Here is a 72,089-nt window from a genome sequence, read left to right on the forward strand (position 1 = left end):
CTGATTCCTTTTACGGATCTAGCTATACTTTTTGGACCTTTTGGATTATAGCTCTCCATTTTTTATATAAGCTTTGGATTTCAAATATTTTGGCCACGAGCATCACTGAAGAGACATGTATTGTCGAAATGCGCATCTGATGCAACAAAATTGGTACCATTAATTTTATTATATTAGTTTGAAGTTTTGTTTTGAACGAATCGTTTATTCTTATTTTTTATAAAGAATTTGCTTTACTGAAACTTATAGGCTGACACATTACATCTTGGGAAAACAGAACTTGCATACAACATGACGTGTTCATGAAACAAACCAAAAGGGACATACATGCAGATTAATGTACACATTGAAGTATACGAAGGACAAACAGGTAGATGTTTGACATAAATAACTCCAATTGGTCCATATCATGTTTAGTATATTCCAAAATCTGGCAAATTAAACAGTGATCGTAATACGTTCCATAAGGACTAAATAAACTCATCATAGATAAAATAGGCAAAAGTAAAAAAATAAATAAAGTACACTGGGAAATATTTCTATGATCATTTCTGACAAATTCAACTTCAACTGATAACGATCGAACAAATTGTGATGTCGAATAAGTTGATAAAAATACACGTTACCCTCTGATCAAGAAATGAAACCTCACGATGTGTATGTAAATCAATAGTTACATGAAAAATACTGACATAAAAAGAAACACCTCTTTTAAAAGTCAAATACACCCTATCAGGTTTACTTTGCCTAAAGGAGTCGGAGCCCTAATTTCTTAACAACGTTTCAGATAATTCAACGGCGAAATTTAAGACAGATATATACCTTTGATAGCTATTAGCATGTCCAAATGTCCTATTGTAATGTTTATTTGTGTATTTCTCTGTCGGTGATGGTCTTGCATTTATTTGTACTGTAATCCTGTCATGTAATGTTATCATTTTGGTGTTATATTTAGCATTTCCATTAAAGCTGGAGGTTTGACTAACCGCAAAACCATGTTCAATCCACCATATCTTCTTAAAATGCCCTGTACCAAGTCAGGAATAATGGCAGTTGTTACCTTATAGTTCGTTTCTGTGTGTGTTGCATTGTCGTTTTTTTGTTGCACTTCAGTGTTCCTGTTGTTTCTTTGTTTTCCTCTTATAGTTGATGTGTTTACCTCAGTTTTAGTTTGTGACACGGATTTGTTTCTTTTCTCCATCGATTTATGACTTTCGAACATCGGTATACTATTGTTGAATTTATTTAAAGATCATATCGGCACTGAAGAATTGGCTACTGAGCTGATGTTATCCTCGGAGAATGGCAGTTTACCAGCTGAGGTATCATACTAGTGACTGAAAAAAGTTATGCGACAGTGACTTATCATTTACGAAATTCACTGCAATAGATATAATCTTTTTTTGCAGCACTTGGTCGATGCCGATGCCGGTGGACTATCACTAATCTAGCGTATCGTCTGCTTAATAACCATTACCTCGGTATTGGCATGATTTTATAACAAACTATTCTTAAATTGTCCTTTTCTATAAATCAGGCAACTCGACCTCAGACGGATCTTGCAATTATCTTTAATCCTTACTGACATGTAGCTCTTTAACTGATTCTAATTCATCCGTGCATTTCAAACAATTGGCTTCGAGTGTTCCAAATGAAGGCAAAGTCAAGAAAAGCCTTTCGAATGTATACGAGATTATAAAAGGTTGTTCAAATTGTATCTTGCTAAAATGCAGTATCAAAAAGTAAAATCACAAAAATACTGAATTCCAAAGAAAATTCAAAAACGGAAAGTCCCTAATTAAATGGCAAAATCATAAGCTAAAGCACATCAAACGATTGGATAACAACTGTCATTTTCCTTACTTGGAACAGTCATTTACATATGTAGAAATGCTTGCATTGTAGAAAAAAGACGATTCATAACCGTAATTGACGACAAGAACGAGGTATCTCTAGTATATAGTCGACATATTATTCGAACATTTCTAACAGGCCATATGATTTCTGTGATGGGTAATTAATGTATTATGGATTCATTTTTAATCGTTGGAAACAATTTTAGTGGGAATTTTATTTCACATTGTTCAGAAAAAGTTTGTATGGATACAGAAAATTTAAACATGTTGAACGTTTAAATTCGTGGTTTCCATTTACCCATGAAATTAACGAAAATTGATTATCCACGACTAATAATTCAATTCACGGTAAAGTTAAATTAAATAAATGTACATTTAAAAACTGTTAGATAAATGATTATTGTCAAAATATCTTTGTGTATGGTAATTGATGTGTATGATACTCTATAGTATAATTAACTCTAACTAAAACATCTGAAGAGGCTTTTATCGATGTTTTTTTGTGTGCATCCTCTAAAAAGCTTTAAATCCTTCCAGTTGTCACAAAAGTGTATCTTAGGTGTAACCTTTTGATGTAACAACTTAACGGTTTATTTTTAAACACATGTACAAATCAAAAGTTCCATTCTATAGCGCATATAAAGGGATAGATGTTTCCAAATATCATGTATGTTTCTATAATATAAATCAGAGGGTATTTCTTTACCAAAACCAAAATTATATTTGTAATATGTTTGTAAACACATTACATTATTATTTGTTACCATGCCATTCGATTTTAAATCAAAATTTTGCTCCCAAAATAATTGTTATTTTGTATCAATTGTTTTCCCACAGCTGCTTATAGCGTTAAATAAAAGAACGATTGCATGTATAAATATAAATCTGCTGAAAATTATCTTTTAAGTATTTGCTTTTAACGCTATGCATGTACTATTTAAATTTCAATAGGGTTCATTGCCTTTCAATTTTAAACACTGAAAGTGAAACAAAAAGGGAAAATGTCTTTATCAAGTCAAGAATATGACAGTTGTCAATTCGTTTGATGTGTTTGAACTTTTGAATTGGCCATTGATAATAGATTTTGGACTTTCCGTTTTGAATTATGCTCGGAGTTAAGTATTTTTGTGAATTTACTTTTTGGGCATTCCAAAATAGTCATGATCTGTTATTTGAATGCAAACGAACATTTCACATAAACTTTTGTTTATTTCTACAACAATAGACAGCAACATATTGTATCTCATACAACCAAACATAAAATAATATTAACTCCTTCACAAGGATTTCTTTCAATATAATATATTTATCCTTAAAATAAATAGCTTTAAAATCAAATATAAACAATATTAAGTAAAAGGAAAACATAACACTCAATACTTATTTTAATAAACACCTGTCAAAAATGTTTGCACCTTTCATTGTTACATATAAAGAGATAGATAGAGAGAAAGAGAGGAGAACGGGAAAAGAAAGTTAAACCATTCTGTAAAATTAAACCAGCTGAGAAATAATATATAACCACCATAGTGCAGTATTTAGATTAAATATAAATGGAAGTATGATCAACTTTGGGACAAAAATACAAAAAACATATGATTTGTCAAATTTTTTTTAAGTTTAAACGACTTTTAGTTCAATCTTTTAATTCAATCGGACTTTTAAGCTGGATTTTTTTTACTATTATTATTATCATTTTCCATTTACACAAATAATGAAATCAATATCTATGATTTGTCTTTCAATAAAAATTATAAAGAGTAAAATTTAAACCCATGACTTTTAATTATGTTATACATAATATTAAGAAAACAACTGTTTCTTGACAAAATTAAAACAAAATTAAAAGAATGATTATGTACAGTAATGTATGATTGTTATATTAAACATGATTGTTATGAATGTGTGATAATGAAAAATATAATAGTGTAAAGTCTAGGAAGTATAATGAAAATCATTTAGCACACATAATAAAAAACTACATATTTTTTTTGTAAATAGCTTGTCCATTAATCAATTACAATATTATTTATAATTCATCAACAGTGGAAAGATCTATAAAACCAAACCTTATTTATGCAATGATGTAAAAAAAAATTGTTTTAAATTGATAATTTGTTAGACATAAGCTTTTGAACATTTTGAATTAGTTAATTTTATATTTCTACCAACAAATAGAAGGAAAAGATCCACTACGTCTAGGGTAAAGCAACCATTATTCTAAGAAGAAAAAAATAGTATGTCCAAAAAGAATAATGATTTAAATGGAATGAAGAAAAATCACCTATATCCACACAGACCTCTCCTGGTCAAATATTTAAACTATAAAGCTTATAATTAATACATACATCCAGTGGCTTTGAAGCAGCTAGCATTTACAAATGCTGTGTGCGCTATAAGCATTGACTTTTTAATAACATAATGTAACACTTTGTAAACGTTTCAGTTGTTATTCACATCCTTTTGTAGTTTATCATGGAGCAGTCTTTTAAAATCCACATTCTGTTCTCATGCATGACATTATAAACAAATAATTTAGCACTAACTCATATTCTGTCTCATAAGCAAGACGTCCTTATAACTTATCGTATCATCCTTAATACAAATTCATTCTTGCCAAACTCACATTAAAATTTATCTTATCCATTGGAGCCATTCAAAAATCATTCAGTTCAAAGTTAGAGGTTCTGACTTTACATGTTGCAATTTTCGTGACGTAACTGGTGTAGCTGCGTCATCATCGGTGAACGCGTACTTGTCAATTTCTCCGTTCTTTTCCTTTTTCTGTTTGTTTTCAGATGCACTTTTTGGTGCCGGAGGCGAGTGTTTTGTTGAATCCGGTAGATTCTTTGTATTATCGTTCGAGTCGATAGATTTCTTTTTCATGCTTAGGTCCTGCGGAGCATCATTACCATAATCCTGTATTGATGGTCTATAGTAGGGGTAACCATTCATGCCTTGATAATGCGCAGCTATAGGGGCATACGGAAGGATTGGCCTCTCCGGTATATGAAGAAGTTTGCGTGCTTTATCAGCAGACGACAATGTACTACCTACGAGACTTACGGGAGATTTAGTTACATATGGGATGTTGACAGGTTTATTTACATGGGTATCCTTCCCATTTTTATAAATCCCAGGTTTAGCAAGAGATTCCGTATTGTATTTTGGTTTCTTTGTGTCAGGAGAAACACAACAATCGACGTGAGTTCGTTTAATTTGTTTTTCGTTTACTGAAGTCGTGGTTTTGCTTCCTATAGAATTGCTACTGCTGCTTGCTTTCATTATTTGGCTAGTTGTATTAGTGTTCGTGTTCTTGCCGTTGCTATGAGTAATTGAAGCACTTGGTAGTTTGAGAGTAGTTGAAACCTTCGATACATTTTCTACATGCTTTGGATTAGGGACTGTTATTTTACTATCTGGATGTTTCACTGGTAGACTTAATATTTTGTCTTTAGAGTTTTTCCAACTTGACAACTCCTTTTGCTTTGCTTCCATTTTTTCTTTTGGCTTCGGTCCTAATAAGAATGATCTGTGTGGAGTTGGCACATTGATTTGAGTACATGTTGGAATTTCTGTCACTTTTTGTATGTCAGAGGTTTTCTTTGTTTCTGTTTTCTTTGGTATTTCTAAATTTTGTTTGACGACTTCAGGAGTTGACTTTTGTACCTTGCTCTCCTGTTTCGAAAGGTCAACTGTGGAACTTACAGTTTCTGTACATTTACTGGAGCTGATGGTAGACAATGGAAGTTCAGGCTTCTTTGTTTCACTTTTTGATTGGTCGTCATATTTGGTTGAAGTTTGAACGGGAGAAGCCACCTTCTTATCAGTATCGTCAGCATTCTCGGATGGTTTGGTGGCACATGGCATTTCAACAATACTCGTGTCAATGTCTGATGTTACTGTAGCAGATATACTCCGTTTTATCCGTTTAGCAGGGTTTGTGTACACGGTATAAAATAGCCGTAAAGGTCCTCTCTGCAATAAAACATATATACAATCAATACATAACATTTTATATTCCTTCATATAATAATAAACCTTTTGAAAAAAGAAAGGTATCGATACGGGAATAAATACAAATACATTTCAGCTGACATTTGATCTTCATTTATAAAGTGGTTTTTTTTAATTCATAAAGGGTTCCGCGAACCCTGTTTCTCGTTTGCGATAGCTTGTGTTTAAACGTATAGTGATAACTGTAAAATTTAGAACCATTATTCGTAGAACATGGAAATTCGAAATCAATATATAACTATTTTCTTCGGATGCTTTTTCTTAATCAAAATATTCAGCCTCTGTCCAAGTTAATCAATGAATATTAAGAAATGTATCATGATGTCAAAATGTATCCCAGACTTCCGTAAATGCTTTTTGATAAAACAAAGTCCATCGATCAGTAAAACAAGGGAAAATAAAATATATTTTTGAACGTTCTACTTCAAACATTATCTCTTTATCGTAAAAAAGCTTCTACCAAAGCATCATAACATTTTATGAAGGTTGGTCACGGTCTAAAAAAATCCTATTACCAGTAAAATAGGGGAAATATAAAAAAATCATTATTGTGTTGTGGACACTTTCTTTAAGTCTCAAAACACGTTTGTCAAATAGGATATTTATCCATGAAAGTTTAACAATGTTATTGATCATTTAATGAACAAAACGAAGTCCCTTTATACAAAAACAAATAAATGAAAAAAACAAAATAGTTTCAATTTTTGCATTAAATAATGATTTTTTGTCACATTATAGCTTCTGTTTACATTTCATAAAATTCCATAAAGTTTTGACAAGGTTATTAATGTCTAAAAAAATGTTTAACCACAGACTGAACCTAAATGTTGACGCCGCCGACGGAATGTAGGATTACTATGTCTCCATTCCGCGACATAAATGTAGACAAATATATATACTAGTAGAATACTTGTTGACTAAATGTCGATATATACAAACAAAAAAATCAGGATTATCAAGACCTATTTCATTTTCAATAGCATGCATGTTTTCATCTGTTCAAATCAAGATCTTAAAATTACTACTAGGAACAATGTATTAGTTGGTTCCTTTTTAGACAAATACTGTGTTAAACGTTTGATTTTTACCAAACAATTTTTACAGACAGTAAACATGTTCTATTGTATGGCAATTACATAACTAAAGGCCACCTCAATAAAAATTCCGCACGCGGACATTCAAACTACTATACTGAAATAGCATTAATAAAAGGGAGTAGGTCCAGTAAGACACCTTTTTGGCCCCAAAATATAGCAAAATTGTTAAAATGTAAAATTTTAGTTATTTGTTGAACAGTAAAATGCCTCTGCTACATACATATGGGCTGTTTTTGACAAAACAATAAACATATATCGGATTCTAGCACCATTAAGGCATGCTAAATTACTGAAATCTTAACAATTCTAGCATTTTAGTTAAATTTTAGACGGTGTTCGTGTAAAACGAAAGTGGCCGCATTCGTGTTCATCCTTAATATTAAAATGTAAGTTGTATTTGATAATACATAACAAATATAAAGGTTGAGGATGAACACGAATGCGGCCACTTTCATTTTGACAAAAAAACATCTGTAAAGTGACATTTTTCGGGCATATTTCGTAGATTTGTCATATTTGAGCTTGAATCGCATCGTTTTTAATGACTAAATCAGTTAAAATCTTTCACATAAACTAATTGAATCAAATGTGATAGACACTATAGTTTTTAAAAAGTGGTTAAAATCTTTCATCAGATGAACCTGAAATTTGAGGCCAAAATCGGTCCTCACCGAACCTTCTCCTTTCAAATCCTTCTTGGTTGAAAATGCGATATTTATACAAAAATCGGTTCCCATCTAATCAAACGAATTATCTGAAGAAAAATTTATCAGAGTAATTTGTCGGGTAAAATCTTAAATTATTACATTATATTCATCCTTAAATAATTGTTTGTACTGGCATGGACAGAGAAAGTCAATCTTTTATTTGATAAATGAAGAATGTATAAATGGAAGACAGATGATGCCCCCGTAGCATATTACTTAATACATGGGCATTCCACGAAACGTCTAAACAGACGTCACCAAAATCATAAATGAATCTATGTTTTGTGTTAATTGGCGTTGTGTATAAGTTGTATATCAATTGGTTGTGGCAAACTAACGTTACATCATGTAAACCAATTATGGGACGTACGTACGAACAGACGACTACGAGTAACACTTATTGGCCGTTCTGGTGACGGCGGGGCCATAAAAAACAAAAGATATAAAAGGGACCATCAAATAAGTCGAAGAGAAACCAACAAATTCGAAAAACGTTGGAAAGACTTACAAAATTTGACAAAACACTTCAAAGCTAAACAAAAGACTCAAACAAAACGGGGGGAGTCTCAGGTGCTCCAAAGTGATAGCAGATCCTGCTCAACATGTGACACTCGTCGTGTTGCTCATGGTTTATATAAATGTGTTTGTAAGTACCACAATAAAGGGCAAAGGACGGAATTGTTGAAACAACAGTCAGACAATGCTGTCTTATGCAACAGATATTCTCAAATTTTTACTCACCTTGTTCAAATAACACCTTAGAATTGGCGAAACATGTCGAAAAATAAAAAAAATCAGTTTAAAATGTTCAATGTTGCGGCATTTAAAGATCATTTTAATGAACTATTAAATAAGAGTAAATGAGGAAATTTGAAAGGTAAATAAAAACATTTTTATCCATGTCCTTTGTGACGTCAACGCATCATTACGGGTAAATTCATATTGCCATCAAAAGCTCTGCTAGCGTGTCACAACAGAAAACGATACAATTTATTTTATGTTACATTCTCTTTGTATTATATTGTTGTTCTACAGGGAATAAAAGGGGTTAGCAAAAACGAATCACATTAACCTTGTTGATGATCTTCTTAAGGACAAGATGAGCCTTTCAGCATAAATCAGATTAACACAAAAAAAGGCAATTTTGAGGAAGCTTTTGTCTTATTCCTAAATATGAAATTAAATGAAAATAAACTTACTCTTCTCCAAGCATAGATATACGCAATGTCCATAAGTGTGTAATGGTCCTGAAGGATTTCATCAGAGTGATAAACATCGATCTTCAAATAAACAAGACAATTTATATATATCGATGCTGCGTATCTAACAATACTAAGTTTAAGAACCTACAACTTATGAAAACTGTAGACGTGTATTGACGTTTTGTATAGATCAAATTATTTATGTTCATACTATTTCTCTTTCACTTAAAAAATAACCGAATTAGTGTGTAGAGAGTATAGTAATATAGTGATGTATAATCATTTTCTTAGTATAAAATAGATATCAGATATGGTACGAGTACCATTGAGACATCTCTCCATCCAAGTCACAATATGTAAAAAGTAAACTATTAAAAGAAAGGAATTTCGAATAGTCGTTTTCTTTAAATATGATTTATATTTATTTCTACTGCCATGTAATTTTAATACCAATCAAAATTACAATAAAAGAATGGAAGTATTCTTTTAAATATCATGATTATCAATCTCATAAACTAACAATTGCCCGGATTTAATATTTACTTCAATCTAACTGTATTTGTAAACAAATAAAAGTACAATAGTTTTAAAGTTTTGTCTTATAAATAGGCCAGACATAGAAATAAACATGTATGGAGGAAATCTGATAACTATAAAAATATCCTTGTCAAATCTTAATCTTTTAATTTACAACTGACAATAAACTTAATATTTGAAAACCACAAGAAATAAATTTGAAAAGCCTGATTACACTTCATGAATACTTCCATATGCCTTAAGAAATACAGGTTATTAACACGTGGTTGGTTGTGGATTATTTACTTTATATATATACCTGATATCGGTCACACAGATTGAATTTCAGGCGAATGAATTTCTTCAAATGTGATACGGTTACGGCAGCAGGACACAACAAATAACGACAATCCGTCATCTACAAAAAAAAACACGTTAAAAAAGCATTGATTCTTTTTGTCTTTTATAACCATATTAAATCTTACCATTAAAGCAATTGTGTTTATTTTATTCTGTAAAAACAAAGAAACAACAGAGTCATCAGACCGCAACCTTGACCTTGATGACCCTAGACGCAGATTTATGTATCGGGTTGTGCCTTGTCACCATTTATGTTTCTATTCAACACATGAACAAGTTTTCGTAATTATGCAAAGGCCTACATTAAGCTGATGGTTAACTTTTTAATTTATTGCCGTTTGTTAGTTGTAATCGATTGTCATACAGTAAAACTCTACTCTATTTGATTCAAAAGTTAAAATATCACTTTACCCAAATTTCGTGACATAGGCTTTTTTTAAAAGTGAGATAAGAAAAGAGGGAATGAAAATCAATTCATTATTAAATAATTGTTAAGTTGATCATTTAAAAAAGGAAGTATTTGAACGTTTAATCAACCCGAAATTAAAATAATTTATAATAATTTAAAAGTATTAATGCAGTAAAATTGATACGGATATATTTCATTATAAGCACAAAGGTTTCATATAAAAATAATTATAAATGTTAACATATAAATATAAGTATAATTTATGATAATGTAGTATTTATACTTCAAGAGCTGAAATATTTATGCTGTTGTGGTTTAGGTTATCAGTTTCTAGTCATTATTTAAATAAAGCGACTACCGAATCCCCAAACTTGATGCATTTGAGCTTTATATTAAATCCTGATATATATTAAACGGGTATATCAAAAGACCAAATATTCATTTTTTGAGTGATTTTTCTAGAACTACAGGCTTTCTTTAAATGAATCATGGCAAATATCAAATGATTGGGAGAATGTAGAAACAAAATTGGTCAGAAAAGGGTCTTTTCCCACGAAATAAAATTTAGAAATATGCCTATATTACATTATTTTAAATTAAACATTAATCAGTGGTAATGAAATACTATTGTAATAGATAGATCTAAATATATGAAGCTGTATAAATAAAAAAATAAATACAAAGAAAATAGTTGCAAATAAGAAACGCTTAATAAAGTTATAATAGTACCGGCTTCCACTGCCAAATATATCTAAGATGATCAACAAATGTCAATTATGTGAATTTATATATTAATTTATAAAGATATTGTTACGATATGCAAATATAAAATCTAATCCATATGACCTGGCATTTTCAAACAAATTACACACAACGTAATCTGGTATCAAGGGGACTTCTATTGTTGATATAGTGTATTATCATTTTGTACATTAAATCTTATGTTCATACTGACCTCTGGTGAACTCTTGGGATCCCTTTTATCAGGTGATTTGGGTGGTTTACCGCTGTAAGATATTTGATAGTACTGTTATTGAATTTAGAAACTAACGATGAAAGGAATGTAAATAGATTATAAACTAACAGAATATGACAGGCTTTTGATAACTTGTGCAGCTTTTTCTGATATAATGCACATTTTAACTACTGTAGAACGAAATTTAATATGTTGCACTTGTGATAAGGAACGTATGAGAGTGTTGAATGCTATGCACATCAACACCCGTAAAACACAAAAACCAAATGTCTGAAAGAAGTAAATAATTTGGAAATGTTCCAGACAGGTTTAGCTGAAGCACAAGAAATTAATGTAAATATTTTAACGTGGATTATATTTTGAAACTTGATAGATAAAGAACATTATTTTTAACCAATAGTAATGAGTGACCGTATGCTTTTATAAAACTCACTCGGTACTTAGTTGAAGTGATAAGCTAATCTGTTCGTCGTCAGAAAAGATGACACGTTCTCGTTGTATTTCACCATCATCATCTATGTAATATTCTGGCCAAGGTCCATCTGGACTGTCTGCAAAATTTGAGTAATGTATTTAAAATATACATATAAATGTCAAGGCATACTCTTTTCTACTGAATACTTTTTTCTGATGTATATAAAAAAAATCCTTAAAAAAGTACCATATTTCGTCAGACTTAAAACCGTATTTAGTGAATATTTACAATTAAACCAATAGTCCCAAAACGAACACATCAAATCAAACACTTATGTCATGGGTGTTGCATTTTAAAATAAATTGTCAGACTTCAAACAGTATTGGGATAAAACAAAATAATATAATCTCCATGATTGGTAGACAGAACTTCATTTTGAGACGTCATCAGTTGTTTTGCTACGGTATGTGCGAGTGAGAGAGCTGCATAAAGTTTTTGAACAGTTTTCGCAATAAAATACAATTTCAGGAGGATATTAGAATTTTCGTAATATTATACAATTTCAGGTGGCTATTAATTTGATTCACTTACAACTCGCATTGGTAACGCTTTTTAGAAATTGGTTGTGGGACAGTTATTAAGAGCATTTGAAGGAATATCCTTTATCCCAAAAATCAACATTTATCATACTAACCTTCATCGTCGATGTTTTCTTTGTAAAACTCTCGACGTCTTTTCATTTCCTCTGCAAAACAGCATCAGACAGGTTAATACTTTAAATACATTCTTTCAACAAATCATTGCTCTTTCATTGTTTTAACAGTCATTGCAACAGAATATAGATAATAATAAATATATATGAGATACAGTACAACAATATACAAATTAAGGATATATTTGGGTAAGCATGATATAAATGAATATTAGCATTTTAAATACACCATTTCACGCACAAGATGATATATTTCAGTGTTCATTTACATAAAAGATGTTAAATTGCTGTAGTATAAATAATATTTTGGCACACGAGAAGTGCGTCTGTCAGCTATGATTACCGAAGAATTCCTACAGCTTTGCATTAATAATATATTAAACAAAATACATATGCTAAAGTAACTATCCGCGTGTGTGTTAATATATCGCTCAGCTGTTAATGCTATGAATAATAAAGAGGAAACAACTAAACATCTGGCAAATGAATTTGAGGAAAAGTAACTAAATATAGTACTTAATCCATGAAAAAGTTTTAATTTTATCTACGTAAAAAATGATAACAAAAAAGTTTAAAATCTCATGTTCTATTTATTTTTTTGTATAAAGGGTATTGGAATAATATGTATAGTCGAGTAAAATAATTAAAATCGCTTAACACAGGTAAAGTGTATACAAATGTATGTCGTTTAATCTTTATTGGTTTTATCATTAAATCCCGAGCCTAAAGTGACTTTCATTGTAGCAAAAGATACTGGTATTTGCCTTTTTTGTTTAATATAAGAATTTTTTTATTTTCATCCAACTGCAAAATATACTGTAACAAAAATTCAAGCACCTGTTATTGATTATTGAAAATATTAATTATCGTTGTCCTATATTTATTTACCTTTTTGCATACAAAAAAATACTAATTGAAAATTAACACGTTCTGGTACAATTCAGTCACGAGCCATTTGTTATGAAATTAATTGTTTTGCATATACAACAAATGACTGAATTAAAACAGAGACATATATACGTATCTATGTCTCTGAATAAAATACTGAATTTTAGAGATATGTATAATTCAAAGAATTGTCATATTTTATCGTTCGTTTCAGGAATAGAATTTCTTTGTCGAAAAAATTAACTGTACCATATATCATGGCTTCTGGTCCAAATCAGTCAAGAGATATTTGAGTATTGCCAACAGATGCCTCTGCGATTATCTCTGTCTTTCGATATCACGCGTTCATATTAATATAATTTTTTTTTTTTTTTTTTTTTTTTTATCAATAGTAATTTTTTTCTTTTTTCGCTTATCGGACAAAAAAAATCAATAACTAAAATAGAACCGTCGATTTTTTGGTGTTCATATTTCAAGAACTGTATAATTGTAGCCTCTGAAACTACGATGTTGCGACATCCCATTGTAAAAATGCTATTACCGGGTTAAGTCCAAAGTTGGCATGGAATCATATATAAAATTAACAGTTAAATGTCAGTGATGAAGTATACTATATACTTGTCATGCATGTTGAGAGTTATTACAAACGGATGCTCTCGTGTGTGATTAGACATTGAATGCGCATGGTTTAGGCCTTTTTGTAACTTTCATGTCTTTATATACTTGAACAATGTGTTCATATAAAAGTAAACAAAGTGTCATGTGATACGGGATCATTGTTTTGCCTGTCGTATATTTTCCATGGCAAACGATTAGTATTTTATGCAAATAAAGGACTAACACATCATTTGATAGAGACAAAAAGTATGGCAAATTTCAACTGACGTATACACGAAGTTAATTTGAGAATGTTTAACCCTGTATGAAAACATTGGCGTACATCATGACTTTTACATTACAACTTTGACTATCGACCCCTTTCAAAGAAGCCTTTTTCATATGCGTTTCATTCAACAATACAATTAAGTTAAAATGCAGGTGAGTATTTTACTGATGATCAAACATTTAAAATTATATATAATCAAGAGACACAAATCTTACGGAATCAATGAGCTCTAATTGGAGCCTGGCCGACTGTGTAAATAGCAAACGTCTACTGATATGCACGCATGTACACTTTTTGTTGTCCGATTATATTAAAACGATTTACACATTTTTAAATCAGACAAAATATTATTACCACTCTTGATTAATCCTACAACTTCCTCTTAATCTGATTGATAATCAAATACCAGAACAGCATAAATACTTGAGGTCAAATCCTAGACACTTGAGCTTATGCATGATAAGCCGACTTTTATGGAATACACATGTAATATGCATGATTAACAGGAAAAGGAATATATAAGTTTTAAAAAAACCGCAATAATCATGGAAACGCTAAAATGGAATACATATCAATTTTATTTTCTAGAGTTTTTCCTGATAGAACATTTGAGATTTTGCTGGAAACAGATTATATCATCTCCATTACATCTTTTTCTTCCAAAACCAGTTGAACAAAGATATCAACTTGTTTTCCTCTTTTAATTTGGATCAGTAAAAAGACAAAATATATAAGCCACAGAATATACAATTAACATTAGAACTGGAAAGTGTATATAAATAAACTTCCATCAGTTCTCTTTTTGACACAAACACATACAAAACAGTTTTGTATGCGTGTACATATATATGTGTTGCTGAGAACCACTTAAATGCATGAACAAAAGACCGTTCTGGCCATTGACACTACAGGTTACGCATCTTTTGTTCAACTAAATATCATTATGAATGATAATGAGTTAAGTCCATGCCCGGTTCCAGGATAATTAAGCTGAACAAACAACTGCAATAATAATGTTAATCATATGCATCTGATTTTTTCGCGATTGTTTGATACGATGCATGAATTTAGTGGATATGCAAATGAAATAATCATTGCAATTTCATCAATTAAAATGAACATATTATAAGAACTGAAATAAAAACATTATATCTATAGACGTCAATAAAGCTTACCCTGAAATAGACCAGGCACCAGTTTGTATACCATATCTTGTAAAGTATGGTCCATTCTGAAAAGGATAAAAACAATTATTTATAGCTGTTTGAACTAGCTGTTATGATCATGATCTTTCTAATGTATTTTCGAAATCCTTTGTTTTAACTTTGCGCCTTCATATGTGCTTCTACATTCAAAATAGGAAGACTGTGCTATTAATGCTAATCGTTGGTCTGGAGACTGCGTAGAGATATATTTATAGTTGGTGAATTAAGGCATTAAAGCATATCAAGACAATCTCATCTGCGACATTCACGAGTGGTGTTGCATATATAATTTATTGATAATTGCTTCATACAGTATGCAAGGGGGAACATACAATAACCGGTTTTACATAAATAAATAAGACATAAAATTTAATTTTGTCTTATATGATTGTCCTATGAGATTTATTTTTATAGTGTATACATTCAGTTATTGGAGTATAATTCTAATTTGCAACATATAAGTTTATCCTTCAATTATTTCACGCAGTTTGTATAACGAGACAAGAGATTCAATGTGAAAATAGTGAGACGTATTTGATTGTGAATTGGCCAATAATCCACCAGAAACCTAAGGATGTTAACAACTAAAGGTCATCGTGAGGTATTCAACAATGAGAAAAAAATGGACTCGTTAGATCAGGACTGGACTTGTCAGATCTGGAGAAGTACGAAAACCACTAACAGAAAGATAAAGAGACATACACTACCGACATAAGAGTACTTGCATTAACTAGAAATAAAGGAAGTTAGTTCAAATACAATTTCAACTAGTTAAACAATGTTTTTCCAGATTAAAATACCACTAATACCTCATCTCAAGGACGATCTTATATCATAATAAAAACTTTAAACAATACCAATTTAAATTAAAATAGCAAAATAGCAAACTTTCAACTGGAAAAATTGTAATAACTTAAATAATAATTTCGATGCAAGCTCTAAAGAAAACGAGAGCATAAATTTATATTACTAGCATTCTGCTAATTTTGAATATATGTATGATCGTTGTTTAAAAGAAAAATACATGTAAAATAAAGATGTACTGATACAAGTACAGTGATAGATATATAAAATATATAACATTTTCTGATAAATATTTTTTTTTATCTTTATTTATTCATGTCTATAAAAAAACATCTTTATAGCGAAGAAAAAAAGAATAGTTTCAATAAACAATCTGACATATATCTTACTGTCGAGTCTTTTATAGATGGTCTTTCATGCAGGTATATGACACTTCTTTTGGGCAGATCATAGGTCCCGCATACATTAATTTTGTAATATCATGTTATCTTGACTATGCAATAATTTAATAAACTTTTTTTTATATTTCGGCCACTAAATAGTATCCCCTCTGTGTGAACAAATACGTCTCTTTTTCTCGTCATGTAGACAAGTACTTTATTATTATGACAAAGAAACTGAATATCTCATTATTTATAATATAATAAAATATGCTAATGGTCCATCGTTGTAAGGATTTGCTCGTAAAATAACCCTATTATAACCAGTGGTATCGTGCACATAGCACTTTCTTTCAATTTTTGTCGACGTGGAAAAATCAATGAATAAATTTCCTGCCATTTTTGAACACCGCATGTATAATTCATATCAATCCACTCCAAGCAGATTACAATTAAGTGACAGAGCAATTTTAGTTGCATATTATCGGATTTTCTCCCGAATAAGGAATACAGGGATACTACAAGATTCTTTAAAATCTCATAGCAAAAGCTGCTATAATAATTTTGCATACAAAGGATCGCTGTCTGCATATATATGATAAATACCACCCCCTTTTGTGTGTGAAAAATAAACGAAAACTATAGAGGAAAATAATTTTTCCCGTCAAATGAAGAAAAAGAAAAAGAAAAATACGACTTTTTATAAGAATAGCTTTAAACGCTTTCATTTTCACACTATTTTGATGATTAAACTAGACACATCGGAGACACACATTATGCACATGTAAATATGATATAACGCACACGTAAATAAATATAATATACAACACAAATGAAAAGACCATTCCGTATCAAACGAGCGGAAACCCTACGTACAATACGTATATGTGTGTCACCTCCACACGTACAGTAAGTATAGATGTGTCACATCCACACGTACAGTACGTATATGTGTCACCTCCACATGTACAGTACGCATATATTTGTAACCTCCACAAGTACGTCACGTATACTATATGTGTCAACTCCAAACGTACATTACATACATCTGTGTAGAAACCATACGTACATTACGTATTTCTGAGTTAAATCTTTAATTTATATAGTTTTCTTTATCATTTTACTTATATGCTGACATGGAGTATTGCGCTACATTAAAATATATAAGACTAACAAACTTGTATGCGTTCTAAAGATACATTTCTTAAATTGGTATGCTACTTTCCTCTATAAAAGAAAAGTCGAATTACACGGTTGAAGCGGACAGTATTTCTAAATATATCACTTAAATATTGCAATAAATTATTTATTATAATCTGATATAGTCTAGAATAAACAAAAATCTTTATATTTAAACACACGTATTACTAAAATAATCATTAAATTTATCCACGCAAGCACAGACTCAAAAAAGTATAATGGATATCAAATTTAACCAAAAGAAGTAATCATCGCTGATAATAAATTCGATCGATTGGAGGATTTCTTAGATTTACATCAATACATTTTACATTAGAGAACACCAAGGGTCGTCTTCTATAGCTAATTTGACGTGAAATAGCAAGTGCGTGCCAATGTTCAATGCATGTGCATGAAACGGCTGATGAGTACAGCACGTGTTTAAGTCACTTTTTGAGCATTCTCACACGCCTTTTCAATCATTGAATGTGTAACAATAAACTGAAACATGAATAGAATAGAACATTTATCTCGAGGTCTGAACGTAAAACTTCAATAACCATTACAGGGATTTGGATACGTATTCCATTTGTACACAACTTTAAAAAAACAAAACAAAAAAACAACAACGCTTGAACACAATTGGATTCAAATTCGAAGCAAATTTTCTAGTATATGTGTACATTGTTCGATCTCAAATGAGACTTAGTATGTGCAGGGTGTTCTAAATATGTTGTATAAAGCACTGTTATGACATGCAACATGGATAGCGGAAGTAATTAGTGTGTGAAACGTTTAATATAATTCTATTGATTGGTTTAAAAAATATATAAATAGGCTATCGAGGGACATTCAACTGACAAATCTAACCACTATATCTTAGCGAGCCAAGTGAGAGGGAAAAAAACAGTTACAAAGAAATATACAAAAGGCAAACAAAATCCAATTGAGTTAAATTAGCTTCAGTTTCACGTTTAATTGTTTTAACATTTTTATAATTAGTGAATCTACCTTTAAAGAAAAACTATATAATTGATTTTTATTCTTGATCTTCTTTATAACAGTATTATCTTATTTGATTGATTTCATATATCTTAAAGGTTTATGAGAATGAAATTTAGATGGGGAAACTCGTATCTGTTAGAACGCGAACTCGAACGATAAAGATATGGTGGATACGTATCTATTGTTATTTGTTTCATTAATTACACCTATATAAACCAGAATACCAGTAAACAAAAAGTGTGTATATGAATATCATATCCGTACCAATATGACATTATAACACATAATGTTATAACACATAATGTTATAATTCAAATTTTAATTTTCTGTGAATGCACCGGGTCATACAAGCTAAAGAACGTACTTTGTGCATCGTCTCGTATATTTAATGTCATAACATGACACATATATGTATAAATATGGATGGGTCAAGGAAAGTTATTTTTGTCAATGCAAATTATTTTTTCAGATGCAAATTTAAATAATATACAAACCTTATATTAATAAGTGGTTTTGTTTTATGAACCTGAACGTCACATATTGGACAAAATTTGCTGCTATCTAAATATCGTACAATACAGGTCTTGCAAACTGAAAAGAGAAAAATGTATAATTACTTTAGGTCTTTATTACTTTAGTATATATGTCATAAAACGTAAAATATTCGTGAATCAAATACGAAACAAACTTTGTTTTTCCGTCATCACTTTTATTCATTACATTATATCAAATATTAATTAATAATTACTACATAATGAATTAAACGATAAATCATAAATAGTGTTACAAGTGCAGCAGTGGATAAGTATCTCTTATTGTTTGAGGATTAAAGTTTCAGAAATCTATACAAAGCTTATGACAATATTTTCATGATCGTGCAATACATTGTGTCTACCGTATATCTAAATACTATAGACCTTGACAGATACTTTATATAAATATACGATAAGTCCTCTTGGTCATGAGATACTTCACTGTCAGCACCATCAATCTAATTATTACTGTATCAATGCTAAGCTTACATTGATTATTTTATATATTTTTACCTAAATCAACATTTACGTTTATTTGTGACACTTGGTTATATGTTTTCTTTGCGAAAATAAATGTGTCTACTACTTCCTTACAATTGTTGTTAAACTTATGTCGGTTTTTACCTACATATAAATAAAATATAATAAAACACTATTTGTTTTAACAAATCAACTTATATCTTGATTATCATAGTTTGTTCAATATAAAGGTGAATACATCTTGTACTCTTTTTTGTTATACCAAGAATTCTGAATGCAATCACTACTTTCTTTAGAAATATACGCGTTCTTGGCAGATATTGAAATACACAAATAATCGCATGTATTACCAAATGTATTAGTAAAACTGGCCAAACTAGCCAGCAATACCTGACCTTTACGAGGAAAAAAAAGTACAAACGAGAACAAACAAACAACAGACAACATATGGTAAGCCTGGTTGAAACCGTCGGAAAATTGGGTTTTGCAGATAATTTCTAAATTTGTACAATACTATACAAATACAAAATGCTTGAAATAAGATGAGCCATATAATGCATAAATATCAATGAGACAGCACACTAACAAAAACAGAGATTACGTGATCCAGAGACAGTGCCCTCCTTAAACATAAGGGGATGAGCTAGAACACAATAAATTAAAGACATTTTTAGGTCAAGCTTCCAACATTAAAGCTAAACTTCAAGTAGCCCAAGCTTTGAATGAAATCAACATGTATTATACAGAAGATGTACCATCAATATAAAATCACTATACAACAACACTGATGTAATATGGTAGTAACGTTAAACCTTGGTATCTATTATATGTTTACGATTTAATCAAAATATCGTATAATTTATATTTCTAGTCAAATATAATCAACTAAGACACTTTTTCTGCACTGAACCGTACATAATTGTTTTTATTTATTTAGTGATTTGCTTATTTGTGTATATTTTATCATTATTTATTATTTTATTTTTATTTATAATTTTATTTTTTATTTATTTACTCATTATATTTGTCTATTTATCTATTTATTCGTTTATTTTTATTTAATTATTTATTCATTTATTCTTTCTTTTATTCATTATTTATTTATTTATTTATTCTTTCATTCATTCATTATTTATTCAATTATACGTTCATTTATTTTATTTATCCATTTATTTCTATTTCGTTGATAAAAGTTCTATAAGAAATATAACACTTAAACCCAATTACAGACTGCAAAATATATGACGACAACTTGGACAATTTGCCTGTTAGATAACTAATTATTTCAACACGGATATGCAGACGACTGCTGAAGTTGATAATTTATTTTCACAGACACTGTGTAAGAAATTACAATTTGTATTCTTTAAAAATTTGAATAAAAAAAATGAAAAAAACTCATATACAATTAAAGTAAAAAGAAAAGTACTGCTAAGACTATGTCGCACGATCATACATTCTGAAGACACAAAAGGGAAGAAAGCAGTAAAGGTAAATAACTATAAAAGTTATAAGCCAGAGATCATGTTTTGCGATAGATTGGTTTAAACTTATCAAGCAAGTATTCGTTCGACATCACACCAATCGATCTAAGCATCACACCGGTTAACCTAATCAACATCACACCGGTTAAAATATTTCAAACACCACACAAGTTAGCATATTCAACAACATCACACCGTTCAGGCCATTTGATAACTATTATAAAATTTGTGAAACATCACGTGAGTGTTATTTGATAGATTATTTTGTTCATAGCTATTCAGTTGTTTCGGTTCTTAAATCCTTGGCTTTTACATATTTGGCTTTGAACGTTCCTGTTGGAGGTTTCTCCAGTTTTTATTCTTAGACTAATTGTACAACATGTCACTGCAAATAAAAAACATTATTCGACAAAATATAGAATGCAAACCTGCAAAGAAAATAACTGGAAACGATTTGTTATCTATAAATTATTCATAGTATTGGAAAAGTAACATCTAAAATAACAAACCTTAGTTCTATCTTTATGTTTTGGATATCTATAGCCAGCCAAGTGTGTTTGTTTAGATTTATAATCACAACATACAATCCACGTTATGGATTTGTTGACTGAAATTAATTGTTAAGTTGTAAAAATATACTTGGCTGCGTTGACTATTAATCTACAAACCAGAGAAAATTACAGCAAGTCTTGTGTCAAATTCAAGGATTCCTGTTTCATATAATTAAACTTCAACATTTGTTTCGCGCATACATATAACACCATATATATATATTGGTGATAAATATAGACACCATTTATACTGGTGATAAATATAAACACCATATATACTGGTGATAAATATAAACACCATATATACTGGTGATAAATATAAACACCATATATACTGGTGATAAAAATAGATACCATATATACTGGTGATAAATATAAACACCATATATACACGTGATAAATATTAACACCATTTAAACTGGTGATAAATATAAACACCATATACACTCGTGATAAGCCACAGCTATTCGCGATTTTTAAACCTTTTCAAAGAAAAAAAATGTACTCATTATATATATGACATAATTTCAATTGCATTATAAGAAAAAGAAATGCGTTATTCCTTTTACATAACAGACTTTTGTATTCAACCTAATTATTGCCTTGAAGCAAACAATTACGGCATAATGAAAAATATGTTTATTAGTTTTTGTCCTCGACTCCTCCTGTTTCACTAGTCAAATGTAATCTTTCGGATATGGCCACTCTTACTAAAGGATACTGTAGGAGGTCTGATGTTAAAGAACCAGGATATAAAATAGATCGGGAAGTTTGATAAATTGACAAATAAGTCATTATACAATATTTATCTTCAGAAAAATGCCCCGGATTAAGTGCTGACATCATAAGTATCAAAAATGCATGAGAAAAAAGCTTATCACAATCATTATGAATTGAAGAGTACTTGTGATGACTACCGGTTATGAAGTTTCTAAAGGATGTATACGCAGTTATTCTCTCTAAAATACCAATGTAATTGGCAATATATATTATCGCTTTTGGTTTTCACAAGGAATTAGAAGATTCTGCATGCATGATCGTTAGCATCCACTGACACTTATTAACATATGTATGCATTCATAAATATTATTAAGTGACAAGTTTCAAAATGAAATAGTACAGATTTAAACCAACAGCTCTTGCTTTATTGTTTTGAGAACAAAAGTGTTTGAATCTAGAACAGAATGTAAGAAAACGAAAATTTACCACGTCTTTTGTATACTCCAATTTTAAAATTATTTTGTAAATCAAGTTTATTAAATATCATAGATATGTATTTTAAACACGTCTATAAATTCTACTACAGAAAAAGTATGCAGTTTAAGGTTTTATAAGCATATTTTAGTTTGATTTTAAGCATCGTACTTAATAAACGTAGAAGACGAAACGCGCGTCTGGCGTACTCAATTATAATCCTGATACCTTTGATAACCATTTACACCACTGGGTCGATGCCACTGCTGGTGAACGTTTCGTCCTCGAGGGTATCACCAGCCCAGTAGTCAAAGTTTCGGTGTTGACATGAATATCAATAATGTTGTCATTTAAAAAAAAATCCTGTTTACAAAACTTTGAATTTTTCGAAAAACTAATGATTTTCTTACAAATTTTGGGGAATTTTGAATCCTCAATGCTCTTCCAACTTCGTAATTGTTTGGCTTTATAAATATTTTGATATGAGCAATACTGATGAGTCTTATGTAGACGAAACTCGCGTCTGGCGTACTAAGTTATAATCCTGGTACCTTTGATAACAATATGTAAGACGGTCATTTCATCGACCATTAAAGGACAGTATAAATAATGCACTGTAAACAAATCGTATCTGTACATCAGAAATTTTCCAATCAGATTCAAATTTGGTTTCCATTCACACATTGTTTTGCAATGTATAATTGTCATTCTACACACGAGCGAAATGAAAATTCATGTATGACTGATGCTAAAAAACTGTAATCTATTTGCAGTGAATAAGGTAACGTTAATGGTATTAATCCGGACTATGTCATTAAACTGTTCACGATTGTTGTCAATTCAAGTCGGATTTCTTGTGTCGTGTGAACTAGTACAAGAGATGACAATTAAGATCTTAATCAGATGTTGCGTAGTTAGTTAAAAAAAAGAGTGGAATTCGATAGTAAAAATATTAATCATGTAAATAACAGCTAAAATCCGATTAAATTTATTTCTCAGCAGTACACGAAACAAAAAAAAATTAAAATATACCTTAAACTGAATAAAAAGAATAACATATATTCCTGCATGGTAATGAAACGGAGGCATGCAACTGCTCGGTATACATTATTTGAATTAATTTATCAGCCTCCTAGAGGGAGTCGATCTATAAACTTTATAAAACATTATATACTCGAGATTATATATTAAATCTTCAAACATGGTATTGTATAAAACAACTTATGGGATTGAAATAACATAATACAATACAGAATGATCTCTAGAATGATGACAGTTGCCCTGCAATATGAAAATATATGTTAACAAAAAGGATGTTCCTTTGAAGTGATGATAAATATGATTATGGTATGTTGAAATAAACCTCTATTACTTGAGTACATCACTTACCTCCACGAAGACAGGTATAAATAATAGGCGGACACTATTCATTTTGCTACAACCAAGGAGGTTATATTAGATATAACCTCCTTGCTACAACTTAAGAAATGTTGTTCGTACTTTCGCTTTCTTTGATTCTAATTTTGTGAATTGCCAATATTTAATGGACGCACAATGATTTTTTTATTTAGACAGTAGGAAAAATTTCTATATTCATCTATAGAATTTTGTAGTGAATTGGCAATTGGTTATAAATAAAGGCAACAGTAGTATACCGCTGTTCAAAACTCATAAATCCATGGACAAAAAACAAAATCGGGGTACTAAACTAAAACCGAGGGAAACGCATTAAATATAAGAGGAGAACAACGACACAACACCGAAACGCAACAGCACACAGAAACGGACCAAGCAACAGACAAAATACCACGAGAATAACAAATATAACATCAAAACCAAATATATGAATTTGGGATAGACAAGTACCGTGCCACGTATTATCTCAAAAATAAGAGAAAACACAAACGACTCAACGTTAAAATGCAACACACACACAGAAACGAACAATATTATAACAATGGCCATCTTCCTGACTTGGTACAGGACACTTTTAAAGGGGAATAAAAGTGGTGGGTTGAACCTGGTTTTATGGCATGCCAAACCTCGCACTTTAATGGCACAGTTAAATATAACATTGAAATGAAAACAAAATATTACAGGACTACAATACAAATTAATAAAAAGGAGAATATATTAGACAAAGAAAAGCATGATTAATAGATAACAAAAAGCATCAGGTTTAAAATTCAATACGCCAAAAACGCGTCTAGTCCACACGAGACTCACCAGTGACGCCCAGATATAAAAGATCGAAAGTGAAAAAAATACAAAATTGTACAGCACTGAAGATCAAAAGTTGAAAAGGTTTTGCCAAATACGGCATTGTTTGTATGCCCAGGATAGAACATTCATATTATATAGAACAATTCACGCTATTGTAAACAGTAAATTTTAACAAATGAATATGAAAGAGATATACATAATGAAACTGAAGTATTAACTAATTACAGAAAACTAATAATACTTTTCCCCAAAAAATCAATGATTACTTGTTATCATCGTTTTTTTATCTATTGTAAAATAAATGTTATAGTCGTTCGACAAGAGAGCTGCATCACTGCACGTTAAGGAACCAACACTAAAGGTTTCGTCGTTCAACAGTCATACTCCTTCAAATGGGTTCGACATATAACTTCTTCAAAGTTGACACTTGCTTATCAATTTATGTGCACGTTTAGGTCACACCAAGTTTAAACCAAATGGAGAAATAAAATTTACAGCAGGTAAAACGTATATAATTTCTTTAATAAAAACTTCAGACAAGAAAAACTTGAACATCATTTATTTCTAAAAAGATTTTCTTAAATATTTCTTCAAAAACAATATCCCAATGACCTATTTGAAATAGTTTGTTTGTATATTCTACATTGGATAGAGGTAAAGGTGAGGGTTGAGTTCACATAAAACATGTTTTACTCCGTCGCATTTTAGCGCCTATTCGAAGGTCTCTGTCCTTTGTTCATATTGTATGTTTTTTTTTTGTTTTTTTTGTTCATTTATATGTTCAGTGCGACGTCCATTTTCATTGAACTAGTTCACATTTTGTTAAGGGGACAGTTGAAGACAACCTCTGGTTGCGTCACTTTCTCGCTGTATTGAAGACCTAATGATTGCCTTCAGATGTTTTCTTCTCTTTGGTCGGGTTGTTGTCTCTAAGAGACATTCCCGATTTCCATCCTCAATTTGATTTAAAGTATATGCGACAGAAGTGTCTCTAAGCAAAACTGTGAAGATTGTATGCCCCCTTTTACTTTCGATAGTTCTAGTTCTTTTAATACCTTTTTTTTTCAATTGACCATTTGCGATTGCTAAATAATGATAATTATAATAACCGCTGTGATTGGACAGCCCGTAACTTGTTTCACATTACTGTCAGTAATACGTTTGTTCTAAACTACGCTAAATAAAGTATTCGGAATTTAATTACTAGTAAGTCACTTTAAACTTCACCAGATGGCCAATTCGTATGCCATACAAACAATGTATTTGTATTTTAGAGGGTTGTTAAATGGAAAATTGCATGTTCCAAAATTCATACATTCACGGATTCACTACATACCTTTTTAATGGATAAAACTTTTTCTATTCTTACATACGTTTCGATACTATCGATGAGCCATTTTCCCCGTTCAAAACGAAATTCATTCATATACGCATGTTATTCTTATACCTATATAAATATTCTAGATTTGAAACTTGAGATTTTATAATGTTAATATTTAGTAAATATAACTTCCATATTATATCAGGATTTTGTGAACTACTATTTGAATATAAGACATTGGTGTAGGGCATTGTCCATTAAAACATTTATTTTTATATCTTTTAAGTCATATCCGTTGGATGTCTATGAAACGAATGCTCTTCAACTTTGTACTTGTTTGGCTTTATAAATATTTTGATTTGAGCGTCACTAATAAGTCTTATGTAGACATAACGCGCGTCTGGGGTACTAAATTATAATCCTGGTACCTTTGATAACTATCTTAAACTTTGCGAAATACGTTCATTTCCTACGTCCGTATACTAGTAATTCACGATTTTCCTTAGGCAGTTAATTTATACACAATTTAAAAAAAATAATGTCATTAGAACTAATAGAAATGTTCGACGCAATAAACCTTGCATTAAAAAGTTTATATGTTCATATGTTGACGTGGGCTTTGGATGAATTGAACACTATCCATCTTTTGAATTTCTATATAGATAATAATTATTCTATAATATCAGGCCAGTACTTCCTAATGCTATCTGTCTTAGTTATTAACAGCTATAATAATCCCTTGAAAATCATATAATCATCGTCAATACAAATAGCTTTTATTTGATAATTTAATTTACAATCTGCTATAGAATTCCAACATCACGATAATCTTAACCATATAACAGTTGAAAGCCTTTATGGCATTGCTACGTACAGTTATCGTCTGCGCCAACAATATTGGAAAAATGTCAAAACAGATAAACTTACATGAATGTAGACATTCTACGATCGTAGTGGCATCAATCAGATAGCCTCCACACAGCACGCATACCAAATGCTCTCGCAGATGTCGAAGACTTGTCCTCTTTGGTCGATGTGCCATTGCGCAAGCTGAAATATATGATACATTTTAATTCGTGTAGTGCATGTGTGTAATAATATTTTAAATGAAGGTAACATGTTTAACGAGTAAAATGTTATTAATGACCACCAAAGGTGTCAAGAACTGACAGCGTGTAATAAAATGTGGGCGGTACAATAATATTTCATATCAACATTACGTAACTTGGTTAACAATTGTTTAAAGGTCAAGGTTAGTCATTATAGGTCACGTTACAAACCCAAAAGATAAAAATGATATTGTAAAAATGGAGATAATATATTTTAAACCACGATCCGCTATAAAAAGTATTTTTGAAAGACTGTAGTCAAGTGAATAAATTACAAATAAAGTATCAATATAGAAATGAGAAGAGAGTAAAATCTAGTATGACTCTCTAACAATACTATAAAAATCCTTGATTCTCCTGACTTGTACAAATTAAATGTGAGTATACACATTTCAACTGTATCAAATAAATAACAAATCAGTTAATGCATTAATGCACTTTTCACTATAAACCAAACTACGAGATGAAAAATACTTATACTAATTTTCCTTGTTACCATTTTTCCACGTCCGTTATTTATTCACGATTTTATGAATGACTGTGTTTTTGTAGCTCTATTTTCCATAACAGAAATAAATAAGAAAGGTGATTTCAGAAAATATTTGAACATCTATTAAAGTAATACACAAATTTAATTTAATTTAAAGTTTACTGATTTATATTACTATTTCCAGTGCATTGCATCATTATGTATTTATTGTTTTATCTATAAGCTGTTTCAGTCAATCAAATAATATCTATTTCCTAGTTTCACAGTCAATAAACTATATATATGTTATGTCAATATAAATCACAATAATCATTATTTACATCTTCTTTTATCCAATAACAGTCAACGTGTAGCTTCGTGTACAAAATAGAAGATAGCACACTGTACTGAGTGTTCTTTCTTTGTAAAATAAGATAGTGTTGGTAATTGGTGAATTATACATCGCACTTCTGATGTACATTAACATTACCAGTGATGTAATCAAGGGAAATAGAAATGGCATCTGTATGCGCATCTGGTGAAGATGTATTTCAATAAAGGAATACATTTCATTTTATCGTGTGTAACATATCGCCTTCAATCCGCTTCTCTAATTGATTTTATACGTAGTCAAATCGTAAAACATCACTTCTATTCAGTGTGGTTATTGATCCTTTCCTTTATAATTCTGGGGAAGAGATTAGAAGGACAATATGATTGATTGGCCCTCACATTCCTACGGATTATAGGCAGTGCAATGATAACGACAAAAACGGGTAGTGCACTCACCGAACGTTGTTACCTGAACGATATCACACTATACAAAATCTAACAATCTTGTAACACATAAGACGTAATACGATATCCAGCTACTGACGTAAATGTTTGTATTATTAGTTCCGCACCATATACACACCGCATTATATGCGGAACTTCAGATAATATGGTGAGAACAATACAAAAGTATGGATGTCGTTCCTTGATAATATACGGTCCAACTTAAGATGTTACTTTGCTTCAACTAATCAATAATTACTTCTTGTATATAAGGTAACATAAGAGTCCAAACCGGTCGTGCAAGGGCTGTATAGCCAGTCAAGGTCGTTAAAAACTTCCATTTGTTGTACACCGGGAGCTTGGCTAATATATATGCTAGCAACAATTAATGTATACATCTGCGACATACACAATTTCTTCGTAAAGACTGAATATTTTCATAAATTATGTAAAGCTTTTATTTACGTGCTGTACTCACTTTGATTTTCCTATACAAAGTCTATAAACGAAAATGGCGAATTGAACTGAATTTCATGTAAAATGGTCAAAACATTTAAAGTACCGCAAAATGTGTTTTTTTCTAAAAGCTAATCATAGAAAAGTAACAATTAAAAAGTTTTAAAAATTTATTAATAAAATTATAAGTAACAGCTGGAACCAATAGATATGTTCTGGTCTCAGGTTTACGATCAATGTGACATCTTATTTGACCAGAGATTAATTCTGTATAATATAGTGTCTTTAAAAACTTCACAACCCTGTGTCTCGCCTGCGATTGCTGCCAGTGCATGTAAAAGAGTAACGATTACCAACATAGATTCCATTATCAGCAAAATCAAGGAGGCTGTTCTTGGAAAAATAGAGAGAAAATTTTAAAAAAAAAGTATGACAAAAATACCGAACGCCAAGGTATTTTTTTTTATACAAAACGATGTGTATAAAATTCGCCATTTAACTTATGCAGGGAAGACTAACATTCATTTTTTCGTATTATTTTTCTTTCCACACATGCATCAACTTATTATATATTTTTAATTTAATTTAAAAAAAAATTATATTAGTTTTCACCTCTTCAATGTCTTCTACTAGATCAAAATATGTATTAAAAAAAACCTCGTCGTTCCCTCAATAAATTACTAAAAACGATGAAATTCTGACTTCATCTTAAAAGTTTCTGTATACCTTCACTCTGTGCGTTCAAGGGTGATCAACTAAAACATATAATTGGTACGAGGAACAGTTACAACAACTAAACCAAATGCAAATGTCCATTTTAATATTACATTTAAGATAGATCACTGAACGGTATATAGTAATTGTTATATTATACAAAGGAGAAGACTTCATAAATTGGTGAATATTATGTCCGATCCTATATTTGTATCTTTGAGTAAATACAATTTTAATTCTGAGCACATTTTTTTTTACAGTTACCGTTATAACTTAACAACTATACTTTACAAATATTTCCCAGTGTTATTAATATTATTATTATATATATTTGGGGCGAGACTCGTAAATAATTAGTTGCATGCTACAGTTCAACACTAAATTATAACATCAGGTAGTTTATCAACTTAAAATAGTTTTGTTCATATATTTACAAAAGTATTTAAGGGGGGGGGCAACCTGATTAAACATAAAAAGAACGGAGCATTTTAATGTGAAATGCTTATTCAATATTATACAGATGCTTTAAAATACCAACTAACATCATTCTTTGTTAAATGCACTAAAATGCAAAATAAACCGAAGTATGTGAAACGACCAAAATGCATATAGTTTAGGATCAGCGGTTACTTTGAGAGGTAAGCTACTCATTAGACGGATCTTTTTACGAACATACATCATAGTAACTTATTGATTTAGAACTTCACTCGGTCCATGGGCAAATATCACAGTCAACGAAGCATGAAAAGTAAGTCAAGATGGCCTACTTTTGTAAGAATGCATTGTTACATTCCCATATCCTTTCAAGTGAATAAATACAACAAATAGTAGCTGATAACTGGCATCGGACGTAGGCAAAGGTGGTTTACCGAAGTTCAAATCTCGTAAATAGAAAATGTAAATCGTATTAGTCAATGAACATGTTGATCCAATTCGATACACAACACGTTTTAATGTCAGCCAATAACGAATACAAAAGTAGCATACATGTTTTGTATATGCATAAATGGATATAAGCGACTGCAATCGTACCATGCACATGCAGATAAGACACACGAGTGTACGCCACAAAGTATCTGCATGACAACTAATATGCTCGGCATACATTTCGTCAATAAAAGGTTACCAGCCATTTCTGGATTGATAGAAAGAGGCTACTGTTTTGATTTTTATAAATCTAAATATAAATAATGAGAAACATAAAAACTATATCTAAATCAAAATTGAAATTATGTGAACGATACCGAAACCAGATTCATGTAACTAAAACAAGATACCCTTGAATCCAGCAATCCTACACAAGGTTTCGTTTCATTGCGTGCTTTCCATTTATAATTGCTTTATGAAATTATCATTATTGTTCTGCCGTTCTGCCAATGACATGGAGTGCATTTGTTACTTATCTAAACAATACAAATAATCGTTGAAGCAATTTGTACTTTTTGTGTCAACGTTGACTTACAGTGTGATGACCGGTGAATCGAGATCAATAGAAAAGTCACTCTTGTTGTGATTAAGGTTAAACGTCAATAGTTTGATCATTTATACTAAATACAAGTTATTTTGAAACCACAAGTATTTGCGTAAATCTTAAGTTGTCTGTTCAAATTAAATCTATATATAACATCCAAACGCATTTCGTCTTACTTTTCATTATACATGTATATTGAGAAAAATTTATCATGATATTTTAAGATATTTGAATCTCTGCTTCATCATAATTGCTTATTGTTTGTGAAACCTAATACATTGCATGACAATCTATTTGTGAAGATCTTATACATTGCATGATCATTTTTCCCCATTCATACATGTATCGTGTTTTCGTGATGGCCCTTGAACGATTATTCTTTTAAATCGTATTTGTTTTTTATATATATATTCAAAAGAATGTATAAGTCGCATTATTGTAACTTTAATTTTGCTTATAGTGACTTAATTTCATATTTTAATGGGGTATCCAGTATAGAAAAATAAATCAGTACGGTTATATTTTCCCCCGCTAATGTGACATTGCACCAATTTCTTACAAAACCTTTTTCATATATGCACTTTTCCTATTTGTTAAATCAATAGGCAAATACCAAAAACATAGTTCATGTATTTCAATGTATTGTTATTTCTTGTGAATTTGAAATCTCGTGAAACGTTAAAAATATGTAACAGTTAAATGGGACGGTTAGATACTTTTGCATTACCAAAAATTCATATTCAAACTTTAAGTTATGTATGTGTACTATCTAAGTATAGAATGATTAACCACTGATCGTTATATATATAATCGTTTAATAAAAGTTTCGTTTAATAAAAGTTTCAAGACCCTCCTAACAATTAATTTTTCTTAAAATCTATTATGTTATGGTGTGAACTATAAAATAAGTAATTGAAACTGTCTTCATTTCTTACAATACTACATTCGACGAAGTTACGGCCCTGGACGTTGAATACATAAATTTTCGAATTCGATAAGGTATCTCCGGTGTATATCATCTGACGATACCTTTTTTCCTTTCGACAGCGACAAAAAGGGGTGCAATTATTCGTCAGCGACAACTGATTCGGACCTCTAACCGACTTGTATATTTTCCCAAATAATACATTTTCACGACATCGTGATTGATAACTAGGGAATATTGCATAATAAATAAATTCATCTTAACAGTGAAATATTTACTCTAGGGCAGTCCGCGTGCTGCTGTTTTTTTATATCATGACCACTTATAAAAAAGATTTGGTATGATTGCCAATGAGACAACTATCCACAAAAAAAAAAACATAACGACACACATTTTAGTTCATTGGTTGTATATTGCTGGCATAGTGCCTTTATATGTCGTCCAACAGTCCGTTTAAGGCAAAGGATTTTGTATTCGATGCATATTTGAATACACCCACTATGCAGTGATTTATTTGCATGCTGTGTTATTTGAATTATAGTTGTACAGGTCTGTTCTACATAAGTCAAATCGAAAATAACTGTTTTCTTTTTCCTTTTTTACTTATTAGACTTAATCATATTATAAGAATCTGTCTATTAGATACCTACAAAGATATCAACTAAAGACCTCGTTGGGAAGTCAAAAATTGAATTTAGCTCTTAGATACTTACAAACAAAAAACAAGCACAAATTAAATTTTTGACAATTGTTTGGTGACAGGAAAACGCATAAGGTTTGATAACATAAGTGTACAAGTGGTTATATTATATACATGTATATACAATAATGTATTGGTGACAAAGAGAAACCTACTATATACAACCCAAATATAATGCTTCGCCGAGCGCAGCTTAAAACGACCGCAGAGGTCGAACCATGAACAGTTCGGGCAAGTTTGGACACACTGTTTTAGATTGATACTATGTGAATTTGGATTGTGGACAATTTTTTACATAACATAGGTCACGTTTCTGACACAATCATAAATTGGTCAAAGATATAAAAAAAATCTTTTGCACATTACTGTGCAGTTGAAGATTCTCTTGGTACTTTTCAAAATGTTTTTTTTTTTTTTTATATATAAATATGAACCCTTTAAAACAAATGGAAAAAAAAAACCAAAAAAAAACAACCTCAACTTTTAATAACCTCCCCTTGGAGCAATTACCTCAAACTGAATCTAAACTATCCTTTGTAGTATGGCACCTTGCAGTTCAATTTTAGAGAGGTCCATAAACTTAAACACAAGTGTCTGGAAACTAGAAAAAAATGCTTGTTTTGGCCCGTTATTTGTCCCATATTCCTGCATGTTTAGGGCAAATATATCCCAAACTCAATCCCGGTCTTCCATTTGTGATAAGCAATCTTATTATACAATGTCAGAGAAATCCATTTACTAAAACTAAATGTATTGTCCGGAAGCAAAAAGTCTTAGGATGATGACGTAGACGACGGCGCAGACGACGACATCATAGCATTATACGAACACCAAAGAGTGGCATGAGTATAGGGTCTGTCGATTGTAATTTTGTATTGTCATAACAGTTGTCAGACGCAGTTGTCTAGAATACGTTTAATTAATACGATAAATCTGAATTTTGAACAGGAAATATCATATAATTTGTACTTAATTAATGCATTAGAGAAAATAATTTTCCATCATCTACAAGCAGGTACAACAAATAGGCCCATGTCCTCAGCATATCTGTATTCATTCTGAATTCTGAACTCTGCTATTCGAAGATTTTCCCTTTGACAATAATATACTTGTGCAAGCGTATACTTTTTTTAAAACCTGCATGTTCAGGACTTTGAATATAATTTTGCGCCAGTTGTTATTGGCTTTGAGCTAGGTGTCTGTTACTGCGAGTATTCATGTTTTCTCAGATCTGTGTCTTTTGGTTGTTGGGATGTACAAGTACCCATGCCACGTCCAATGCGATAGGTGTATTCCTATAGTTGTATCCATCTGATGAGTTTAGCCTTTCCAACTGATTTTTTTTTTTACTGTGGTCTTTCATTAAAAAAAAAAAGATAGTGATACTACGAGGTTATCGGAAACAAAGTCGAGACACTGACAACGTACGCGTTATGACATTAAAATAAAAAGACAGTCGAAAGGTCAATCGAGTTTATAAAATAGTGAACATCATATATTTTATAAAAACTATCTTTTAAAAGTTTATAACTACATTTCATAGATGTTTCAAGTAAGAATTCTCTTCTTTTGATTGACATACAGGTAGCACTGCTGTTGTACTTTTTGTGATGTTTATTTGCCGAGAAAACGCAACAGCTATATATATGACAGCAAAAACGAGATTTCAATAAAAACGCAGGAATATATAAATAGCTCGAGTTTACTCGTATAATTTCATATTTAAGAACGTGAAAATGTAATGATAAGAATCGAAGTCGTCTTTTTGAAACATAGAGTGGTAAAAGTGTTAAAAGTATATATATGAGGGTTAACGTCAATGAAACAGCGACAAAATGTGATCAAAACGAAATTTCTTAAGGTCGTTCAACATGTAGTCGTGGGTTCCTAGTGTAAGAAGCGGAAAGATACAACGGAAACAATTAACTAAACAACTATTCAAAGAAAGATATAGATATAACAACAGCATTCATAGAACAAAAACTATACCGAATAGACGAATGGACAAACAACAAACCACTACACACAACAAACAAAAGTTGAGCAATCCGAACCACAACAATTAAATATTTGTGTAAATAGCTCCGAGTCAGCAAGTTCTGCATGAATTATAATATCAGTATAGATTTCTACAGAAAAACAACAGAGACATCGGCAATCCTTACAAGATTTCTATATACCCAGGGAATACCAAAAACACTGATTAATCTGTAAAACCATAACGTCTTGCTAAATACAAAGTGCATAGCATTAACAAAAAGTTTGAAAAGATGTGTATCTAATTGATGACATGTCACTTTGCACACTCTTATGTTTTAAAGAAGGAAATGACTTGCAAGAAATTTAATACTTTTAATATACAAAATCAAAACCTTGTTTGTTAAAAATTAAACTAATAGTGTCTTGATACTTTTAATTTTTTTCAGGTTAGTTCAAATTCAATGTAATCCAAAACGTCTATAATCATAATACCCTAACTAAGACACATGTAATAATTATTTTAGATACCCCTTGGTGCAGTGAAATACAATTTACTTATGCGTTATTGTTAAGAGCGATTTGTGGGGTATATACAGTACATGATGATGTAAAATGAGGCGCGAAGTACATTAAAGTAAAATATGCAATCAATAAACCAGCAGGCATTGTGCTTATGAATTAACCAACGTACTCATTTCAGGAAACTTTCCCAAATCCAGTTGGTTTCTTTTCAAAATTTATATAAAAAGACTGTTTTCATATATATCTCGCTAAGAAGTTATTGTTAAATACTTTACTAATTTACACCTATCGCGTAAAGCCTTGTGAAGGTCGTTAAGTGAAAAAATATAAAACGTTGAAGAAAACGGGGTTTTTTCTACTGTAAACTGAATCTTTAAGTGGAGTAGACCAACCAGATGACTCTACTTAATAAAATGTCTTGGATTCCAAACAAATTCTGAGCGAGATGACAAATTTACGATATCTCTAGTTAATGTATAAAGTAAAATCACAAAAATACTGAACTCAGAGGAAAATATATACGGAAAGTCCATAATCACATGGCAAAATCAAATAACAAAACGCATAAAAAACGAATAGACAAGAACTGTCATATTCCTGACTTGGTACAGGCATTCTCAAATATAGAAAATGGTGGATTAAACCTGGTTCTATAGCGCTAACCCTCTCTCTTTAATAACAGTCTCATCAAATTCCGTTATATTTACATGATACATATACAAACGTTCACTTTTTTTTCCGTCTTGTAACACTTTTTCTTTCGGAATTATACCATTATTGCTACTATCGTGATATGTGTTCAATGTTATGTATGGTTTATTTCAGCATGGTAAAATAAATTATAAAAAATTAAAAAAAATTGTAGTTGTAATTAATCTGATGTATAAAACACCTTCCATTTTACACAAAATGTCTATCACATCCATGTACGGGTTAAAGGCTAGTATGGTACATTGTTATATTTTACGCTATATTAACGAACGTGATCTCCACTTCACAACGGCACTGAAAGGCATGTTTTTTTTGTGTACCGTTTTAATTTTGAACCGGTTGATAAAATTAAAAGACGCATATGACAATTATAAATGTTTTAATTCTTTTTTTAATAATTAAACATGTCCATTTTCATAAATGCAGACATTCAAAATGCGAGACTCAACTTTTGACTTATATATATTTTGATGATTCAGCATATAAAACAATTGCAATTCGACTTCGGAACACCAACGTTAAACCGGTTTGTCGTCGTTTTATCTCAATTTCATAATACAAATTCCACTGAAGTCAAACGTGTTGTGTATTTAGATGTCGATGCGAACATTCCTTGTTTGTACAGGTTAAAAGACGTCATCATAGTTTCGGAAATAATGACAATCCAATTAATTCAAGATAATTCTTCTAATCAGCACTTAAGGAACTTTAACATATATGTGTTTTTACATTTCATCTGATATTATAGCAATTTGTTAACATGCTTGTAGTATGCTTTTGCATGAACACAACCTTCTCCATCCATCGAATCTCATCCAATTGATTTCCGGATTCACATGAACAAGTTTTATTTGTCTACAGCTAACGTCACTTTCCATTAACGTGTGTCATTTACTTTTTAAGTCATTTACATTGATGAGTTATTTAGCCATGTAATTCTCAATACAAAAATTGTAATATTATCATTATAAAGGTTTGCAAGAAAAATATATTGGCTAGAGAATTGTTATTTAGCACGGAGAATTTTCAGTGAATAACCAAAATTATCAACTTATTTTATGCAAATTATCATGGTTTGGTATTTTCATCCGCTTTAATTTAAAATTGTAGCTTTAACAGAAAGAACAAATTAATTACAAGAAATGACTTAATTAAACTCAAGTAAGGGTTCTATATAAATTTCATATCGTTTTTGTAGTAGTGTCGTTTTGGGAAACTTCTTCATAATTACTTATTCATTCTCTCATAAACACTGAAAATTTAGGGAAAACCATTTCCAATAATCATCTCAGTATTTTACTGTCGTTAAAAAAATTACAAAGTTTTCCAATCAATTTGGAAAATTTGTATTATTAACGTATTCAAACAAAACGAAATTAATGCATTCGCCTGTACGTCATTTATTTCATGAACTCTTGAATTCAAAACTAAATATAGCACTTCTTTAGTTGTGACATTTTGCTTATTCCCAGATGAATTCGTACAAATAGCTTAAAACTATTAAAGCTGTATTAACGTTTCGTCCTTATAATAAAACATCAACATCCACGTCACTGGATAAAATTAATTTGACTATAAATACGATAAAGCTTCAGCGTGCACGCATGTTTTTGGAATACATAAATATAATCTTGTTTAACGTCATGCACTTGTAGTTCCGTATCATAAATCATAACAAGTATGACAAATACCAAAAAAGATATATTGTATGATTTCCCTGTAACATTTAGACATCACATGCAAAACTACACTTAAAAATACCCACGCGTATTTCATCTGATGACGGAAATGTGTAAGTTCTCTATGGATACAGAAAATAACAGCAGCATCTCTGTAAGAAAAGTTCCTGTATTGCCAGAAAATCAATAACTTCTCTCTTGCAACAACGAACTAAAGTTTGATCAATCTAATAGCCTTCTGTCTACGTGCTGCAAGAGGGAATTTACAAATGTGTTTTCCTATATTCTGTAAAATGATCGCCTGATAAAAGTACACACATTTCCTTTCTGTATTTCTATAAGTTTAAGTGCGCTATGCATAATTTAATCCTTTGTAGATACAAATCAGCATTTTGCAGTTCATTTCACAAACATTTATATTTTACTGGTCAACTTATTTTTGATGCATTTTTTATTAAAAATGTCCTGGGTAATCATCATTTAAGTTAGCATGTTTTATAAACGTCATACGTAATTATCTAATAATTCATACTTATTTTTTTCAGTTCTAAATATTCTTACATTTTAAAATTATTTGGTTGATAATGTAAAGTACAAAATTACTTTTAAAATAAGAAACTAAATTCTCATTAATAAAACTTTATACAGCTACTATATGCTTTTCTACAAATGTGAATAAATAAATGACAAGGGGATTTTTAATTAATCCTCTGTGATTTATTACAATTATTCTTCTTTAATCCGATATTTTCTACTACCTTGATCACATGACAGTTTTTGATTGATGAACACTGCGTGTGGTGATCAGACAATTTTATCTCTGTTCGTTCTGAATGATCCCACACACATAAAATCTATCTTCCTGTGTGAGATTCACACGTATATTGTGCAGTCCTTGAAATAGTTTTATCAATAGCCTTCACATTTGGTGCAAATTACAAAGTAAAATGCATTATCAATGCATCACCAAAATGTTTGCAACAATGTCGGTAAATAGCTCGCCGCGTGAAACATATCGTCTGCTTCTAGTGGGCGGAGCTACCTAGTGGCAGAGTGCCAGTACATTTACATATAGCTGATAAATTAATTAAAATTTATATACTTTAACAATTTATTCATTTACCTTTAATCGAAATTATAACGGATAAATATTATATAAAATAATACTTAGAAAAGCGCAGTATTTCATTCATCAGAATATATTATATTTCAACATATTGGACTTAATAATACAGACGAAAATTACACATGGCGGCCATGTTGTTGTGGTTTTCATCCTCTGAGTTAACCCATTAAATTCGTAATATTATAAAAACAACCGATTTTTTGCATGATTCGCAGGGAAACTGTTAACGACATTTAAAAGTTAAAATTTTAGTGTACTCACCAGAAAAGAAATACTAAAAAATCTCACAGTGTCATCAAAATACTGTTATTTTCAGATGTATTATTCGTACGTCGTCCTGTATTGCCTTCAGCTGTTGTCACGTGATCGTCAGTAATTTATAAAGCTTCAACTCGATAAGAATAGAACTATGTGTACAAATAATTTTTGTAACGCATGTTAAAGCATTATTATTCTTGTCATTCGAGCGTGATTTAAACATATTAACAAGAATGCATGCTGTGTTATTGTATTATAGTATTTCAAACAGATTGAAAAGTATCGCATTGCTTCAAACGTGATCTCAAAATCGAAAATCAAATTATCCACGATATATATTGCTCGTTTAAAAATTCATAATTGGTCTATAGAGTCATGCAAACCTGTTTTCAAAGAGCTTTGTGATTGATTTTCTTCCCTACGATAAATTTTAAATCATTTTCTTTTGAAAAGCAATGTTTATCTTTATCGAAGAAAATTGTAAATTCAAGAATTTAAGCTTTAACCTTTATAAAGAATTCAATTTAAAGCATTCTAATTTACAGATGAATGTGTATATTTATCATGCCCAAAAAGACATTCTCAATGAAAATAGCAATATTTTTTTTAAACTATTTTAAACTTTACAAGTAATGATTTTTTTTAGTCTTAAAGAAAGATGTTACTGTAAATTTTAAAAAAACTAATAAAATTTGAAAAAAATTACATTGAAAAAGTTGGAGAATAAAATTGCATTAAACTTTCGCGAGCAAGTTTTTTTTATTTTTTTTTCTTATTTGGTAAAATTGTTTTATTTTTATGAATCTACGTGAGAATTGTTAGAAAATGATTAGCAAAAGTTTAAATATTGCATTTACATTCCTTGCATTTTTTAATACGTTTCTGACTCTGAATAACGGAACACTGAGACTCTATTCGGCACCGAATCAAATAGCTAAGCTGTTTTTCTTTAAAAAAACTACATGTATATATATATATATATATACGAGTCTAAATTGAAAACTACTATATATATATGTGTGTGTGTGTGTGCAGAGTGCATGCATGTGTAATGTATCCAGATTGTAAGGTTGCAAGCTTAATATATTAAAGTCATTGCATTTGTTGATTAGTCGATATCCATAAAATTAGATATATCAGTTTACATTTCCGAGTGGTATTTAATAAAAGACCTTTCTTCTCTATTTCTTTCTCTTATTCCAATGAAAGATAAAAAGCGGTCAGTATTTGTTAACATGTATAGATTTGTTTTAAAGTTAACACGAAATAAAGATAAACCTGCTATTATACGAATGTATTTATTTCATAAACAGAACCTTCAGCGAAATACATTGTTTGGTATGTCCTGCAACTATAACTCCTGTTCGTAAATGGTGAATTTTCCGTTGGCTCTTTAATGTATTACAACATCAAGAATTCTTTCGGGAAACTGTAAAAGAGAACAGATATGTGATTCACACGATAGGCTATGCAAAAATGAATAGTTACACCAAAATGTACTTTTGAACTCATTTCCTGATGCAAGTTTATTTCATTCTACTCAATCTACTGCCAAATGAATTTGGCACAATTCACGCCCCCACATCCACCCCCAGCCAACACACAAAGAAGAAAAAACGGAAAAAAGGGGGAAAAACCGTTAAAAAAGAATAAATGAACAAAATATAAAATAAAATAAAATTTTATATAGTTATGCAACTGATACAGCTGTCAATTGATTTCTGGGAATTTGAGTTTTTTATTTATTATTTCAATAAATATGTATGTATGAGTCAATAATATACGTTGTAACGAATAAAATATATACATATATATATATACTTATACGCACTTTAAAATCAGGTTTGCTATTCCGGAATTTATTTATAAATATATACAAAGTATCTGTACCATAGAAAAAAAAAGTTTTGGTCTTCGTGCAAATAGGGAGTTGAACCAACATATTGGTCACACGAACTTAACCCCTTTCTCCGGGACTTGTATACTTTATAATACTTAGTAATAATGTACATACTATTCGAAATATTTCATTTTAAAAGTAGGGAAGAACTTTTAATTTTCTGTGAAGGGGAGAAGGGTTGGGGTTTTTTTGCGGTTGATATTGTCATTCCCATCTGCAGCAAAGTTTACTTATTTACACTCTTGCACATAAGTATTTCTTGATTTTTTTGCAACAAGATATTGATATTGATTTTCATCCTGTCTTGGGTAGGATTGACTCCTTCCACCGCATATCGTATATCAAATGTTTGTCACATTAGTTCCAATTATGAACATTATAAAGGGATGTTTGTTTCTGTGAACTTAGATGTCACTGATGAATTAAAGCTTAAATGGAGAGGAAAGACATACAATAATCGCCCAGATTCAATATGTTTCAATTTTTTTCTTCATGTATTGGGATGAAAATTGTAGTATAGTTGCTTGTTATATGTTAAGTGAAAGTGGAGGAATATACTTGTCTTAAACAATGATTACTTGAGTGACTTATATATAACAATGCTGTCGAAATTGTTAGCATATAATTAATAAAATTCCATGCAGTAATGTTCCTTATGCTTTAGCCTATATTGAAAAAAAAACGTACATCTAAAGGCCTGTAATAAAATGTGTCTTTAAAGAATGAAAATATATAGAGAATATGAAGATTCCTCCAAAAATTCATTTCGTCTTTTTTTTGTGATTTTCATAAAGAGCATATTCCCTTCTGTTTTAATTTTCAACTACATGCAATCTTTAAACGTTCCCGTACAATTGTTCAGAAAGGAACATTTGTTATAAAAATTGGAAACCAACAGAATCTTGATGAAGTATTTGTATATATATTCTATCTTCAAAACGGCAATCTCCGCCGACAATATGAGTATTTAATTTTAAACCATGCATACTCAATGATTTATTTTATTTTTCTACCAATATTTTAGCTTGGTATATTTGAAGAAGAGGGAATCAATATCTCCGTACATAACCGAAGAAGAGGTTGTGGATTTTAAAGTAGTAATTTGTAAATATAAGGATTCAATCTTTCTAATAAATCAGTATTTTCGAAACCCCAGACCTCGCAGCCAAAAAAGATGTATTTGCTATTGTTACATCCAATGTCTGTCATTTCCTATGCCTGAAACGTTTGTTGTTTTTTCTTCAACTAACTATTGTTTTCCAAACTTTGAGCTCAAAGTCACGGAAAGACCTCGTAGAGTTATTTGAAGTCTACAATTTCCATTTCAAATATTTTTTTTAAGTATAATTTTGTGTTTGCCCAAGAAGGATATCTCATATAACCTCCTTGGATTGTCCAACTTTAGAAAATTGTATCTAAGGTTTCTGCACATTCAGACACTTAACATCATCTACAGTATGTCCGGGATTACAATTACATTTCGTAGTGCATTTCTTTTCAAACATAATGAAAATTTTTAAAAATTCAACCTGCGCTTTTTCAATGATTTTTTTACAGTGTGTTGTACAACTATTGTGACAAATCATATCAAAATTATAGAAAACTTCATCGGCTCTAACTCAAAATATGGACAATTTCATGTTTAGGGCGTCTTGAAATCTTTTGCCAGCTTCCGAAGTGCTAATTTTTAACCTTTTTCAGCTGGACCAAATCACTACTTTCCTTTAAAATTCTGGACCCAGATTTTTACAGTGTAATTTCACCCCACCCCCACCCCCACCCCCGTACTTGCAATTTGAGGCATAAAACATGGAGAAATAAATTTGGAAGGGGTATAATAAAAAACATTGGCAGGTAACCAACTGTCAACACTAGGGACTATATTCGACTATATTCGTGAAGGTGTAATACCACCATTGATTTTCCCCTATTAGTCTTTGTTAAATTTGCACTTTTCAAAACATTTTGTGCAGAATTTATCTTTGTTTCAAATAAAGAAATACTTGGCATGAGTAAAGTTTTATCCTGTCCAGTTCTATAGTAAAAGTTTCACATAACATATCATTGCATATAAGAAAATAACCATCATTGGAAGTTAACCAATCAAATTTCTCCCCTTATTCTATCTGTGTACAAGGTTTAGTCACCATGTAACCTCAAGATTACTAAATTTTCTATAGAAATCACAAATAAAAAATTATGGTGTTTTGAAATACACAAGACATATGTTTATGACACAGAAATAGTTTTACTGCAATAAAATGTAGGATTAATTACCTACAACGGTCAAATTCAAGGGAATATTTTTTAGACCTACTTTCGTATGCAACCGGATGTGACGTACCATGATTTGGTGGTATTACACATGAACAACGAAAATCAAGGGACGACAATTGTGGTCTCGGACCAGTTACCATACAATTTGTGATGATAAGTTGGTGAATACTTGATATGGTAATTACACAATTATAAAATAACCTAATTCTCAAATTCAGTGCTGATATACTCTTTCGTCGGGTTCAGTGTTGTCTCTTTGACACATTCCCATTTCCATTCTAAATTTCATCAATTAAATTTTATCATTTTCAATAATTTTAAAAGTTATATCCTCTTGACTTACAACAATTCTCAACGCGTTCTTTACTGAAAAATAAAGGCAGAAAATCTATAAGAATGGACATTCATATAGGTGTATGTGTAATTTTGCACCAAGATAATGAATGCATATTTTGAAGATAAAGGAAAAAAAAAGAGAACTATAGAAGTCTTATACGATCCACCGACACACTATGTACAATTAAATACTGTTCTAATTTTATCAACCATGGAAGACAGCTTTGATAAAAACCATTGACCAACTCTCATTGAAAATAGCTTTATCCAATATTCTTTGAATTTGATATATAAAAAAGGGGTTTAAATTATTCATTTTCTACCATAAAACCAATTGAAGCAACGTTAAAAGCAAATAGGGAAATGCCAAGATGATCAAACATATACCAAACTGTCATACGAAAAGGCAGCATTATATATACAGACAAATATTAAAAGGAATAAATGCACTTCTTGTTTTCCTTACTTACATTTTTCGTTTCACAAACTGGATCGTATATATTCTATTTTTAAGGGCAAATACACTTACAATGAAAACAACATTTCGATTCATATTCTATGAGATAAAATTGAGAATGGAAATGGACTAACGCTAGTTTCTTGGAGGACTTTTATACAGAACCATCATTTTTTTCAACAATTTTGTTATTCAAATTATAAACTTTTCGTTATGACGATTTGTTTTTATGGAAAACTTTTCTTATATAAGACATGACTTAAGGAAAATTATTAATAGTTATAGGAAAAGTTTCCCAAAAAGTGGAAAGGAATTTTCATCAAGCGACTTATTAGAAAACGTTAGCAAAAAGATACGATACATCAGAAAACTTGAAGTTATTTATTTATTTATTGTTTTTTTCCCGCTTCTTTTACAACTATAATGTTTATATGGTCTTTCTTTTGTTTTTTGTATTCCAAAAATATCTTATGAGTTCAAATTGTGTATTTTGCACTGACCACACAGACGGCAGTTTTCCTCCATGTTTTTTTTTTAACTTCATTTTATTTCATTTTGATAACTTTTCCTTATTCTAGATTAAAACAAAATATTGGATAATAATTTCAAAAGAGGGACAAAAGATACCAACGGGACAGTTCAACTCATGAATCTAAAACAAACTGACAACGCCATGGCTAAAAATGAAAAAGACCAACAGAAAAACAATAGTACACATGACACGACATAGAAAACTAAAGAATAAACAACACTAACCCCCACCAAAAACTAGGGGTGATACCCGGAATTCAATATATAAGATTTAAATGTTCCTAAAGATGGTTCATTTATCTACTTAACATTGTGGAGGTATATTCGCGGGTATTAATCTTGTCGAAAATGAAATCGTGTCCATCATATTAAAAAAAAACTACCTGTTTATACGATTTTTAAGATGTCGATACAATTTTAAATGTGTTTGTACGACTCAAAAGGAAAAAAAAACCCCGCTCGTTTGAAAAATCGTTTGTTCAAGTTAAATAGTTGCTTGAATGATTAAGAAACCGTGCAAACGATGATCGGCTCATCTGGCCAGACAGGCCATGGCACCCATTACCATCACTTGGCCTTAAGTCATCATGATCAACGGACTTTCGTATGGAATTAAAAACAAAACCTTTATATAATCTTTAAAAAAAAAACTGCATCGCTGCTTAAAAAATTGAGTTATTGTGAATTATCATGAAATCTTCCTATTCCCAATTCCAAGTTTTTTTTATTAGAAAATTATATGTTGATGATGCATACATTTTACGGTTTAATGATATAAAATAATATGTTAATCGACTCCGCTTTTATGTTATACATAATTTCAAGTGGTATATATACCATGGAAGAGAACAAATTTACTACAAATTTGCTTATTCAAACACCAAGAACGAAGTTGTAGACCGTATATAAGCGTCGATGGGCTTCCAAAATGTCGTATATGACCTTTTTAGGTTAAAATTACGTTTTCACACAAATCAACTTGGAGTTAGGCAATCTTTGATACTCCAAAACTTTTAACAGCTAGACCAATCAAAAACATTTGAAATACGACTTATTACAAAATTGCCACTCTCTATTGCATGTAAAGTTTGCTTCCAAAATGTTGTATGTAAACTTAAAAGTGCTGAATTTTGGAATCAAATACTTTTCTTTATTTCTGTTAAAATCAATTTATTTTTGTTGTTATCCACAAACGTCATAGTTTTTGTTTCACTGCGTTTTACAAAGTTATTCAGGTTCACTCACAACATTTTGATTGCAAAGCCTGTTTGTGAGGTATTCTTTTTTTTAAATTGTAATTTACAACATTTTTGGAAGCCCAGCGACGAATAAGAATTATTGTTTATTTTTAAAACATCTTTTGAATATAAAACAGTAATGATATGAAATAATATACTGTAACATACCGATATATAGGTATGTAAGCTATTATCATAAATTGAGACTTTGATATATTTCAAAACACTGGTGTAAATAAACAACAGAATACACAACAAAGTTTTGTTTCATGCTTGTTAATCTATTATGTTTTTAATTTTCTATTATTCAACAATATATAACGGCATAAAGATCAATAAATTCAAGCAATGAATCGAATCGTTCGTTAAATATACATTACCGAATATAATTATCTAAATTATGACTGTTTCATGAAAAATCTAAAAAAATAAATAAAGGAGTTGTAGAATGTAAATTGATTTTATTGGAAGAACGTACACATATATACACATATGTTTCGTAGAAGGAAGAACGTACACATATATACACATATGTTTCGTAGAAGGAAGAACGTATACATATGTTTCGTAGAAGGAAGAACGTACACATATGTTTCGTAGAATAATCATACTTTAGAAGTTCAATTAATATGGTTATGTATTTCCTCATGAGATGGAGCACTTAATCGGATTTAGAAAGAAATCACGACGGATAATGAATCAATTTATAACAAAAACTAAAAATAAAATGCTTTTCCAACAAGCAAAATATTTAATTCGGTACTAGAAGATTTATCAATAGATCTTCTGAATGAGAAAATGTAAAGTCAAGGTACACATCAACTCCAAAGCGTTAAAAGTACCAATAAAACAATTAAAAATAAGAAATAAACCACACCAAGTCAAAAATTTCAAAAAAATTAGTACAAATCAAGATTTCCTGGTTATGAAATGAACTTCGTTAGGATGATCTTATACGAGTAGATGCCAGATTTTCACACTAGAAAATACAAAAATGTCAGGAAAGGACATACCGATGATGGATTTTTACAACAATAAACAACATAGTCATATAGGCTAGGTTAAAGACCTCTACACGAATAAGGATATGCACCAATGCAGCGATAAGACACGAAAGATCTCTACATAAACTTATATAACGTCTTACAAAAACACTATGAATTTGCAAAAGAACTCGATGCGAACAAAAATGGCATTGGCAGAACAAAACGATGTGATAATTACAAACTATCTCAATTATTCTAGATTGAAATGCCAACTCGACATTGTGTATGCGGAAATGATAAAAACTCAAACAATTCAAAAGATAGAGCAATTGTACAGAACACTATAAATGGAAAGTTATTAAAAAGATGATATGAATATGATGCCAGGAAAAATACAATCATAAATACTCTCTGAAATATAAACTTCCAACGAAAGATAGGTAAGCATTATTGACAAATCTTACATAATCTGATCGATCCCAAGGACAAAAACAATTAGATAACCTATATACTGGTACGTGAAATCAAATCACGTTTCTGATATGAAAAGATAAAGCAACTGAAACAATCCGTTTTAAACAAACCAATACAAGCTTATTGGAAATAAACAGAGGACATGTAATATTAACGCACGAGGATAACGAAGATAGTCTTGCAATAACAAAGTGATTATTTGCCTACATTAAACAAGACAAAAGTCAGAAAGCACCAATACAAAGCAATACAAAAAGGAAACGATTCAATAAATACGGCAAATACAAAATGATTGTTTCAAATCTGTCTATTCCCCCTGCCTGTTTCGTCAGTAAGAGATGCTTTCATGAACCACTAGTATAACGACGTTAAAACACGAACAATCAACAATTATAATTTTGGAGACTCGATGGCTAAAGAACTGCAAATATCACTCCCACAAATCCATAGGCCCATATATCTTATAAACACATTTGAAAATACATAGACAATGTAGTCACCAGTAGTAACAACAACACATTTTCATGATTTTTCAATCAAGACGTCCCGTTCGGGATAAAGGGAAATAATCGATTGAATACAATTAACAAAAATAACGAACTCCAAGAAAAAATGTAATAAAGGGGGAAGTCAATAAAAAACAGACAAAACCAAACGTGAGACTATATCGACCAATGAAAACTGACAAAACCAAACGTGAGACTATATCGACCAATGAAATGAATGGAAAAGAAAAAAGTTAAAATACTAAATTGAAACAGTAGATGTCTCACCGGCCAGTTTTATAGGATTCTATTTACTTCATTTATATATGATCAAATTAACATTCATAATGTTTGTGGTAGATACCGCAATTTTTATTAAAACGTTCTGAAACAACAAAAAAAACACATAGACAAACTTTAATAAGAAATGCTTGAAAAATTACACTTAAAAATGTGTCTCCAAAAAGAAAACCCTATTAAGTTTAATATAAAAATAAATTGTACACCCTTGAACTTTGTAAAGGTATAAGTAAAATACATTTACATGACTTTATCAAAAGTCATATAAAGAGATTACTTTTTGTCAATAAATAACTTTTTGATAAATATTGGATGGTTAGAAACGTAAACCTTAACTTTATAAATACGATTTGGTTTTCATGTGACAAAAAAAAAAAATCATCATAGATTCCAGGCTTTTACATTTTTCGCTCGAAAAGCGATTCGTCAACAAGACAATAACAATCAAAACCAAGGAGTAAACAAAGACTAACAAAACCAAAGGACATTTACATCAACAGTTATAAATAATAATTAAGAAACAACACGAACTCCACTAAAAACCGGGAGTGAAATCATGTGTTTAACAATAAAGCTCGATGAAAAAAACGGAGTTAAAGAGAAGTATCACATATATGATTTGTTCTTTTCTTTTGTTCATTGTTTTAAAAAAAATGTCTTCCGCCTCAATGTTAAACAAAGAGATACGTGGAATGCGACCCGATTTGATCGTTTAACTGATAGCAAATCGAGATGTAAGGATAAATTTTGTTCGCCTATTGATACTTGGGTGTTTTATATGTGGTATATGTGTTATTTTAATTCCTTACATCTTTAGAACCTTTAAAATATATTATATTTTCCTTTTGTTGTTTGTTTAAGTTTGAATTTTAGGAAGGAATGATAGATGGCATGAGGATTTTAAACTTCCGATTTTAGCCTACATCGACATATGAACATTTTAATTGGTATCATTGTGTTCAGTGACTACACACTTAAATGTGTGCTGCTTTGGAAGGGTCGTAAGTTTCTTTTACACTATGACATTGTCATTACTACCAAGCTTTGTTTTAAATCAACAATATATTCCAATGTTTAATCGTGAACCTCCAGATTTTTGGTTTGTTATTTCACATTTACACAGAGAATTAATATAGAAATTTGTTTTTATTGTCTTTGGTTACATCTTCTGACATCAGACTCGGACTTCCCTTGAACTGAATTTTAATGTGTGTATGGTTATGCGTTTACTTTTCTACATTGACCAGAGTTATAGGGGAGGGTTGAGATCTCATAAACATGTGTAACCCCGCCGCATTTTTGCGCCTGTCCCAAGTCAGGAGCCACTTGTCTTTGTTAGTCTTGTACTATTTTAATTTTAGTTTCTTGTGTACAATTTGGAAATTAGTATGGCGTTCATTATCACTAAACTAGTATATATTTGTTTAGGGGCCAGCTGAAGGACGCCTCCGGGTGCGGGAATTTCTCGCTACATTGAAGACCCGTTGGTGACCTTCTGCTGTTTTTTTTTCAATGGTCGGGTTGTTGTCTCTTTGACACATTCCCCATTTCCATTCTCAATTTTAACTGTGTTACAATTTATAACTATTCCTGTTCCTTCCCCTGATTTAAACATGGTAGCAACATGATGCAATTAAAAATCGTAAAATTGTAGTATGTGTTGTCAGTATCATTGCATTTTTAAAAGAAACCCTTTTTTCTAACCAAATGATTAATAGGCCAATAAAGATATGGTCACATGGACTGTAACCGTCCTACAATTACCCCCAAAACCTAATGATAAATATGGAGCCACGTCAATTTACAATTTTGGGATTTACTATGATGTCTCATAGACAGCGGTTGCATGCTCTTTGACCAATACATAACCCATATCATTGCACGTTCAAGTATTTGATTCAAGGGAAAATATGTTACCCTATCAATCATTTTCTAACCGTTAACTTTAATAATTAAATATCTTTGAAATATCTTTGAAATATATTTGAATCTCCCAGGTGATATGATATTCCTGTCGTGATTTCCTTGATAGAGGGTTGGTGATATAACTATGAAGGTTGTAAATCAAGAGTTCCAAGTGGTGATGTTGAGATCATCATTACGAAAAAGTGACCTACCAAAAGACTTTTACTTGGCATTTACTAACATGAGTGACACCACGGATGCTTCATGTGGATCAAGATCTGCCTACCATTAAAGAGCACATGCGACCAACCTTGTTTGTGATTGGGGTCGTGTTTTTCAGTTTCTATGTTGTGTTTGTATACTATTGTTTGTCTTTTGGTATTTTTTCTTATTTTGTCATAGCGTCGTATGGTTTCTTTTCGACTTGTGAGTATGCTTGTCTCTTATTTATCTTTCACCGCTTTTGGATATACTAAGTATTGTTAATTTCATATATTCCCAAATATATAAGGCATAGTTGCCACATGACAGGATACAGCAACCAATCTATCTTTCTTATCATAAAGCAAATATAGAACAAATTAAGATATATAAGGTCAAACAACTACATATCTATATAACTGAAGGGACGGATTTTTGTTTTTATGAAACGAGCAGCACAACATAAACTCATTATAGATACCAGGATTAAACGTTTGTACATCAACGCATCAAAGATAAAAAAAATTCAAGTTGTCTTGTAAAAATGATACAAGAAAACGTGTTGAATTTTTTAATACTGTCTTCCTGAATTTGCGGTTACACAATGATGATTGTTTGCACCAAAAATTCGATAGATTTAATAGACAACAGGCAATTTAGTATAATTCTTACCAACTCTGAGAGGCAAAACGTTTTCTATGTAAACTTTAAGGCAGTGAATGTCCGATCCACTTAAATTGTCATATAAGCGGGAGGTTTGGCTATAGCGTTATATAGTTTTCAAAGGTATCAGGCTTATAATTTAATACACCAGACGCGCTTTTCATGCTCATAAGACTCATCAGTGACGGTCAGATCAAATCATTCAAAAAGCCAAGACATGTACAGATTAACCCACCATTTTGTCTTAAAATGTCCTGTACCAAGTCAGGAATATGACACTTGTTATAGTTCGTTTCTATGTATATTGAATTTGGTTAAGTTGCACTTGATCGTTTCTGTTCTTTTGTTGTTTCCTCATATACTTGACGTTTTCTCTCGGTTTTAGTTTGTTACCTGAATTTGTTTTCTCTCAATCGAAGAATGACTTTTGAACAGCGGTATATTTCTGTTGTCTTTATTTATTAATCAAACCTCTGATAAATCTGCAAAATACAAAACATCTTCTCCAATGTCAAGGTCATTTTTACATTAATGTTACATTCTGAGATTCCATTTTATCTGGTTTACTAACCGGAAATTAGATAGAAAAATCGGAACTCTGTTCTAATTAAAACAACGATGATAATCTAAGCTGCTGTAAAGGCGAGCAGTACCCAATTAAACATACATATAACCGTGCACTTGTGTGTGTTTGTGTGTGTGTTGAAACCATATAATATACAAACAACTGACTTAAACACTGTTCACAATTAAATGTTACTGTCATTTATATGATTAACAGACTTATAACCAATCATTATGCGCATTTGGGTTCATTTATATTGAGTGCAATGCAGTATTACGTCATAAGATAACAAACGCTCTATGAAGATGAAAGGAATTACCTGTTAAATTGACTTTTGTATTACAACAAGTGCACTTTGTGTAAAAAGAGAACATAAATACCTTGATAAAATGATCTAAACGTGTATGAATATGTTATTAAAAATAAGTGATAAATGACAGTCTAAGGAGAATGTACATTTCGTCTCTGTAAATACAATAAACTTGAAAAATCTAAGTTAATTTCAACTACTTTTATTACTTTCTAAAACAAGTCGTCGTCAAATTACGCATAAGTGCATGGTGTCGTAAAATTCTACATCAAGCTTGATTTGATTAAAAATCATAAACGACGTATTTTTTTATGGTTTGAAAAGATTGTCGAAAGATAACAGAGGGACTGTTAACATTCATAGGTTGTTGCACACCTCTTGTTGGAAAATCGGATATAACCTACCAATTCAGAATGCTGGACATTCCTTTATATATACTTATATATATATATATACAACTCGTCTATACATCAACCCAACAATGTTAGATCTGTAAATTTGCTTTCGCAAATGTTTGGTTCTTCCCTCGCAGGGATTCGAACACATGCTACTGTGATATCGTGACACCAAATCGCCTGCACTGCAGCCGTCCCGCTAGACCACACGACCACCTGGGCTACTCAGACGTACTTATATATATATATATACAACTCGTCTAAACATCAACCCAACAATGTTAGATCTGTAAATTTGCTTTCGCAAATTTTTGGTTCTTTCCTCGCCGGGATTCGAACCCATGCTACTGTGATATCGTGACACCAAATCGCCTGCACAGCAGCCGTCCCGCTAGACCACACGTCCACCTGGGATCTCAAAAAAAGAGCTTTCGCTGGCCATGTGTTACCTTTCCACGTCAGTTTTAATCTAGCGGCGTACTACAGTACATGATATATAAGGCATGAAGATGTTATTATAAATAAATACACCTTATGTAAGAATGCTGCATTTTGATTGGTTGAGAACCAGTGTATTTTTGCATATTCTAACTTTTTTTCCTCATTTCAAAAGAATTTGCATTTTTTTCACCACTGTCGGTGAATTTGCCTCAAATACAATGGTTTTTGCCATTTTGGATATTCCTTTTTACTCTCGCAAGCCTGTTCCAAAAAGACAGCATTAATTCCCGCGATACAATGATTACCATTACATGTACAGACAGTATCAATCAAAATCTATTCGATGTAATTAAACAGATATATCATGTTATGGAGGGGTATTAACGATAAATACTAGTCTTGAGACCAAATTTCACTCGTCTAGCGGCTTGGGTATTTTCACAGTCCATTGACTGGTATTTTTTTTCAAATACCCCTCCATAATATGATAAATCTGTTCAATGTATAATGGTAATGTGTTTTACAAAAAATCTAACAAAATTCTTAAACTCAAAAAGATTTGAATATCTTATTGTAAAAATTCCAATTACCCCTAAACCATCAAGAAACTTTGGTATTTTAAACGCTTTGAAATAATGTAGAATGAATTTCAAATAAATGATCAACGTTAAAAAAAATGAAGAATATACAAATACCACAATCCTAAACAATAAGTTGGAGACAAACGGAAAAACCAAAAACCCGCGAAAAAAATAACAACCCATAAAACGCTTTCTGCATCCTTGTACAATATGTAATGAAAAAGTGTATGATAAAATACAGCATAGTTGGTACATGATAGTTATCAATGGCTTATAATTTGATACGATAGACGTGCATTTCGTCTACACAAGACTCACCAGTTACGCTCAGATTAAATAGTTAGAAAGCAAAAACAACTATGAATTTGAAGTGCATTGAGGATCCAAAATTCCAAAAAGTTGTGCCAAAAACGGCTAAGGTAATCCACGACTGGGATATGAAATCCTTAAAATTATGAATAATTTCTGCTTTTTCAAACAGGAAATTTATAAAAATGACGATAACATTGATATTCATGTCAACACCGCAGTGCTATAATTACTGGAATACCATCGGGGACGAAACGCCCAACAGCAGTGACATCGACTCATGGGTGTAAAAAAAAACTCGACGAATATAGTATTTGATGATTAATTATGCTTGCGTGGTTTTTTTTCTCAATTTTTCAATAAATCTACCACAAAATTGCCTGAACTTACATTCTTAAAAATCTCTTCAGAAAAAAATCGTTCGTTCATTGAAGTTATTTATTTAAGGCTTCGTTTTTTATCCCTTTGATTAGAAAAGGAAAAAGTATTGTTATCATTTGAAATCACGTTATTCGGATAGATATTATGTAGTTTCGATATTTTTTAATCATTTTAAGCAAAACTGATAAAACCGTCAAAATGGCCACAACTTTAGGTCCGTTTATTTATGTTTGGATTGAGTCAAGGCATTACAAAAAGACAGTGACATTTTGTTACATGCTTATACTAAGATGTAATTGAAATTCATATATTTTTTTATTGGTTTATTTATACTTTTGTCAAACACTATAGGAATAAAATGTAAAAGACCAAAGAAATCAATTTCCCAAGGTTAAGACTTCATTTTGATATCTCCAGTAACTTTATGGAGCTAAATTATCCAGATTATATCATTCCATTCAATTATTAATAACACTGGCACATTTCACTTTTCCTTCAGTTTCCTCTTGCATCGGTGAGACATTCTACCAAAATTTATGTCATTTTTTATTTGACTTTCATTGAACAAAAGACTAATTCTATTTTAATTTGTCAATTGCCTGTTCTACAATTTAGCATAATACAATGTAGGACAAATACAATATTGGAGATATTTGCCAAACTTGTAAAGCATGTTCAAACTGCACAGCTATAAAACAAATTTAAATGGATTGTTGAATTTAATATGTATTTTAATACTTCTATACATAATCATCAACAATGAGATTAAATTGTCTGTTTATGAAATGAGTATAGCGATTGTTCCCGATTCACTCATTAGGAAATAGGATATCTGCATTTCTTTTGTTAAAAATTCAGCAAAATCAGAAAAAAAACTTGATTATGCATTACCCTGCATGAATGATATTACATATTAGAAGACAATCTAAAATGCATTTCCGAAAACGAGTGTTTCTTCGACATTTGTTCTTGTGCACATGCCGAAATACAACATATCTACGTGAAAAATGTTACACTGTCTTTGTAGTATATACATGATGAACATATTTTTTCAGTTTCATTTGCATCGTTGAAAATATTTTCGTGAACTATATTTAAGATTTGTTTGTCTCGAAAAGGATAAAGTGTATTGCACTTACTAACAATTTAATTTTAAATCAGAACAGTATTGTATTTCGGTTTTTTTTTTATTTCGGTTTTTTTTTTTTTTCGTTTTGTTATATATATATTTCTTTTATGTGTAGAAAACAAAACCAAAACAAAAAAATGAGGACAATAAATAACTTTCAATAATATTTTCAAATAAAAAATACACTTTACCAGTATGATCGTGATAATGTAAAATGAATCATATCAATCAATTATGAGTTTACTAAATCTTTAACGTAATACAAATTGTAAACAGAACCGCGCTTCAATAATTCTTAGATTTTAAAGTTGACACAGGTTAAGTATTTACAAGTGAGACTGAAGATATATGCTTCCAATGAATGACTATGTGAATTTTGAACTGGTTTTATTCTAAAACTTCAAAGTTGACAAAGGTTAGGTTACTTCAACATAAACTGTGTATATAGATATACACCCCTTGTGAATAGTACTGTCCGATTTGAACTGGTATAAAAGATATGATTCTAAAACTAATAGTTGTGCATTTTGACCTTTGTTTATTCCAAAATTTTGATGTTGATGAAGGTTAAGTTATTACAACAGCGATATACATTCAAAATTAAAATTCACAAATTTTCAAAACTCTTTACATCTGTCGAACGATCTTCAAATACTCAAGCAATTATGAGTTTCTAAATCTAGACAAATATTTAATATATATATTAGTATCGACGATTATAGATATTTGCATTATTGTTTACTGTTTATTAAAGAAAACATATCAACATTTCTGTTCAGTTATAAGACAAACAATAATTAGCATCATTTTAGAACTTCTTTTTTACCTTAGTATTCTGATATCATATACTCCTTTACTACAGTTGATTAAAACAATTTACTTATAATAATGCTTTTTTTACATCGCCGTCAAATGATACAAATTATATCATAAACTCCAAACAACACCTTATTTCAGAGGTGCACATTATTTAGTTTTTCTTAAATTTAGGTAAAACATATTAAAAAAATGTGTTACTTCAAAACTGGACAGTGCTATATACTATAAATGAAAACCATTTAACTTTTGCTGTAGGACTCTACCCTAAAAAAAAACATATTTTGTGAAGTTATTACGTTAATAACCACGTATAATATCCTCCCGGTAACATTCACGAATATAACAATTATTCAAAATGCGACATCTGTGAAGATTGATATAAGGTTTCAATAAAGGACCACCAAATGATGTGGAGCTAACTTTAATTAAGTGTTGTTTATTTTTAACTTTTCTCTTCAATATATAGCAGTTGCACCTATGGATCAAGTACTAAATTTGTTTAAAGTGTTCAGGTACCTCAGAGTGTGAGTTTGAAGGTTACACGAACCTTGGAGTGTGTGTTTGTAGTTGGATTCTGAAATATCATCATATGAAAAAAATCTTGGTGAAAAGGCAATATATTAATCATGATCGCAAAGCATAATGTTTTAAAAGCATAAACATTGTGAAGGAGGGCTATAAAAAGAAGTACACTGATTCCATACGATAATTACTTTTATATCAATTTGATCGTTGTTATATCGTACTATGTAACTATTTTGCATACATTTTGTTATAATAAAAACCTTGCAGTTTAAATGACATATTAAAGATATCTTTCCAAAGAGTCGTCTCGTTCAGAACACACCAGTGATATAAATCAGTTACTTCTTTGCTGATATTCTTGAGAGAACAAATACGTGTTTTGATTTATTAGTTTTCGTGCAATACAAATACATTTTATGTCGATGAATTAATATTCGCATAACACCTGTGACTACCTATCGTTCCTACAAAAAAATTAAATCAGGTATGGCCACTTTTTGCGGTAGGCAGTTGGATAAATATAAACCTTTTCTTTCTTTTTTGTAGATAATGAAAGACACGCTGGTTCGATTTAGAAGCATTATCGTATTTTAATGGAAGACGTTTCATAATTTGTAAGAATATGTACAATAATGTGTATATTTTTCTAGTTCATTTTTAGTTTAAAGGAGAGGCAAAAGATACTAACGCGATATTCAAACTCAAAATTGAAACAAACTGACTATGTAATGACCCACAAAAAGGATAAATAACCAAAAGGTGTAACACAGTTAACAAAACACATCATTGAAAACGCCAGTTGACATTTTTATCCTATTTGCTCTAAACCAAAAAAATACATTCGTCTTTCGATACTTTTACGTAGAATTTGTTTTTTTCTTACATAATAACGTCAAAGATGTCGGGAAAATGTCAAACGTAAAGATATTTCAATCGATTGTTATAATGAAAAATATAGTTCATTAACCAAAAAACAAGAAGGGAAAATCATTATTCATATGGAAATTGTTTAACTATGACGTAATGTGCAGTCGATGACTATGCAATTTTATTTATAATTTGTTGACTTTTGAGGAGCACAACCGTCCGCTTTAACGTTAAGTAAGAACAGGAAAAAGTTTTTTAGCTTTGTTAAATAATTTGCCTTTCTTCAAAACTTTTTTTAAATGTTTATAAGAATATTTTAACAAAAATATTTATATTGAGATAAAATCTTGTCTTCATGGGTTAGTGGTTATTGTAAAAATTAAAATAACATGCAGCTCAAATATACAATATTATTTTTCAAAACGTCTCCCTGTATTAAAATTCAATCTACTTCATTGTTATACGGTAACAAAGTGTGTAGTTTATTTTCCAATAAATGACATAGTTTAAATAGCTGTGTTACCTGCCAATTATAAAACGGCATGTCACAATATCTCATAGATGTTTCCGTGACAAGAACAAATATTGGATAGTGTCGGTCAGACCACGTGGGTATTCATCAAGGTGTTACAGGTAAATCAATAATTCAAAGGGATTTGTCAAAGCTTGTTCTGCTCTGGTTCATATACATGTTTACCTGAAGAAAAATTGATATATCTAATGATTGCTTGTGAAGAAATCTTTATTTGAACTTTATTAGTTTATTAAGTACCGTACAAATCGATATAAAGATAATACTATTTCAGCAAAAGTTTTAATATTTTCGAAACTGTTTTTCTATTGTGCTATATATTTTTAAGTGAAATATATTGACAAAGAAATGTAAAAAAAAAGTAAATGTAGTATATTTAGATTAAATTATTAATTGTTAATTATTTCTTCTTGTTATCTGTCAGAAATCAAGCAATTATAATCATTGTCAGATTTTCATGTTTGCATAATAAAAAAATACTCTGCCTTAAAGGTGGACTCATTCAACGGATAAGAACCGAAAAGATATAACAAAATACAAAGTTATTACTATTTCGTTCAGTTTTTATATTCAAGGAATTAAACAATTGATCTAATAGTTTACAACCCTAGTATCTTTCAAATTCAGATTAGTTTTGGTCAAACGTCTACTGAATTAAACTGAAGTCATACAAGACGAACTCGTTGTTGGTGCTTATGGTAATATTTTTAATGTATTTGATGTTTCTGGTGTTCTCTTAAACGTTTTATATAAAAACGCTGACTAACATTTAGGAGATAAGGAACGATTTCTGAAATATTTTTATTTTATTTTTGGACATTTGTCTACAATTTGTAGTGATGCCAGAGTTGTAAACAGAATTTTATTTTTACTCTGTTCGTCTGTTTGTAACGAATCATGTTTGACTTTGCTTGTACATTTATGCACTAGAAGATACTAGACAATACTATGAAAGATAGATACAAGACATCGCTTTAAATATTGTCATTATTAATTTTCAGCACATCTTAATACTATGTATATCAAAGATTTGTACAGAATTTGAATAGTTTTGTTATTTTGCTACGATGAAAATGTAAATTACAGAAATATTGAAGACCATTATTTTTTATTCTGGTCAATATTCAAACATAAGAAGGAAGACGTATTTAAAGACATAGTTCTCTTTAACACTTTAAGTAAAAATGTAGGCGCCTGTCTCAATTTACACACGCATATGCTTCGTAAATAAGTACTAGATCTACTGCATTTTTTTACTGTAAAACATACCTTCTAAGATATTTCATTTTAAACAAAAAAGTGAAAATGAACGTCAAAAAGATAATTTATTATGCCGAAACCCCGAGTTACATTACAGGTTGTTAAATTGACAAGATGCAGATAAGAGGCGCAATTGACGCAGCAACATGAAAATCATCAAATATATCAGGGTAATATTTTATACGCTAGACGCCCATTATGTCTATACCAAACAACTTAAAGGCAAATCAAATTCCGAAAGGTTGTGCCAAAAAGTCTAGAAGTCTTAACAAAATATATGCTGGGTTTGGAAAAGTTTAATATTTCATAATCATAAACTTTACAGAAATTGAACATATCAATGATATTTCATGTCAACAGGAAAGTCTTGACTACTAGACTGGTAATACCCTCGGGTTGAAACGTCTTCAAACAGTGACATCGATCCAGTGACTGTTAACACTCATCCAAAAACACCCAGCTTATGATTATATTTTGGTAATCCAGACAGGTGGTTTTTTTTCAATACACTCGTCGATTGCAGTAAAATCTATCATTTGAAATAAATAAAAAATCAAATACGTAGTTAGATACGTAGCAAAATAACTCTCGAAAATTGAGAAAACGGTTAGTTTAATACAACTAAGGCAATCTATGCCTTGTGGAAGAACATGACTTATTGTTTTGATTATTACTAATAGACGTCGAAGGAAAGTCGATACTACAGTTGGTGCTCGTTTTGGACGGAATATGAATACATTATGATTTAGGGGTCATCTCCTGTAAACATACTGTATCGTTTTTCTTTGCCTGTATGACCACTGAAATACGTTTTTTATAGTAATCAAGTATCAATCGAGCATTTTCAAATGCCAAAAATTAATTTCTAAATGTGAATTTTAAATCAATTTCGTGGTATATTGAAGATAATTATAACCCATACATGTAGTTTAAAACATTTGATTACGGAATGCAAAAGCTAAAACAAATAATGAGGCAAATACTTGCCTTTTCCACACATTGTTTTGCATAAAATGAAATTATATCAGGAATATGACAGTTGTTATCCATTCGTTTGATCTGTTTTAGCTTTTGATTTTGCCATTTGATTGGAGACTTTCCGTTTTGCATATTCCACGGATTTCGCTAAATTTTGTTATTTTAATTTTTGTTGTAGGTATAACATATTTTTTTTAGACAGCATAATTAAGCAGCACATTCAAAAATAAAGAACGACGGCATATATCTAGAGAACACACTGTTCTATGTTTAGCTATAAACTGGTTTATGCGAGTATGAGAACACTATCCCTGATATATGAACCGAGGAAATGTCAACCCCTAAATAGGATTCCAGAAAAGATGTGGATAAATAAACAGGGACAATCAAAGATCTGTCTTCCTTGTCAAACCTCCAGAAAAACAAAAAAAATTAACATGTGTCACAATGCAACAAGTTGCGAGGTAATGAACAAGCGCATGGCTAATTTTGATGGGGTAAAAATATATTTTCCCTTCCAATATGTAACTGGTAAATATTGTATATATAAATTAACTCATCATAGACACCAGGATTAACATTGTGTACGTCAAACGATATATCTATTTTTTTTTTATATATTTCTATACATTCAACATTTAGCTAATTATACTACAATTAAACTTTTATGTCATTAACAACACTCGAAATACGTTGATGAATAATAAATACCAATCCAACTAAAGACAATGTATCTGTACACATTAACCTGCTAATGATTGAGTATTCTTCTTTATACACTTAAAAAGTGTACTGCATTTAGCAGCTGCGTCATAATCGAAAGTAACATTCAAAGCTAATATATAATATGCTGCTAAATATCATCTATGATGTTTAATAGATATAATGTGCATTATTGATTCTCGTTGCGTAGATTTTACTGCAGTTTAGACGAATATAATGTAGATTTAATGCCTGTTGATACATGCACCACTTCAAAGTCCATTAAAAAGATTGTAGACTTGTTGATTGTACACGTCTTGCGATAACCCGTCGCTGTTTATCTTTATGCAGCACAGATACAGACTATGCGTAAAAAATTATGGTGTACTATTTAACTCACATACTAGTGAAATTTATAGGTCTACTAACATGAAACTAACAAGAATTTAAATGACATCGAGTTGATCAAGTTTACAAAATCAGACCATCTTAATTCTATCAATAGCCACAGCAAGTGAATAGTAGATTCTAAACCTTTATGAAATCATGATTATGAATGAATTAAGGTTTTACACACTCATTTACTATTCTCATCATTTTCTAAAACTCTCACTTTCCTAACGTTTATAAATGTACTTTATGCCTTTATGGTAAATGTGCGTGATATGTAATTTGTTTAGATTGATTATTGTATTTTTACTTTCCTATACATATTTGTATTCATGTGTTAATGATAATTTAAGACATGTAATGTGCTCATGTGCTGTGTTTTTATGCCTTTTTGTTTTTCTTTGTTATCATATTCGTTTTTATAGTGATTCAGATTATAGCTGTACCTCTTTTAACATTTGTGTCTGTTATGTCTATTTGTTGCGCTCACACATTGTTGTCAATATGATGGAACTGTCATACCAGTGAAATGTTTGGCTCACAATAAAATACAATTTAGTCCGACATTAAATGCTTGTACCAAGTCAGGAATATAACAGTTCCTATAGATTCGTTTAATGTGTTTTAAGTTTTTGATTTTGCAATTTAATAGGGACATTCCGATATCGCGATACTTTATAAACTTTAAGCCACACATCATGACAATATATTTTTGCACAAAATCATTTCGTCTTCATCAGTTTGGATATCAATTCGTAATTTACCAATTTCTTTTTATCAATTTGACTACAGGCGCCATGGGTTTTCTTGGTTCTCCTTCGTAAATATCTTCTGTCATTGTTTCTATTTATTCAATTATGACTGGACTGAACAAAAGATGTGAACATGGTTATAACTGGAAAACACATAGTTATGCTAAAAATAATGTACATAGACGTTGACTCCAATAATTCGTTTTTCTTTTTCTTTTAAGAAATAAAATTTACTTCGCATGTCAAAATAAAATATGTTTTAAAGAGTGTAAATAAAAAAATTCAATTCTAACAAAATGTATCATGGGAAATATAAAGCCTAATAGTTGTGTTATATATTGATATTTCTTTGGTTTTGAACATTATACATCAAAAATATAATAATCTTATCTTAAGGTTTAATGTTTTCCCTTTGATCATTTGTCCAACTAATACTTCGAATCTTGCTCATATTTATAAATTTACCATACTACATTGATTTGTTTTTTTCACTTCTATTTTAAAGTAACACTGTACAACTTTAATTTATCTTATTAAAAAAAAACATTATTATCTGCATGTTTATTTTGATTGATTTTTATGAAACATTTCTATTTAGTTCTTACATGACATTTATAAACACACACACAAACACATATATATCACAATGACATCAATAAAGAAATCTTAGCTTTAATAAACCAAAGAATGCTTCTATACTTCAAGGATATGTCGCATGAGAGTTTTAAGATTATTATTTCTAATACCCACCCTACATTTAGACAGCTTAAACTGCTGATGTAAGTTTTAATCATAATCTAAATCATATTTCCTACAATTATATTATATAATATGTTTGTTTATTAGTTTTAGGTCGTAGATATGAAAATAATATTAAACTGGTATATTTAACATTTTGAACAACATAACGGATCTAGTCGATTACATCATAACGAGATTTTTCTTTCATCTTAGTATTTTTATAGTTTGAACTCAACCGGCTAAAAATGAACACCTAGTTTTATTGATCATTTACCTAGTCACTTAGTTAGGGCTAGCTTAAGCTTAGATTTGTCCCTTAAAATTAACTTGGGACTGTCTAACCATTAATCAATTAACAAACCAAGTTTTAAGAATACTAGTATAAAGATAATTATACTATAAATGATATTACTGATTTACAAAACACAACCTGGAAATATTACGACGTCTTATTTCAGAGATGAACATTTACGACTTAAGTATATTATCGGTACAAATACGTATCTATTGTGCATTGAGTTGGATTAATTTGATTCGTATCGTACATTTCAAAGTATACTTTGTGTAGTTATTTCTTAACGTTTCAAATATACATTAGATTTTGAGCAAAAAACGGATTTATGACAGATGCCGAATTACATTATTTCGTGGACGCGACGAAAAAGCATTAAAGTTAGTACCATAAAAAAACTAGTGTCATAAATGAGGGATACATTATGAGTTAAGAAATGTCATAAACAACTTTATGGGACCCGTTTCATAGAATGAGTACTTTGATATGTTTATAGACATAATTGGGACAGGATTTAGGATTATCTGATAACTGTGCGATGTTTTTCATTTGACCCGTCTATTTTGGTGTTTTGGCACTGTATTTTTTGAATGTTTTTATATCAAGATGTAATACTAAAATATGAAGCCAGATACTGTATCAGATACTTTACTTTAAACATTTTCAAGACAAAACTACATCCAATTCAAACACATTTAAACGTACAAAGTTTTACCAAGCTTTCTCTTTTTCATAAGATTCCCTTTCAGTAAATCTGTTTAATTATTGCTAAGTAAATATGCTAGTGAAAAAGAACAAAAGAAGAACATATTTAACCCCGCCACATGATGTATGTTTGTATGTGGCTGTCCCAATAAGAATTAAAATCACAAAAATACTGAACTCAGTGGAAAATCTAATCGAAAAATCCATAAGCATATGACAAAATCAAATGACAAAACACATAAAAAAGGAATGGACAAGAACTGTTATATTCCTGACTTGGTACAGGCATTTTCAAATGATGCACTTTTAACGCATTTTAGTCCTCAGTCATCTTCGTTAAAAACTGGTTGCTATAATAGAACGTATTCACCTTTTTGCCATAGTTTTTGGTTAATAAAGTTGCAATGTTGAATTATTATTTAGCAAATTCAATATTATAAATACCATAATTATTGGTTAATTATTATTTCTAATGCAGTTCTATGCTTAATTGTTTGTTTACGTACATGCTTTATTCTGTTATTACTAAAAGGTGTAGTACAACATATTAGGAAATCTAAATGCAGAAAGTCGAGAAATTGGATGTGAAATGCCTTTAGATTATCACTAATCATATCCTGATATGTCTTCAGGATATATTTGACCACTCTACCAAACAACTATAAGCAAAGAAAAGGTATGATATCTAACTGCAAATATAAGTAATATATTTAGAAAATTGTATTACGCTTATCATACAATTCCTTTGGGGTCTTACAATATCAGAATGGAAGAATCAATGTAATATAAATTAAATGAATTGGTAGTATCAACGACGGCCATATGCACTTGAAAATGTACACGCCTTGGAGCATGTTAGGGAAACCATTTTTCCGTTTTAAGAATAAAAACAGTAAATATAATATATTATGCATTAAGCTGCAGTTATACGATCGAATACATTCCTCCCGGCGTCTGTTATTTTATGTTTAGAAATTGATCTGTTTCGTTTATTACTGTGAGACGTGCTTGGACGATAAAAACAAGATTTAAAGCAACTGAATACACGTTTTGTGTATTGATTTTCAGATCAATGCACTGAGGTTATAGCTATGTTTAAAAGCAATGTTCAATTTGATTATTTCGTCTACGTGACGTCAAACCTTGCAATCGTGATCACGAAATATATGTTTAATCTGGAGGAACATTAAGGATTGTGGTACAATTTCAGAGGAAGTGCAAGGTCACGTTGTACTTAACAAGTTGTGTTAGTTGTCTGATCGTAGGTTGTCGAGGTAAATACGATTATGAATGATTGCAACATTTAATATGTTGATGGTTGCATAATTGTATTGAGTGTGCATGAAGGGTGACCTATATACGATTACGAAGATAATATTGACTTTTAATGGATCTGTAAATTGTTGATTTCCATAATAAAAAGAAAAAAAAAAAACATTTATTGAACAATCATTTACAGAATAGGTTAAAAATATATGTACACTTCAAAAGTATAATTTGACAATTAATTGTTTATTGAATTTCTAAATGATAAACAATAGTTATATCCATTTAATATATTTAAAAAAGAAATGATTTTTTTTTTAAATTGTCAAAATGTATATTAGTAATTGCCCGGCGACTCAATCGGAACAATCAAATCTGTTATTTCTACCAATAATAATTTGTAATTCGGTTTATAAAATTAAATCGTTTGAACCAAAATGTTTTATACGTATTTGTCTGTTTTTGCATTGTATTATGATCGTTATTATTATTATCATTACTATTACTATTATTATTATTATTATTATTATTATTATTATTATTATTATTATTATTATTATTATTATCATTATCACTTAAATTATTATTATTATCATGATTATTGATATTAATATTATTATCCTTTGCAAATTTTTTAATGATAGTCTTATCAATTCTTTAAACAGAATTAGAATAAAGCCTGATTATATTAATTAAACTAAAAGATTAATTATTTTCATTAACTTATATATTGTGTTTATACTATTGTTGATTTAACGTAGGTGTTATGAGAATAATGCATTGTTATAGACAACGTATTGGTTAAAATCCATACCTACACCTTAATATAGTTGTTGATAGAAAAAAAGAAGATGTGGTATGATTGCCAATAAGACAACTGTCAACAAGAGATCAAAATGACACAGAATTAACAACTATAGGTCACCGTACGGCCTTCAACAACGAGAAAAGCCCATAACGCATAGTCAGCTGTAAAAGGCCCCTAAATGACAATGTAAAACAATTCATACGCAAAAACCAAATTATGTACAAAAAATGAACGAAAAACAAATATGTCACACATTAACAAACGACAACCACTGAATTACAGGCTCCTGACTTGGGACAGGCACATACTTAAATAATGTGGCGGGGTTAAGCATGTGAGCGGGATCCCAACCACCACCCCCTAACCTGGGAAAGTTGTATAACAGCTATAAAAATCAGTTGAAAAAGTCTAATATAAAAAAGAAGATGTGGTATGATTGCCAATGAGACAACTAACCACAAAAGACCAAAATGACACAAACATTAACAACTATAGGTCACCGTACGGCCTTCAACAATGAGCAAAGCCCATACCGCATAGTTAAACTCATCAGATGGACAAAAATACAAGTGGACGTGGCCGGGTACTTGTACATTCCTTCAAAAAAGACAGTATGAACAGGTCTAAGAGTACTCGCAGTTAACTGACTGCTAGTTCAAAGCCACTAACAACTAATAAAATAAACCATACATCTAAGACTACACTATCAATCCGTACATATCCAACATCCAATGGATTTATTGTAAAGACGGCATAAACAGCCAGAGAAAAACATGACCTTGTGCAATGTCAAGTTACAGGTATCGACAGATTGCATATCCATTAATGTGCATATGTATATAACATATCCGTAAAATTTAGTTTGCTTTTAATTTACTGATAACAAAATCAATATTTATACCAATAAAAACAATAAAGCATTGATTTGAGGCGAACACCTTTTTTTTTATTTTTGCAGTTTTTGAGATTTTCACCAAAAATTTTAAAAAAAACAATATTTCAACCCATTTGTTACTTTCCGACCGGTTTTGATATTCATTATCATATGTGCATACATTTAAAATGAAAGTGTTTTAAAAAAGTGTATCTCATTTTGTTTTATATTTTTTAACTTCCTGATGAATATTATTCCAAAGTCGTGTATCGTTTCTTTTGTTGACTAGTACATAAACTTTTTATCAAGTACTTGATCACATACAAAACAACGACAATAAGCTATTTATATATAAATTATCATGCATGTAGTAATTAGAATTCTGTTTGTAGGCAAGTGTGATGAATAATACGTAGTTTATGCAACATATTTTGTTTATTCATTCCAATCAATTTTCATGACTTCCGGATTACATATCGGAACTTAAATAACAAACCAAAAACAAAATATATGCAGTTTACACAACTTTAAAACACAGGCTAAATGGTTTAATTACTTGTCTTTATGTCAGCGCCTATGACAATTAGACATTCTACATGTGGTTTTTATGGAGTACTTGTGACAAATCTAAAAAGAGATAAATAACAATCTAAACTTATTTATAACCCACTATATATAAATGTAAAGACAAAGTAAGCCCTCAGCCCTCAAACAATCAAAATCTTTCAGAGTAAGTATTTTACCGGTTTCGGTTTGGCACCGGTCTGGTTTTTTACTAAATGTATATCATTACTTACATTCCTTTTTTCTCAATAGAGATTGCATATTAAGCTGGCAAAGATGCAGCAATGTTTTCTTTATAACTTTCAGAACATGCATTTCTAGAGCAGCACAAGTGGTGTAAATCAAGCCAATAAAAACAAAATCTTGTTAAAATAGAAGTATTGATCAAGCTTGTGACGTAGACAGAGAACTCTGCAAACACTTGTGATTTATTTTGTCTGTAACTGATTTCTGGCTAACAGCTCAAAAACGTTTGTTACAGCGTAAAGTAAATAAATCACCGGATTTTTCCTGATGTGCAGAAAGTGTCTAAAATAATAGTTGGATGATTATTTAATAAGTCACAAAAGCGTACTTTGTAAAAACTCAATATTGCACTGCAGATTTAAAAAGGATCGTAAAAAAGCCGCGCTGTCCATATATGCAAAAGTCTGTCAGTTTATCAAATGACATGATTTGGTAGTTTTTGCTGCAATTAATATAAAGTATGATAAATACCCTTACTGAATGTATGATGATATCATTAAAGCTCGTAATTGTCTTCTTGAGAACAATTTGCCCTTTGGTGAATAATCTCTTCATTTCGTTATTAAACATTTCGGTAATGAATTGTATCTACAGATTATATGTATATACATATGTACACCCATTGTAAACCTGAATAACAGACCTGTCCGTTTATTGTTTTGAATCAGTTAATTTTCGTAACCTTAATGATAATTATTTTTTAGATCAACCCGTATTATTCTCTTATTCTATATAAATTAACCCCAGGGAACTAACATTTTAGAAATCTACTGTAACTTAAAATCAGCAATATTTGTCATTTTGGGGATTTGGATATTACACTTTCACGCGCGTTTCTGGGTGCAAATAGTAACAACATGTTTAAGGTTATTTCATGGAGGGCAGTTTTCCTCTAATTACGGTTCTTACAATTTCCGAATCGTTATTTTACTTGTATCTGACTTGAGGTTTTAGATTTCAACGACCGTAATGTATGAATCATAAGTTAATGATCGAATCAGGGATTTCGATATTAAAAATTAATTAAAACATTTGCTGGATTCTTTCTTCGATACAATCATTTGGCTTTAAAGTTTAACTGTTTTTGGAAGATAATAACAGGAAGATATAAACCTCATTTTAACAGTGATACAATTCAAAAAGCAAAACTAAAAGACTCAAATAGGGTCCATGTTAACGTATTGCACCTTTTGAATAACTTATTGAAAAATAATGTAAAAATAACACTGAAGTAACTTTTTTTAAATATTGGCTGCAACTATATTAACATTTATTTAGATTTAATTACTAGTGGATAAAACACAGTTTAACAGTTAGTATTGCTAATGGTCGTAAATTCTGTCGATACAAATACTTTTTGAATTGGATAAGGTCATGGTTGTCTCGGCTTGTTTATAACTTCTTTACACTAAGTCAGTATGTATTGATTGTTGTTACAACTTGGATATATTAGGTTGAGGTTAGAGCGCTAACAACCATATTAAAACCTGCTATATTGTTTATGTGCGAGCAAGTTTCAAGCCAGGAGCCTGTAATTCAGTAACCATATTTTGGTTTTTGTTCGGTTTTCAGAAGAAGAAAAACCTAATGCCATTGGTGTGCATAAAACAAACGATCTTTAAATATCTTTATTAGTTCATTAAATAAGTTATTAACAGGTCAAACATTATATTTTGGTATTGAATGGTAGGTGTGTTCTTTGGAACTACGTTCTAATAATTATAAATATTCTGTAAAAAAACATCTTCTTTAACAATTATCAGACCATTGTGAAGTTTCAGACGTTCGAATTGAAGAATAGGTAGATACACCAATATACTCATTTGGCAGTATTTGTTTAAGTAGCATATTTTTTTATCATTTAAATAGAAGTTTTCTCACTTAATAGCCAAAGGTCAGGTTTTGGCAATTGAACCATAGAAAAACAAGATAATACAGGCATATATTACCTTAGCCGTGGTTTGCACTTTTTTTCATGAATTTTGGGTCTCAAAGCTCTTCAGCTTTTTACTTGTTTGGCTTTATAACTTTTTTAATCTAAACGTCACTGATGAGTCTTATGTAGACGAAATGCGCGTCCGTCGTATACAACTTTAAGCCTGGTAATTTGAAAACTAGTACATCATTTCTAATAGTTTGAATAATTCTTGCAAAAAGCGTCTTCTTTGTTAATTTCAGGACCATTGGAGTACCTGACGTTCGAATTAAATAATCGATTGATACATTTTTATACTTTCTCAGTCAATGTTTGATTTTTTAAAGTATTATATTCTTATGTTTTACCATTAACATAGAAGTGTTTTCATTTATTTTGCAAAATGGTTCAGGTTTTTGGCAATTGAACCAGACACCAACATGATAGTAAAACGTTTCATATTGCAATACAAAACAATGATAAGGTACAAATTTATTGACAAAAAAGAGACATAATTGAAATTCCATTTCAAATCCATTTCTACAATACATCTTCTGTAAATGTCACTGCATCTGGAAAAATTAAGATAATGACACTATATATTGTCCTTTTTATGATATTTGTTTTATTAAATGACTAGTTACTACTGTCGTAACAAGTTTAATATGTGGGTGAAAATTCTAATTGTCCATCTGAAAACAAACAAACTCCACTTCATTGGTCTGTATACACATTCAAATAGACATAGAACACTTAATACTAACCCCAGTGTGTCATTATACATATGTCGGTCAATAAGTCTGAAATAACAAGGACAAATCGTCTACTTTTTCAATTACCAGACCAATTTGAAGTACCAGACGTTCCAATTAAAGATAAATACAACATAATCGACATTATTTCATATATATTTTTTAGTTTCATATTCTTATGTTTTACCATATAAAATCAATACTTAATTTGCTAGATTCAAGAACTTAAGCGCAAACTCAGGTTTCAAAGAGGTAAAGCCATCTTGTCCTATATCTATTTCGCTATCGAGATCATTTCCAAGAAGTCATATATATTATACATAACAATACTATCTCCAGACGTACTCTTTCAGAAGAAACACCTTAATGTCATATTTCTAAACATTAAAACATGTTATTTATGCTGATAGATGGCTGAAAACAGCATTTTATTTATAAAAAGATTAAAAGGATAATACAATAAATAAACTTCATGCATGTCTAACGAAACAATTGTGGGACATAGTACAAACCAAACTAAATCAAAACCTTTAATCATTTGTTCAAAAGAGCTATATTATATTTCATTGAACATTTTTTATTTTTAAAACTGGAGGTTTTGCGGTACATTTGTGAAGATATAAAAAGTTTATAAGTTGAAATTATCTGGCTCCTTTTTGGTAAAGTTATTCCTCTAGGTGTCATCAAATTTTCAATTTCGATTTTGAGATAACCTCATAGAATGAAGAAATGGACTTCAGGCAATAATACAATGTATTTGAAAGTTATTGATAACTGCAATATACAATTACAAAAACAAATAATATATAGCAGTCATCAAAAATGTTTCAATATGCATGTTATCAATAATAATAGCTGAATATATTCAGTAATTGAATTTCAAAGCCGAATAAAACACCTCCCTGCAATTAACACTGACGCTATGTCTTTGATAAATGTATACCAAACATATAAATTCAATTCATGTCTTCTTCAAAAACGAGTAAGATTTTATTTGAATTAGTTCAATGTGTGTTTCTGCAATAACCTTTAATGTTTATAGTCATGACTATAAGTTTGGATAGTTTAAGATATAGGACAAGAATCCACCTACTTCAAAATAGGCATTAGAACAACAAAACTCGTCTCCTTGTTTAAGGAATTATATTTTTATGATCGTTAGCAAGATTGCGCGCATGCCTTATACAGGCAGCAGATGTACACTATAAAGATATCTGTGAAAAACATAAAGAAAACTTTCCACAAGAAGTAAGAGTCATTTTGAAATGTTGTGTCACGATACAAATATACAAACATATAGTTTCATTTTTCAAAACCAAGTCAATGCGAAATCACGAATGAATACGCCAAACACTTCATGGAGCATTTTTGAAAATATCGGAATGAAAGCAGGTATCATAGTAATTTTCTTAGAGTTATTACTAACTCACTGGATGTCGTGACGGCGTGACTACACGTCCACTAACTTTTGTTCATCTGATGAGTTAAACCTTTTTCAACTGAACTTTATAGTTCGTTCTTATGTTGTACTGTTATGCCACTGTCCCAGGTTAGGGGAGGGTTGGGATCCCGCTTACATGTTTAACCCCGCCCCATTATGTATAAATGTGCCTGTCCCAAGTCAGGAGCCTGTAATTCAGTGGTTGTTGTTTGTTTATGTGTTACATGTTTGTTGTTCGTTCTTTTTTTTAAATAAATCAGGCCGTTAGTTTTCCCGTTTGAATTGTTTTAAATTGTCATTTCGGGGCCTTTTAATAGATGACTATGCGGTATGGGCTTTGCTCATTGTGGAAGGCCATATTTGTTTATTTCTGTGTCATTTTTGTCTCTTGTGGAGAATTGTCCCATTCACAATTATACCACATCTTCTTTTTTCAAATACATATACACGTTTTGATTGTTGCTATTTGTAACTTCATAGTTGATTAACACTATTTCAC

The 72,089-nt window shown here is 30.5% G+C and overlaps 1 protein-coding gene across 3 annotated transcripts; it reads right to left on the bottom strand.

Moving 5' to 3' along the window:
* Nucleotides 1–3,045: 3,045 nt before the first annotated feature.
* On the bottom strand, nucleotides 3,046–39,461 carry LOC134706565 (polycomb group protein Psc-like). Of its 3 annotated transcripts, none has more exons than XM_063565602.1 (10): nucleotides 39,301–39,461; nucleotides 27,328–27,450; nucleotides 19,109–19,205; nucleotides 15,217–15,272; nucleotides 12,250–12,300; nucleotides 11,574–11,691; nucleotides 11,120–11,171; nucleotides 9,715–9,813; nucleotides 8,877–8,957; nucleotides 3,046–5,834 (listed from the first exon to the last, which is right to left on the bottom strand). In XM_063565602.1, the coding sequence occupies exons 2-10, from the start codon at nucleotides 27,440–27,442 to the stop codon at nucleotides 4,524–4,526; spliced, it is 1,980 nt and encodes a 659-aa protein (XP_063421672.1). In that variant the 5' UTR covers nucleotides 27,443–27,450; nucleotides 39,301–39,461; the 3' UTR covers nucleotides 3,046–4,523. The 3 variants fall into 3 exon arrangements, with proteins under 3 accessions (XP_063421672.1, XP_063421674.1, XP_063421673.1); XM_063565604.1 differs by lacking the exon at nucleotides 39,301–39,461 and adding an exon at nucleotides 38,672–38,887; XM_063565603.1 differs by lacking the exon at nucleotides 39,301–39,461 and adding an exon at nucleotides 38,000–38,209.
* Between the last annotated feature and the right edge of the window lie 32,628 nt (nucleotides 39,462–72,089).

The sequence above is a fragment of the Mytilus trossulus genome, chromosome 2, assembly GCF_036588685.1.
Source record: "Mytilus trossulus isolate FHL-02 chromosome 2, PNRI_Mtr1.1.1.hap1, whole genome shotgun sequence".
In the NCBI taxonomy this organism is placed as follows: Eukaryota; Metazoa; Mollusca; class Bivalvia; order Mytilida; family Mytilidae; genus Mytilus; species Mytilus trossulus.

Coding starts and splice junctions, on each gene's coding strand:
- LOC134706565 (XM_063565602.1), bottom strand. CDS start 27,442: ATGGCACATCGACCAAAGAGGACAAGTCTTCGACATCTGCGAGAGCAT. Junction 15,273..19,108: donor AAACCACTTATTAATATAAG/GTTTGTATATTA, acceptor TATCCTTTTCAG/AATGGACCATACTTTACAAG. Junction 8,958..9,714: donor ATCTGTGTGACCGATATCAG/GTATATATATAA, acceptor GTTTATTTGAAG/ATCGATGTTTATCACTCTGA.